The sequence below is a fragment of the Schistocerca nitens genome, chromosome 1 (assembly GCF_023898315.1).
Source record: "Schistocerca nitens isolate TAMUIC-IGC-003100 chromosome 1, iqSchNite1.1, whole genome shotgun sequence".
Taxonomy (NCBI): Eukaryota; Metazoa; Arthropoda; class Insecta; order Orthoptera; family Acrididae; genus Schistocerca; species Schistocerca nitens.
The window spans coordinates 683759397-683831485 of NC_064614.1; the positions used below are offsets into that span (position 1 = coordinate 683759397).

General features: G+C 42.4%; 1 protein-coding gene across 1 annotated transcript; it reads left to right on the forward strand.

Moving 5' to 3' along the window:
* The first annotated feature begins 29825 nt into the window (after positions 1 to 29825).
* Positions 29826 to 43688, forward strand: LOC126195283 (ankyrin repeat domain-containing protein 65-like). Its single transcript, XM_049933868.1, has 2 exons — positions 29826 to 29853; positions 42494 to 43688. Exon 2 carries the CDS (start codon positions 42510 to 42512, stop codon positions 43686 to 43688), a length of 1179 nt encoding a protein of 392 aa, XP_049789825.1. The 5' UTR covers positions 29826 to 29853; positions 42494 to 42509.
* Positions 43689 to 72089: the final 28401 nt, after the last annotated feature.

Consider the following 72089-nt stretch of genomic DNA (forward strand, 5'->3'; position numbering starts at 1 on the left):
TGAAACATTTCGAAAATCTGAATTCTCTAGTCTTGTGAAATATTTTGAAGACATGTTGCACAAGAATCAGTACCTGTCAAACCCATACAGCCCCTCAGAACTCATCTGCATTTGCTTAATCAAATTACCTGAACATTTACGACATATTATTTTGGCAGGACGTTGCAAAGACGACATTGAAGCTTTCCAGGGACTCTTACAAGAATTAGAAATTGACACTGACAATCACGGAACGTGAAAACAGGAGCACAACATTTACAGGTCACATCTGTCACAATTCCGCGATGACAGAAATAATACACGACAAGGCTATTCTTACAACGCAAATCGTGAGCAAAACAGACACCACTGGCAGAGTAATAATAGTTACAGAGAAAGATCGCATTGCTGTAGTAATGAATATGACAGGGATTACCATAGAAACAGACAATATGGGAACAAAAACAATTATTATCAAGGGAGACAGAATAACTTCAGATGCAACAGTTCAGGACGCAGTTACGATTCCGGGAGAAATTCTCCATCACATGACCGACAAACAAGAAACTATGTAAACAACCGACAAAACGACAGACCTGAATTCCATCAGAACTGGCGGGATTCAAACAGGATTTTTGAAAGTCAGATTTCGTTGCGCTAAAAAATATTGTGTGTCAGTTTAAGCACAGACATGTATAATTGTTCTAAGGGGACGTTTCAGCATTAAGGCGTAATATCACTTTAGACAATGTGAGTCCTCGAGTTTTACGGACAATTCTTGACAGACGTCAGTCGCCCTAGGCAGGAAGAAGAGATGTGTGTCCGACAATGACAATAACTCCAATCTAAAGTTCAAGTCACCGAGAGCCGAGAAATATCCGTTTGGTATAAAACAAAGGCTTTTAGAAACAGCCGTCTACAATCCACTCTTCCTACTATGATTGCCTGGGTAGAGGGATTTATCGATTTTCTTGTCTCTACCATAGTTCCATTCCAACGTTATGCACCACCAGTTAAAAGTGGCTATCTTCATGTGTTGCTTCATTCATTCTCTAAAGAAGAACTAAATAATGCTATTAAATCATCGTATGATAGCTAACTTGGAGCTGATTCCCTACATTTTCCTGTACTTGAGAATCTGCCCATGGAAACAAAAAGATGAAAAATGAGAAAGATCCAATTATGTCTAACTATCGACCGATCGTGTTGTCGTCTTCCGTACCAGGAGCCCTGAAGCGAATGGTTAAAATGAGATTGTAATGGTCCTTCAAAAGTGTAATTTAATGCCTCGTAGTAGTACGGATTTAGTAAAAGCAGAGGGACTACGAACAATCTGTATTCGCTCGCTATGGACATCATCTCAGTCTTTCAAATGAAAAAAACAGTCATCTCTGCTTTTCTTGACGTTAAGAAAGCTTATGGTCACGTGCACATACCGATTCTCTTGAACAAGGTGACGGATCTTGATATTCCTTCGAGGATTATATATGTTGCCTGGTCGCGCAAAGAATAATCTGTATAAGTTTTAAAGGAAACATGTTCGATCCGTTTCTTATCTCTCAGGGTTTGCCCCATGGTGCAATTTTAATTCGCCTCTTGCATGCTCTGTATACTTACGATTTAGAGCGAATAATCACTTTCCCAACAAAAATTTTACAGTATGCAGACAATGTGTTTATTCGACTGGAGACTCGTATCCTCAGGCTAAAACGGAATTACTCACGGTTATAGAAAAATCGTCGATGAATGGCTGTCTAATAATGGGTTGGAGATCTCGGCTGAGAAATCGTACGTTTCCATATATCGCACACTGCTCGCATTGTTGATCATGCCACATGCTGAAAGTATATTTTCCAGATAAGATCTCATGCTCGATTCCTCGGAATATTATTTGACTCTCGGTTCATCTGGGCGTCTCACATACGATCTGTTGTTAACAAATGCGCTAAAGGATTAAATGTAATTCGCTCTCTCACTCGTCTATGGTGAGGAAACCAACAAAGTATTCTACTCTCAGAGTGCCGACGGATTATTCAATCTAAACTGGATTATGGTTGTGTGCTGTATCACAATGCAGCTAAGATTTACCTCTCCAAATGAGATATTCTTCAGAGCCATGCGTTTCACGCCTTTTAGTGGAGGCAGGGAAAATGCCCTTAAGTATTAGACGTCAAGCGCTGTCAGATAAATTTTTCTTTCAAGGAATGACCTTCATGGATAGTGCTGCCTATAAGAGTCGAGACTGCGTTTGCCAATTAAGCAATGCCTCCAAAAGAAGAAGTAAAATTCCATCAGTCTGCACAAGCTTTGATTTCTGATATCCTGTCATACGTTCTATGCGATGTTCTTCACCTTCGCCTTTATTTGAATGTGATCTTGACACACTCAGCGGCTATATTCCAGCCTATTATGATGACCCACTCGCTGATTATGTACGTAAACTGCAAATTTATGAATATACTGGATGTGCTTTTCTATGCCCTTGGATCTAAATCAGTAAAGCTTACGAACTACCTAAAAGCGCTTTAGTTTTTAAGGCGGAGATTGAGGCAATTTTGGAAGCAATTAAGTGTTTGTATCTTCAGCTACCTTCTTAAAGATATTAATGATGTCCGACTTCCACGGTGTTCTTAAGTATTCAACATGGGAGATGGAATATAACAACTAACCGCTGTAGACGGAGAGGGCAGACAATCATTCTGTTGTGGGTGCATTCCCACGCTGGCGTCCGATATGATGACAAAGCTGATGTCTTAGCGAAGTAAGTTTCGTCTACAGGAACATTTCCCAATCTGAAATTACCGTATACAGACCACTTACTTGAAGTCAAGAGCCACGGAAAACAGCAATGGCAAATTATGTGGAATGTTTCCCAACAAACGAAAGGAGGATATTATGCGGCATCAGAACCTCAAAGTGATCAAGGCTGTGATTTACGAGGACACATTTGGACCTATCTAAGATTTCCTCCATTATTCGTATCCGCTTTACCGATGCTTCGTTTGCTCTACATCTGTAAAGAATCAACATTTACTACCCCCTTCATGTAAGTGTGGCCCTGAGTCAGAAACTAATGTAAGCCACATGATGTTTTCGTATTCCAAATATAACAATGTACAATAGGAATTTATGAAGACGTTGATGGGTCTGAATTATCTTCTCCCTCTTTCCTTTTGGTTTCTAAAGATATTCGACTGTACAAAGTCATTGTCAATTTTCTTAAGAGTATAGGGAGAAAGCTGTAGGATTCATGTCTTCATTTAGCTGTATCAGTCGTCTTTAAATTTAAGAAGTATTGTGAATTTAACATAAATATGTGTTGTTTACTTATCATTCTGCTTGTTAAACATTTACTGTGGAAAAAATTGACAACTTGAGCTTTCAATTCTGTAAATATGCATTTATACAGTTTCTCTGCACAATTATGTATACTATGCAAACATTGTGTTCTCGATGGCTAAATAAAATACAAATCTTGGAGGTCAAACAAAATATTCAAAAATTATATGATGTGCATGCGACGATGGGAATTAAGGTTTCAACCCTATTTCAAAAAAAAATCTATTGTTGCAAACGAATTATGTGACAAGCAGTATTGAAAATGTGAGGAACAGGCAGATATGAAAATGATTATTGACTCAGCCAACAACTGTAACTGTTGGACAATGATTACGAATAACGCTCGGGATATTTGCTCGGGAAATAGCCACACACGGATTTCCAAAGACGTCCACACGCTTTGTGATGCGAATTTCAGGGGAACGTGACTGTTTTACTGAAAATTTCCTAAAACGACCGTAAAAGCTGCTTTCATGACTTTCTGAACGTATTAATGATTAGGGAGTTTTATTTTTATCGGTAATGTGTCAGAACTATCATTTACGCGTGACACTACACAATTCAGCTCTCCATAGCCACATTGATCTCCAGAAATTTTTCGATTGAATATTCTGAATTGTTTAGACGATTTCTTGGTCGACAACTTTCTGCAAAAAGCATATGATTTAAGGAAGATTTGTAGCGAGGCGTTCAGGATAGCTATGGAAATCTGTGTAATAGAAAACGTCGCCACGTCGCTGCCACTGTGTTCCGAAGAGGGAAACCTTTTTAACTGCAACTTTTCTGCATCAAGTAAATTTTGGAAATATGTGGTAAGGTCTAATGGGACCAAACTACTGAGGACGTCTGTCCCTAAGCTGACACACTAATTAATCTAACTTAAACTAACTTACGCTAAGGACAACACACACACCCATGCCCGTGGGAGGACTCGAATCCCCGACGAGGGGAGCGGACCATGACAAGACGCCCGAGACCGTGCGGCTACCCCGCGCGGATGCGTAAAGTGTGATAATGACTACGGCATTGCACTTGTAGTTGAAATCGATGGTCGTCCACATCTTGTTTTCTGCGGTTTGCAAAAACTTATTAGACTACTGCTAGAACTTTGCAAAGGAGACGGCTGGTTTCCCTTCGTATCATGTTCCGTTTCTAAGGATATTAACGCCGCCGAAGTGAAACTGAACGCTGGTCTTTCTTTGTCTGCATTTCCCCGTTGAAGTGAAAATCTGATCTGATTGACAAAACATAGATACTTGTGGGTGTGAGATTTGTTCTGTACTCAACAGTTTTCAGTGACTTACCACTTTCCTTTGAAAAAGTGATTATTCAGTTGATGAGTAAGCTGATTCTGAAAGAATGCATTGCGTATACAGCTTTATTGTTACTACGATGACGACAGATTTGTTTCTAGTCACGGCAAACCTAGACTCATAGAGCTTAGATACTTACTACTCAGCGAAGCACGTTTACTACCTTCTTAATTATCAAACCTGCTATTGCGTGAATAATGTTACTTTAACGAGTTGTCCAAAAGTCTCTCCGCAGTGCCGTATGATAACCGCGCGTGCCGTATGATTGTTCGCCTGCCTGGGTTATCAACGAAACAATAAACGCACAACGACACTGCAGTGCTATTCTGTACCCATTCATAGGAGAACTTGTGTTAAGTGAAATACTGAACGGTTATTTTGAACAAGCTAATGCAACCGCGCATACAACTCGCGTTTCAATGTCACTGCTTGCTGATGTTTTTGCTGATCGCATAATTTCACAGGGACTTTGGCCTCCACGATCGCCTGACCTAACACCACCTGACTTTTTCTTTTGGGGTGCAGCGAAAGCAACTGTCTATAAAAACCGTCCAAAATCCATCGATGAATTGAAAACTGTAATATCCACTTTCACTGCTTCTCTTACAGACGAAATGTTACAGCTTGTGTTTGGAAACATGATTAGAAGAACTGAATTGTGTATTCAACACCAGGAGGGACACTTTCAGCATTTAATGTGGAAATTTGTAAGTAAAAATGAATATTCACTAATTAATAACTTGTATTTCAAAGAGTTTCATTTCGGTATATTCACTGCGGCATACGGCACGCGCGGCTAACAATCATACGCCATTGCGGGGAGACTTTTTTGAACACCATGTACATACATCAAATAGCTCTATTTTTATATCTTATCGTACACCGGTCTAAAGTACTGCAATTTTGTTCGAAACTTCGCGGCTTGAATATTCAGCTTTACTTTCCTTTACTAATATAAAGGGTGCAAGTAAAAAATAATTCTATAGATCATCATTGTGCTTCAGTTCTATAGAAATGAATACGTTTCCAAGATGACGATATACAGATTATGCTCCTGTTCGTATATGGCAGGAAAATTTTGTCACTACATAGACATACTGACGACAAGACGGTATCACTGCTCCCTTCACGCCCTAATTGCTATCTCGACTTAGAGAGCCTTGATCGATACATCGAGGGTAACATGCGATCGCCACTATTCCAATGAATAACACATACCTACCTGTGGCAGAGGCCAGGCCTACACTGTAACATGTAAATATCTCATGTGAGCAGACCTCACAAAATGGTTCAAATGGCTCTGAGCACTATGGGACTTAACATCTATGGTCATCAGTCCCCTAGAACTTAGAACTACTTAAACCTAACTAACCTAAGGACATCACACAACACCCAGCCATCACGAGGCAGAGAAAATCCCTGACCCCGCCGGGAATCGAACCCGGGAACCCGGGCGTGGGAAGCGAGAACGCTACCGCACGACCACGAGATGCGGGCACAGCAGACCTCACAGGCTGTGAATAGTGTCTGCATTACTGCTATCGTAATCTAAATAAATGAAGAAAGAAGTCTATATTTTCGTTTGTTATTGTCAACATAACGTAATTTTGTGAGGACGTTGTTTTAGAAAAACAGATCAGTGAAGCCCAGAAAGTAATTCTGCTTATTATCTTTACCTCCAATAAGTTGAAAATCTGATTGCTCTGCCATATCAGAGTCACTTGATACCACTTAGGAATTAGTCATCCTTGAAATGAATCAGAACACGTGAAAAAATTACGAACTAATGTATAATTTCTGTGACTTGCCTGCACTGTGGTGCACTTTGTTGACAAACGACTGAACTTCGAGGTGTGTCACTTGTAAAATAATATACAAACGACTTGTATGAACATGAAAATCAATTTGGTAAAAACTGGGGTTGCATCAGTAGTGGAATAAGTCCTTCAACATATTTCCAAGGTGAACTATGGACTATCCAAAGCGCCTAGTAGATTACACCACCATTATCTCTTCTTATCCTTCATTTGCTTTAACGTCAAGAAGCTTGCAGAGCGCTTGGAGACAGGTAAACGCTGTGTTTTTATATTTTAACTTTCACAACTTCCCACCATTTTACAATTATTTGAAATGTCACCGTTTTATCACCTGTTTATATTTTCGTTATGTTTTTTAAACTTTTCTGTAAGCTGTAGAGCGACCTATTGTGCTGCTGCGAGCCCCCCCCCCCCTCTGGTGGGAGGGAATCGAAATGTAATAAAGAAAAAAAAAAACAGTTGGAGTCACTCCCGTCATCTGTCCGGGTCTCCACCCCCACCCCTCAACGGGTCCTCCTCCCCCTCTCCCTTTTTAAGTGTTGCGATCAGAAACCTTACTGTCGCTAGGTGTGATTTTTTTTATCTCTTGCGAACAGAAACGAGACTGTCGCCGTGCTTTTTAATTGTCTGTCTACTATTGTGCCTCTCTTCTTACTATGTGTCTTAATTAGCATCACCAACGCCTTTGTTTTTATTTTTTAACTTCCACAACTTTCCGCTATTTTACAGTTTTAAAAAGTCATAGTTTTATCGCCTGTTTTTATTGTTTGTTATCTTCTTATTATGTTTCTAACTCTTCTGTAGGCTGAAGAGCGGCATATTACGCTGCTGCCATCCTACCTGCCCCTCTGGAGGAAAACGAAATTCAATAAAGGAAAAAAAAAAAACCTTAAAGACAGTGGCCTAGTAAACCAGAGAGCAAGAATTAAATTATTTTGCCACTGTTCAAGATCCTTCTCGTGAAAATCTTGTTTATGGTCGGTTCGCACAGTCTCCTCATCTGCAGCAGTCTTCGCAGTATCTTCATCTCAATATGCAGAGACGAGTAGGAGTGTCAGTTGCTGTAGTACCTCACTGGGGTACCGGCCGATCTCGACCAGGACCCCTATGTAGTTGTGAAGCCTGCGCTCGCACAGCCGGCCGGAGTGGCCGAGCGGTTAACGGCGCTACAGTCTGGAACCGCACGACCGCTACGGTCGCAGGTTCGAATCCTGTCTCGGGCATGGATGTGTGTGATGTCCTTAGGTTAGTTAGGTTTAAGTAGTTCTAAGTTCTAGGGGACTTATGACCACAGCAGTTGAGTCCCATAGTGCTCAGAGCCAACCTGCGCTCGCACAAAATGACGGGGGACGGTTTCCTCCAAGCATTCCTCCTGCCAGTCAGTTCACAGAAACCCCGTCAGGCAGACAGTGTGTTTCTGTCTCCGTCTGCGGTGAGTTGTGGCACAGGAGTTCTCCGGTCTATATCCATCCTTGTTTCACACAAGAGTCGCGCCTCTGCACCATGGACAGTGCTAACAGGATCGAGATTCTCTCCAACTGGAGGATATTTACATCTTCTCGAAGTCAGGTTGCAGTTAGCGACGTTGATAGCTGTCTGTTTTTACGTGTATTTATTTCATGCTGCTCTCTGAATTCTTTTCAAAAATAGTTATTTACAAAAATTATGCCGCGCGGGATTTTTGAACAAAAATTATTTGGAAGGAGGTGTTTGGCTTTTTACGTTTATATTGCATTTCTGATATGAAATAGGCTGTTTTATACTTCTGGGGTATTACGAAGCGTTGTGCGAAACTATTATCGATTCATATGATAGGAAGATGAACTCTTTACCAAGAGAAAGGTCATGTATGTTCAGATATCACTGTGTTTAAGTCTAATTTACCGGATTAGGGCAATCCTGAAGCAGGACTATGTCCTCGAAATCATCAAATGAGTTTTAGTAAGTACGTTGTTTCAGTTTTCGAGACTGTCACATTTCTCTCGAGGTACTTATACACGGATTCCAGTAGTTCCATTTCATGCTGACTTCGTTTTGTTTCCGAAGACACAGATCCGCTATTTATCCTTTATGTGGTTCTCCAGGTTGTCTTCCTTCTGTTGCAAGGACTTACTATATGCTATTTATTTCGAACAGATAAAACCCGTGCAAATAAATGAGACCAAGGTGAAGCATTCTGGTAGTGGAATACTAGAAACTGTCGCTATGTAGCAATGAAAACACTTTTCGGAATCAGTTTACACTCAACTTTAAATTAAGCTCTAAATTATGTTCATTAAAAAATTACATTCAATGTTTATTTTGGTATTCGGTATTTTCATGAGTAATTTGGTTGTCAGATTTGAGGTTAATGATCCGTCCTCGCTAAGCAAACTGCATAGATAACATACACCGGATGTATTTGACGCCCTCCACTTAATACAGATGAGCTCCGTTGCTATTTACATCCCTTGCTGTGCGTTCAAGATTAGGGTTGCAGGATATCTCCCACTATCAGTTAATCAAACACAAAGGGTCTTACTTCATAGCACCGCTGAAGAGGAACTCAAACAATCGATTAATGGTACTGTCAATATAGTTCCTGTGCAGCACTGTGATACCGTAGCGTAGGGCTTTACCGAAGTGCTCATGAAGAGGATCTTTCCACATGCTTGTGGTATGCATAAGCAGAAATCGTGCAGGATATCGCGATTCAGCACGGGCCGAGATAAGCCAGAATGAAGCCTTCATTAGACCACTTGAAATATTTACAGTACACTCTTCTTGGATCACTAATCGCATCGACTTGCAGTGTGTCTAATATGTTTCAGGTATGTTTGCATTATGCTGATTTTATTGCGTCGAGACGCTGTGAAAGCCACTATCAAGAATGCATTATCAAAATTGCCATTCCACATGAATCTATAATGATATTTATGACTGTCTTAAGAGCTTTAAATAAATCAAATTCACTTTTACGATAAGTTGATAGATTCTTTATGTCTGGACGAACTGACTCAATTAACCGATCTTGGCTAAAAGTTACAGGTTGGAACAAAGGAATAATGTCTGCCGACCATTCGGTACAACTTTCATTGCGTTACCAGAAGCACCAAGGAGACTTGTAACAGCGCAACGTACTGCAGCTGTTCTGCAGCAGGAGAACTGTGGTATATTCTGCAGAAATCTAAATAAAGTCAACGCATCAGACCGTTATGTGCATCAAATTTTAACATTCCTTGTTTTCAGGTTTTGATGCTGTTGATGTAGATATGTTAATTTTGAAGATGAAACATTAACTTTCTCATATAGTGTAGTACTTCGGTTCCATAGCTACCTGTGAATCAGATATCAGCAAGTTGTCTGTGAAGCAGTGAAGTTATGGAAAACACGTTCTCAGGCGTGCCCAGCGGCAGTCATTATTCCGTTGCTTTTCTCCCTGCATATCATTAATATTTCAAACTTGTCAAAGTCTTATAACTATCAGTCATATGTTGACGACATCCAGCTGAATTTAAACCCCATAACATTCCTTGTTTTATATCAGATATGAATGATGACGCCCGTTTAGTCTCACTATGTGTACATTTGCTAAGATGCCACAGATGATGCTCATATCGCATCCGAGGTTCGTTTGTGAACTTCCTCGTATAGCATTTTCTTCCATATTCCATGACAGTACGACATTACCAAATCAAAAACAGCATAATATATTGGTATAACATACCATTAGCATGTAACATGGAAGAACAAATTTTCATATTATGTAGGAAATATCTCTTATCTATACACAATACAAAGTACTTAGAAAAGCCTCTATCTAAAGTAAAAAAGTTGTCCCGTCATTACTCAAGCCGAACTCTAGCTACCTCATCACACGTATTTCAAGAATATAATATGAAGTCCTGGAACAGGAAATAGCAATGAGTCAACTGGAATCATATTGATGGTAACGTAAATGGATGTTTAAATATCAGTACTGTACTGCAGTAGGTAATCTAAATTCACAATCGTCAGTTTTGGGCTAGTTAGTTGGCAGTGTAAGGAAATTGATAACCTGAAACTATTATTTTACAGAATTAAAAATGTGCTGTCAAGATTTATTTCAGTGGAAGTGATAGTACGAATAAGGGCGTAACTACAGTATTAGTAGAGCTCAAAGTTTGTGGAGCTGATTTTTGTGCTGGAGAATCCAATGAAAGTCTCTCCGTTGAAGCGACAGACCTCGACGACACTGAAATTTTAAACAGTCTCCATTATTCTCGCATTAGATCTACCCGAATCTGACCTTATGAAATGGTAGCATCTTAACGAGAAGTGATTGGTAGTCCTACAAATTTCCGTAATTTAAGACAAGAGAATAACTGGACACTTCTGACAGCCGATTCGTGACCGGGAGCAGGCTCGTCCACCAAATTTGTTCACATTAATTCAGAAGGACCGAAGGGGCGCCGTAACACTACTCATGTGAAATCAAGGACTTGCTGAAATGTGATAAATAAACGTACTTTCTGTTCCAGAATATTCTACTATATTTTCTAGACAATACTTTCCCACTACAGATGATTACAAGTAATTAATTCTCTAGTCAGTATTATGTACTTTCCCAGGATAAGAATTTATATAATGGCGGCCTTCAACAATGTAACGAGATACAATGCACCGCTATTAGAAAACTCGGCTGTCTCGTACACTGGTTCCATTACAAGTCAATGCTGATTAACAGCTTAAGATTGAGATAAGTAAAAATCAAAGAATAAATATGAATGCCTCAGAGCGCAGAAGGCGCTCGCAGGCTAATATTGCTGCTTATTGTTGTTGTTGTTGTGATCTTCAGTCCTGAGACTGGTTTGATGCAGCTCTCCATGCTACTCTATCCTGTGCAAGCTTCTTCATCTCCCAGTACCTACTGCAACCTACATCCTTATGAATCTGCTTAGTGTATTCATCTCTTGGTCTCCCTCTACGATTTTTACCCTCCACGCTGCCCTCCAATACTAAATAGGTGATCCATTGATGCCTCAACACATTTACTACCAACCGATCCCTTCTTCTAGTCGTGCCAGAAACTTCTCTTCTCCCCAATCCTGTTCAATAGTTCCTCATTAGTTATTATTACTTATAACAAATGAACAAGGAAAGTCTAACCCCATGGTGCTGGTACTCATTGTTTAATCGCTGTGTGTGCCACATTTGGCTGAAATAGACTGAGGGGTTTAGGAGGACATGCTGGATGTCTTTACATGTAAACTTTACATAATATAAAAACTGAAATTATAGCCTGCATGTTGTTGATGTATTATGAATCAGATAAATTAACACACTGGTTGCAGATGTATTATGACAGTATACCAAAACAATTCCATAATATACTGAGCTATATATCTCAGCATTTTCTTGTAAACTATGCCTATCATGCATGTATGAACCTGTGTGACAAACAGAAAGTTCCATCACCTTCATGTATGTACAGTTGTCTAGTTTGCATCATGTGATAACTTCTGAGAGTGCATGTGTAAGATTTTGGCTGTGTAGACAACTGAGTGGAGATGTTACACAAATGCCATTACCACTTGACGAAAATACCATGTTACACCCATATTTAATGTAGGAACTTCCTTGAACAGCCTGTGTTTAGGTTGTTTCCAAGAAATATGATAGAAAATAAAGTAAATGGTGTGGGTTAAGGAGGAGCTTAGAAATGTGTTTGGACAAGCTGATACGGCAGTAAAATTCGGAGCTGTCTGTTTCCAAGAAATTGAATAGAGATGGGGGAGGAGGAGGGGGAGGGAGCAGGAGGGAAAGGAAGGAGCAGGAGGAGTAAGGGGAGGAATGATTGAGGTGTGTGGCTCAGGAAGGAAGTGTGATATAGGAAAGGAGAGGGATGGAGCCTGATGACATCATGTGTTCGCCAGTAGAGGACCACAAGAAAGACAGGCTGTGGCATGTATGTCTTATGGGTGTCAGCAGCCGTCTTTGGTGGGTGAACTTAACTATTTCAGATCAGATTAACAGCTCTTATCTGCATGTTTAAATACATGGTAGCTCCTGACAGCACATGACAAAGTTAAGACGTTTATTTGGTACGGTATCTTTTCATTCACATATCGATTTCCTGTGTGGATACATAATCAAGTGTTCACGAAATACGGTGGACAAGATGACTAGTACGACGTCAGAAGTTCATTGCAAGGCCCGTATTTCTCATGGTATCATTGCCACTACCCCTGCATGTACATAGCCCACTTGTCAACGATCTAATTTAGTCTAGTATTCATGTTGCTCTCATTTCATTGTCCAGTATGCCTGTTTATTTCATCCTATTGTCCAGAATGCCTGTTGCCCTTCTATGTGCATATGACTTGAAATTTAGTGTCCTCTCTCACCACTGTTGATGCCTGAGTGAGCCAGTTCATAGAAGAGAAGAGTACAAGTACATATTACATCTAATGTAAACTGTATCTCCAGCATGTTGGGGTTGGAATGGAGTGCAAAGTTTTCGTGATTAAAATAACTGTTATGAAAACTGTCTTAAGTTGCACAGGAAGAACATGTATTTATTGCTGACCAGTTTCAGACTATTTCTCCATTATGAAATCAGCCTGAGGGATAAAATACAGATATTACCCTATATAGCGCGAAGGTTTACGAAAATATATTACAATAGCAACTAATGATCTACAACACTAATACCGTCTAAAAATAGATGACACATCAAAGATATAAGTCTTGTCTTACACCAGTCTTACAAGTGGAAAATTGTCCATGAAATCAATAAGTATGAATGTAGTTCAAAATAGATGACATATCACAAATGTAAGTCTTGTCTCCACCAGTCATACAAGTGGAAAATTGGCCATGAAATCAGTAAGTGTGATAGTAGACAACGTGTACTCCACATATGCTCATCGTCAACTGTCAGAGCGAAAACTGCATTAATAGGTGCCTACAGCTTCCATGCGACCTGGTAGGTCGTTAGTGGCAGTGTGTGTCCAAGGATTGGGATATTTTGTTACAACACAAACAAGGTTCACCAAGTTGAACAAAAAAATATTCTTGACAAATTGTTAATGGCATAGATGAATACACATAAAATACTAAGTGGAAAATGCAAATTTGGGGTACAATTGATGCCACACACCGCGTATTTTAGAACAACTGACAGTAACATTGCGTAACAGCATTTGTAAGTAGTAGATAATGAAAGTATTAAAATGAATAAAATTCATTCTGAAAAACTAAATGGGTTATAAAAACGTCAGGTACTCGTGGTAGTTTAATGTTGTTACCAAAGATTTCGAAAGGCACACGGCCATCCAAATTTTATTGCAATAAATTATATTGAAAAAAAAATGTGTAGCCTATATCTGTCCAAACGTTCATTATAGTATCATGTAAAAATTTTAAGTAAATCGGTCAAGAACTTTTCAAGATTTTTGGTAACAACTTTGAACTACCAAGTGTGCCTGACGTTTGTGTAATCCACATAAAAAACAAAAATAGCGAAAAGTACTTGATCGATTTACTTCAAATTTTTGCACATCACTCTAATAACCATTCAGACGCACGTAAAATACATACTCGTACTTTTTGAGCAACACTGCAGGTTTTCAATTAAAAGTGACTTCGAGATAAAAATATGCTTTGCTGTACCGAGAAATGTTCATTTACTTTTCTTTCTCGCAGTCAGTTTTAACCAAGATATCAGTGCATTTAGGGAATGCGTATTCGTTCTCTTTATATACAATTTTAAACAAAACTTGCATTCCCAATAATTTTCTTTTTCGTTTTATTCATTGCAGTCGGTTTTTAGGAAAAACAGGAAAGTTGCTTATCAGCTTGTGATTATATAATGGTTCAAATGGCTCTAAGCACTATGGGACTTAACATCTGAGGTCATCAGTTCCCTAGAACTTAGAACTACTTAAACCTAACTAACCTAAGGACATCACACACATCCATGCCTGAGGCAGGATTCGAACCTGCGACCGTAGCAGTCACGCGGTTCAGGACTGAAGCGCCTAGAACTGCTCGGCCACTGCGGCCGGCTGTGATTATAATACTACCACGTAATCCGAATCGTTCGAAACTTTTTAATACTACACGTTCGCAGATTAAAATCGTGGGAAATACTGTCTTGATGCTACTGTCTTCACTGATCCAGCAGCTGGACGAGTCTCTGTCGTACCACGTATACCTATGATCTCACCCGATTTACCCATTCTTTTTAAGGAAATTCAGTTTCCAATCAAAGTTTCCTTTGCAACACCAATAGACAAGACTCAAAGTCAGAGAGAAGGACGAAGAGGAGGTTGACAGAGAGGGATGGGAGAGGGGCAGGAAATGAATGTAGAGAGGAGGAAGGAGGAGATGGACAGAGAGAGGGGCGGGAGGAGAACAACAGAGAGATGGAGAAAGGAGGAGGTGGTGGTCAGAGAAAGAGGGTAAGTAAAGGAGATGGACAAAGAGAGGAGGATGGAGGAGATGGACAGAGACAGAGGAAAGGAGGAGAATGATGGAGAGAGACAGGAGGAGGTGATTTACGGATGAAGGGGGAGGAGAAGGAAATGGACAAGGAGAGGGGCATGAAGGAGATGGACAAACAAAGGGGGAAGGACGAAAATGGCAGAGAGAGGTGGGAGGAGGAGAATGGCAGAGAGAGATAGGAGGAGGTGATGTACAGAGGAAGGGAGGAGGAGAAGGAGATAGACAAAGAGAGAGGAATGGAGGAGGAGATGGACAAAGAGAGGGGGAAGGAGGAGATGGAAAGAGAGAGGGGGGAGGGAATGGCAGCGAGTGATAGGAGGAGGTGATGTACAGAGGAAGGGAGGAGGAGAAAGAGATAGATAGAGATAGGAGGAAGGAGGAGATGAACAGAAAGTGGGGGCAGATGGAGATTATGACACACATAAAAATTTCCATACATGTTATTAGCAAATACGAAGCATTGCCGTGTTTGCTAGTAAAATATAGGTATACCAGTCACCAATGACGCCACATACGGCGTCCTCTATAATCACTGGGTGGTAAAACAAAACATAAATAAAACCAAGTTACCTTTCATTAGGAATGTCGATGCACTCAACGACTGTGACATGACTTCCAAAACGATGGAGTGCACCAATCAGTCGCCTTTTTCTTTCAGGTTTTATTAAAGCAAATCTAGAATTCGGCTAGCGCCTAACCATCATTAATGCTAAAAAATACAAGAAGTGCATAGTCAGGTGATAGCATAAAAAGTTACGACTCGTGACATAACCTATATCGTTTATACATTAGACTACATACCTGCCACTATTTCATAGTTTCCATACATATCCTAGTACGTCAGTACTCTGTTGTTCGCCTTCTGTCGCAGTTCATTCAACACTACTGTATAATGAAGGTAGGCTTTGAGGAGAACACGTCAGTTAGCTGTATGGGCCCTCTGTATGAACTACGTAATATGTAACACTCAATGAAAAGCAGTTATAGTCTCTACTAAAAAGCTTCAACTTTGCATAGGAATTACACAAAATAAAATACTAGTAAAATTATTTCGTTCTGTAAAACAGTGAACATGGACGATGTAAAAGATTCCACATTCACACCTTGTGAGGCAATTGTTTTGTTACTCTTAAAAACACATAGGTAACGTCAGATTAGTAAACGTTCTGTCAAAAAATATTCACAAAACACAAGGAGGCCCATACTGTATGCTGCGACTATTAGAATGGGTTTGATTTAAATATTTTTATCTTTTGTACTATTTCTCTCTGTATTTAATCATCGCAACGAAGTATCAGGTACCTCTTATTTACTGAATAGTTCATAGACGGCGCCAAATGTCAGCAACATGGATAGCTAGTGTGACTTGCCGTTCCGTGACGGATGTACAGAGCACAAATCTCTGTGGCACTTCAAACAGACTTTAATTATAAGTACGATAAAACCAGTAGACTGAATTGCTGTTACTGATAATGTACATGCATCTAAAGTAGTGTAACATGGAAAATATTCTGTAGGTTCAACGTCATAACCATCATAATCGTACAGTATTATGTTAATAGCTACTACATATTGGAAAGACTGCAGAAATTCTGTCTGCTTGCTCCCAGTCTCCAGTACCTGGGGAAGTTGCCCTCCTTCGACGTGTACACTCCAATCACAGTACGAGAAAAACTTATCCTCCAGTCAAAACGCAACACGGCCCCTGGTCATGACTGTGTCACCTACCGCCACCTCAGAGAATGCCTCTTCTCCTTCTTGATCGTCCTTGCCGATTTATGCAACGTCATCCTCTCCACCGGCTTCTACCCAAACGTATCGAAGACTTCCCGTGGCCTCTTATCCCTCAAACCCAACAAACCCCCTTCCATCGCCTCTTCCTATCATCCCATATGCCTCACCTCCATCTTCAGTATGATATTCGAATCCATCCTCTCCCGTCGTATCCATCACGACTTTAATCAACACCACTTCCTCCCCCTTACCCAGTGTGGCTTCCGAACCTCCTTCTCCACCAAAGACTAACTCCTTAACCTCGTCCACCTTCTCTCCCTCCAACTTAACTCCCATTGCTCAGCTATTTTTGTTTTCGTCAACCTCCAAAATGCTTACGACCACATATGGCTTCCTGGTCTCCTCTTTAAACTCCAAATCTATGCCCTGCCTAACAAATTTGTCCGTCTGGTCGCTTTCTTCTTCTCACGCCTTCCTTCCCATGTCACCCTCCACAATACCAGCTCCTGTATCTTTTATTCCACTGCTGGCATCACCCAAGGCTCTGTCCTCTCCCCTCTCCTCTATCTCCTGTACACTGCCGAGATGTCGAAACCACCCCCACCTGTAAACCTCCTCCAATATGCTGATGACACCGCCTTCTTGGCTCTTTATCCTACCCTCCAATGTTCCCAACATACCCTCAAAACCCACCTTGACAAGTTCACCACTTGGTGCAACCAATGGTTCCTTTGTATCAACCCCTCCATGACCCAGGCTATCATCATATGCCACACCACCTGCTCCTTCTGTCTCCATGATTTCTATCTAACCATGTATGGTCATCTCATCCAGATCAACCCTCCCCTTTTGAGATATCTTGGCCTCACCCTTGACCGTCACCTCACGTGGACCTCTCATCTTGTGACCATCCAGCAGAAAACCCAATCGCATCTCTGTCTCCTGAAACTCCTGCCAGGCCAGACATGGGGATTGCATCCTGCTAACAATTCTCCACACCTACAAATCCCTCATCTGTGTTATGCCAGTGTTGCCTGGAGCTCCGCCCCGCCCCCCCCCCCCCCCACCCGCTTTTATAAGGTCCTCCAAATCCTAGAACACAACACGCTCCACCTTACCTTCCGTATCCACCTTCTGTCCTCCACACGACTCCTGTATGACCTCAACCCTTCCCCCACCTCCTCCTTTTTCTTCAACATATCCACATCCTTTACACTGTCCGCCAGCTTGATCCCACCACCCCATGGAGTCCTTCTTCCTCTCCACCCCCTGCCTGTTACTGCACCTACATCACTGTATCCCTCCCTCTCTCCACCTCCACACTATCTCCTTCATCAGGGCAATTTCCAGTACCTCCCTCTTCCAGATCATGAACTTCGCCATGACATCTACCCTTCCTACCAACTGTAGCCTGGCATTGTTCTCCCCCCCCCCCCCGCCCTCCCCAGGGACCCGCTTTACCTCTCCCCTCCTTTCTCCAGAGCGGTTATTCCTCCTTCCCCCCCTGAGTCTCTGCACACATTCCTTGTCTGTTTTCCTCCCCGGTCCTTCCCTCCTTGGCTCACTTTGGCGCGCCCCCCGCCCTTCTCCCCCTCTCTCCCGCCCCCAATGGCACCTCCCATCCACTCCTTTCTTCCCTTCTTCTTCGTGTCCGTACCCCTGGCAGATCCTCTCCGTTTGTTCCTCGCCGTCGGTGTGCTACGTCAGTGTTGTGTTCAGTACTGTTCTCCAGTGATGTCAAGATCTGTGATTTTAATCATGTACTGCACATAGTGTTGCTGTCCATGACTGTTAGGTGCTACGCCGCCCAACGCAACTTTTGTGCTCCGACCGTAATTCACCTTGTGTTTTTCTTAATCCTTACAGAGTGTGGTTTTTTGTGTACACTTTTTAGATTTCTATCACCATTTTTACAGTCACCTCCTTTTTAAGCTATCTTCCATTATGTTTCCCTTTTTAAATGTATGTTTCGCCATATTTACTCCTTTATGTTGTTTTAAATGTCTCGTATTATGTACTGTCCTTCGGCTGAAGAGTAGCGCCAATGCTGCTGCCAGCCTGCTTCATAAAGGGCACTGAAATTCAATAAATGAAAAAAGAAAAAAAAGTAACTTTGTCGTACCCTCTGAATCTCACCGCTCACTGCCTCCCAGTAAGCAGCATTCAAACAGTTCCCAAAAGTGCGCATTTTTATAATGACCGAATCATTAATCCAAGTGCCTTTCAAACAGTTCTCAAATCTGTACATTTTCCATAATGACCTGATGATTAATCAGGGTGCAGCTAACATTATTGTGATGGCAACAGATCTCCAGCTCTTCTATGAGGTTTAGGAACGTGCCCCTCTCACACTTATACAGCAACCTCACATTAGATGCCAAATTCGGCAACTTATTTATTGCTGTAAATAAACGAGCAGCCACACTCGATCTCTTGTGGAATCTTCTCTGTCCAACGCGATGCATTCTCCATACCTAAGTTTCACCTCCTTCCGATTTCGCCAACGTAACAGGCCATACAGGCTGGGCAATCAATTTTGTAACACCACATCAAAAGCTTTGGACATAGTGTAGCTTAACGAGAGGCGTCTATGTGATTTGGGCGAGATGCCCCATGTCTTATATAAAAGATAAAAAAGAGAAAACAGGTAAGAAACGCCCGTAGTAAACAAACTGTCCACATAAAAGGACTATGTCGCTTATAGCCGCGTTCCGATATCTGTTAAGTACTTCATGCGGTATTGTTATTTTTGCCCGTCCCAGGGTCTTAATTGAGGACGAGTGCCTTCTTTTAAAGATCTGCTAGATCGTAGGATTTAAGTAGATTAAAATCATAACATAGGTAAGGACTACTGACATGTGTAAGATCCGCATGCATAATAGACGAACAAACTGCGTTGCTACCCAATGATTTTAGAAGATACCGATGTGGCGTCATCAGTGCTTAATGTGGCGTCATTGGTACTTGATGTACTTACACTGATCAGCCAGAACATTATGAGCACCAATCACCTGGCGACCAGCTTCACTTGGCGAAATATGGCTGCTAGTCAGACACACGCACAGTGCATATAGTATCAGTGATTATGCTGTCCATATGTAGAATGGGGAAGGTGCGCGATCTATCTGAGTTTGACCAAGGGCAGACTGTGATGGCCCGGAGGCTCGGCACGAGCATTTCGGAAACTACATGCCTTTTTGGATGTTCTAGAAGTGCTTTGGGTGAGTGTCTTCAATAAGTGGAAAAAACAAGGTGAAACCACGTCCAGACGTTGTAGGGTTGGGCGGCCGCCACTCATGACAGATATCTTACGTCGTAGGCTCGGCATATTGGTAAAACAGCACAGGCGGCGAGCTGTGGGGGAACTAACATCAGACATTAATGCTGAGCAGAATAAAAGTGTGTCTGAACACACAGTGCACCGAACACTCCTAACGATGGGCCTCCGCAGCCGACGACCCGTGTTTGTGTCAATGTTAACACCACAATAACTTCTTCATTATGCCGATGGGAGGGTGCGAGTCTGTCATCTTCCAGGGGAAGAGCTCCTTGATATCTGTACTGCGGGATGGAGACAAGTCACCGGCTGCTCCATTATGTTCTGGGGAACATTTACGTGGGCAGTCGCGGTTACAGTGCAGCTCGTCCAAGGCACCATGGCGGCCAACGAGTAGCGTAATCGCACACTGACTGCAGACCACGTACACCCATTCTTGACGATCATGTTTTCCGACGGTAGTGGCATTTTTCAACAAGATAATGCAGCAGGTTACAAGGCCACGAGTGCAATGGAGTCGCTCCAGGAACACAGGGGTGAGTTCCAATTGATGTACTGGCCTCTCAATTTGCCAGATCTGAATCCTACCGAACGCATCTGGGAGGTGATTGAACGTGACATCAGAGCTCATCGCCCTCTTCCCCGGAATTTATGGTGACTTGTGTCTGCAGCTGTGGAGCCGACTGCCTCCAGCGACCTACCAGGGCCTCATTGCTTCCAGGCCACGACGCGTCGCCGCTGTTATCCGTGCCAAATGTGGACATAGGTGCTATTAGGTAGGTGGTTACAATGTTCTGTCTGATCAGTGAATATTTTTTAAAAATTTAGGAAGTCAGTCCTGTGCCTGTAACAACTTGACAAGAACGCCATCTATTAACTTTTATAATTTTGTTATCTGCTATTTATGGATCATCTTACGTAGTGCAACTGCATGATGTTCTAAAGTGTGCCGTGTGTGGCGCCATTTTACCTGTCGTTTATGCATTCCACTTAGTTTAAGACTGAATTTTATTAATTTAATAATTTCAAAATGTTCTTTACACATCCTATTACGCAGTATACTGCCTGGTGTAAAATTTCGCCATGTGTGGCCTCATAGTACCTCATATTTAAGTATTCCACTTAGTACTGTACACGTTTATTCACGTATTCCATGAACAACTTATCAAGAATTTATTTCGTGTACGATTTTGTAAATCTCGTTTGGGTTACAGTAAAAGTGTCAATCCTTGGACGCACGCCCCCACTAACCACCTCTTGCGGCACGTGGACGGTGTATGCACCTCTCAGAGAAAATTTACGCTCTATCGTTAACGATGAGTACATACGGAGGCGACTTGATCTCCTATCACACTTATTCATTCATGGCCAGTTTTCTACGTGCATGACTGGTGTAAGACAAGACATATTTATGGCATGTCATCTAGTTTTCAACAATATTAGTGTTGTAGAGAATACGTTGCCATTGCATGCATTTTTGTGAACCTTATTGTCATATACTATAACATCTCCTTTATTTCATCCCTCAGTTTTTAAATCGCAGCTGTCAACGATTATTACAATATAGATATTATCTTTCAGAGTCAAACAGTCTACAGACAATATGTTTATGTAATTGGGGTAAACAGGCTCTTTTTGCATAAGGTTCCCATACAGAATCAGCAGCCTAAGCACGTCTCACCTACTGGCTGAACAACGGTCTGTGACTTTGTGCGAACAGAGTGCTCACTCTGAAGGGAATGAGCCTGCTGCAATGCTCACAGGTTCGGTTCTAACTAGATTTTTATCGTTCGTACCGTTTTTTGTGATCTAGTTTTATCTAAGTGTCAAAGATACATTACAAAGCATAATGTGTGAATTTCGCACTCTGAATCGAATTTGCATATATTTGTAGGGTTGAATTACTATTGATTATGACGAGGGCGGGATGAGAAATGTCGCTACGTGCAGTGGGAGTGTGGGAACGCTGGTATGCATGCTGAACATGTTCATCAATCGACCGCATGTTTATTCACGTCAGCACTCATTGTGCTCTTGTTTATACAATGTGAAACAGCTGTGTGCTGTCCCAGCGGAACTGATTTAATTAACTTGCCGAATGCAGCATGGTAAAAAGAAATACTATAATTAAATAACAGCTACGTACAAAATGAAGAGTAATTTCTACGCACTCTTAGGACAACATTCGTTTGGTATGATTTTCTGTGCGAAGGAAGTTGTACATCAGAGCAGTCATTATGCGCAGGTCGCATGTAATACAATGCTGTGTGCCTCCGTCTAGAAATCATGTGTCGTATTAAAATAATTAGCTAGGACACATTTACTTCAGTCATTTCTCAGACCAGAATGATGATGGGTCATTCACGCAAAGTAGGCGGCATTTTAGGCATCAAGTGTTCAACTGTAACGCGTTCTGAGAAGATTTCTATGGCCAAATGAAGTTTCAATATATTTCTAACCTATCAATTCTGAAAACAAAAACCTCTGGCGTTGTATTTGATACAAAGCAGACACGTACCACTATTTGGGCGTAGCTAAAATTGAACTACTCCAGAAATAAACACGTTTCTTCTTCATATTACAGAAGCTTATTCGGCCAGATCGCATAAAAACGCGCAATGATTATTAGTTTCAGTGAAGTTAAATCGCCATCTTCAGGTAAATTGTATTTAAAAATTTTTACAATGCCAATCCATTTCGTCCACTGTTCATATTAAATGGACAGAATTGTAACGTACATAAATAAACAATTATGGAAGATTCTAATGTCAAAACAACATAAAATGCATACAAATTCATAGTAAACATACCTTATAGAGACGCAGTACATGGAACCACCTCTCGTTGTACAAGGGAATAGCTATGCGAACAGTGCACGACAGTTACAAATAATATAAATAAGACGTATATAGAGTGTTTTCATGTTGCGTCTTTTTGATATTTCTCTTACTGTATGACGAGAGGTGGTACTATAGAGAGTCGTCTCTACAAGGTATGTTTACTTTGAATTTGTGTGCATTTTATGTTGATTTGACGTTAGAATTTCCCGTAATTGTATCTTTATGTACATTACAGTTGTGTCCAGGTAATATGAACAGTCGAGGAATTGTGGTGGCCCTGTAAATTTCTTTCTCTAGAAATGATCTGGAGATGGCGATTTGATTTTGCTGAAACTAGTAATCATTGTGTATTTTTGTGTGATCTGGGCGAATAAACTTCTGTAATAAGAAGAACAACCGTGTTTAGATCCTGAGATCGTATCCAATACAGCTGACAATATCAGGTAATCATAATAGTGCTGAAATAGTTTAAGAAGAATGAATATATCAGACAAAATGAATATGATAAATTAAAGATATAAATGTTTGAAGAGCTGAACGTTAGGGATCTTCTCAGAACTGTAGTAAGACAAGAATGTAATTCACAACACAGGTGGCGTAGAATAAGACTGAAGAATTTTGAAAATCATTACTACTTAAAATATATAATATGGACGATGGACAAAATAAAATCCAAAAAGTCGGTAATTCGGTGTCATGAGCTCTATAAATAAAGGGGAACAAAGTTACCCAAGACAGTTAATCATCATATATAAAATCTCATTGAAAACAATAAAAACGACACCATATAGTGAGGGGACTTTCAAGACAAGGAAATGAGGAATGCTGTATGCAGTCTAATCATAAATTAAAATGGATCACAGAGATTTCGATTTAAGCTATTCGCAACTGCACGCACTGACCTATCAGACCCAAATTATCAACTTATGCCCACACTACTGATGTAGTACCTCTTGCCCGTTGTCCTCATTACTCACGCTACTTCGCTGGTACCCGGAAGAGTTCCAGCATGTCCGGCATCTGCACTGAAGTGATCGGTTGGTCGAGTGGATATATCCAAAAGAGCAGACACTATTTTGAGCCTGCAGACACTATGAATCAAGACACAAAAGAAATAATGATTTTAGCTGCCCGTGGGCACGGATTTAACTCAGTGGGAAAAGTTGAAAATCTCTGCCTGACTGGAATTCGAACTCAGACTTCCTGCTTACTATGCAGATGTCCGAAAAAACAGACACTACATATAAAATTAGAGTGAGGGCAACCAATTGATCACTTCAGTGCAGATGCAAGCAGTGCTCGAACTCTTACTGGACTCTCGTGTGGATGTGTTGAGAATATGTGTGCGATGATGACTGTGTTGGGATGACGCAGCGATCAGCGCCTCCGCCTAGTAAGCAGGAGACTTGGGTTCGAATCCCGGTCCGATACAAATTTTGAACTTTCCCCATTGACTTAAATCAACGCCCCCTGGACGTTACTCATTAATTCCTTTGTGTGTTGATTCGTACTGGCTGCAGGATCAAAATGGTTGTCTGTTCTTTCGGATATGTCTGAAAGAACGGACACCAAATGTATGAGATATGATATTGGCTTACATCACTTTATGGTATACAGTAAAACTCAGTTTTTGGCCAGGTAAAGAAAACTAAGACAGAAAAATAGTCCTACACATGTGGAAGAGTATGAGCTACACTTCCTTCAGATTGAAAGTATTAGAGATCGCATCAGACAAGATTAACAGAAGTATTAACTGCTGTAAGTGCAAGATATATGACTGAAGAATAATGGAGAACTATTAAAAATAGAGTTTTGGAGACAGCTTGTTAAGTTCTTTGTAAAAAAAAAAATAATTACAGAAGAAAAGAGAGCTTCCATATGTCAGGCCCTGCCCCTATATCATAGATTTCAGACCCCTATGGTGTAAAGCATAAAGAAAATAGTTTTCACTCGTAAAATATAAAGATATTGTACAAAATTTAAAAGATTTTCTAAACAAGAAAATTACGAATATCATGTTACATTATAGGACTAAAACAAGGTGAAACTGGTTCAAGAAATACTCGCTGTCTTTTGACGATGGGCTCAGGCTCAAAACAAGTTACGGCGAAATAAAGCAATCATCAAAAAATGTGGCTGATTGCAGTTTTTTCTCATAGTGAAAATAATGCTAATAAAAATGACTTTAAAATTCGAACATGTGTGTTCTGCCATGCAACAATGTCATTTATCTGTAAAACTCTTGAGTTCTGTAAACTTCTGTTTGGATGGTTTCCAAATGATGATCCGACTTTGAATTATTACCTTCAATGAGGTACAAAAAATAACACCAAACCTCTGGACGTGTACGTCTTGGAGGCAATACAAAACCTATGCCAGACCTGTTTCTGCACCTGCAAATTGATAAACTGCAGGTCAGTGTTACATCTTAGATATTTCAACATACTACACTCTATTAGCTACAAACAACTTTCTGCAGGGAGGTCAGAGCAGCGTTAACATATTAGTGGCAAAGATCTGATTACGAGGTTGATATTCCAATTACATGTTTTGTCAATGCGATCACTGTGGTTGGTTCAAATGACTCTGAGCTCAATGGGACTTAACATCTGAGGTCATCAGTCCCCTATAACTTAGAACTACTTAAACCTAACTAACCTAAGGACATCACACACATCCATGGCCGAGGCAGGATTCGAACCTGCGACCGTAGCGGTCGCACGTTTCCAGACTGAAGCGCCTGAACCGCTCGGCTACACCGGCCGGCGATCACTGTATGTTTTAATATTAATCTGCTGCAGTGCTGATGCACCGAAAATGATGCAGCATGCCCACATCTTTCTTGTGTTTTAATTATTTCATTCAAACGCCATTTCGATGGCAAATAATTGAAGCAGTTACGACAACCCAGGAACTTCTATTTTGGGAAATAGGACTCTATTTCATGGGTTAACATATATTTTTTCAAGCAACGTTTAGCTTTTGCCAAAGAAAATGTCGTTTGTGTTACTTGTAACCGTACCGATCAAAATTATCTTTTACACAGTATTGTTTCTTTAAAAACTTGTATTTGTGTAGTGAATTAGTTAACTTTCAAGCATCAATTGTACACGATTGCAGATTATACAGATAAATTACCTCGTTAAGTGGTAGAATAGCCACATCTTTCTGTTTTAAAATCACTTTATTCGGTTTCAAGTGTTCCAGTTGGCGCACTTCTTTTTTCAATGCAAAACAAGTGGAGGTGTCTTAATTAGAGATGATGAAGATGACGCAGTTCTGTCGTGCAGAAAAACAAGTACTTAATAGAGACTGATGATCGCTTTTGTGCAGCGAGAAGACTTGAGAGCGAAAATAAGACGTTATTGTTTGTTTGCCTCCCGTGTTCTAGCTGGAAACTCAGACCGAATTAGCAGGCGATGGAGCGGCGCCACATGTGCCCCCCTCCCCATTCTCCCGGCTCTTACCCCGGGAAGCGTCAGGCAGCAGCCGGGCTTATTGCGTTACCTGACTCAAGAGTTGCTCGGCGCCTGTAATTTGTCAGAGTGAATGGCGAGAGGAGGTCTCGGACGTCGCAGTTTGCTCCAAACTACGTCACGCTCTGAGGATAAATACACAACCAGCTCAGCTCGCTACCTGTTAAATGAACCGTCACACATCATACGTCCTCGGCACCTTTTTTCAAACGTTGTCGTTGCGATATATGAAACACCACGGAAGTAAACGTGAAAGTTTGAATGCTGATATGTTAATATTTAACATTGTGGACGTGCTTCATAGAACTCGAAATTCACAGATTAAGAGGAACGTTAGATATACAGGGTGGTCCCTAGATGACACTGCCATAGGTCAAACGGATATCAACTGCGTTTTTTTAAAATAGCAACCCCCATTTTTATTACATATTCGTGTAGTACGTAAAGAAATATGGAGGTTTTGGTTGGACCACTTTTTTCGCTTTGTGATAGATGGCGCTGTAATAGTCACAAACATATGCCTCACAAATTTAGACGAACAGTTGGTAACAGGTAGGTTTTTTAAATTGAAATACAACCCGTAGGTACGTTTGAACATTTTATTTCGATTGTTCCAATGTGATACATGTACCTTTGTGAACTTATAATTTCTGAGAACGATTACTGTTACAGCGTGATTACCTGTAAATACCACATCAATGCAATAAATGCTCAAAATGATGTCCGTCAACCTCAATGCATTTGGCAATACGTGTAACGACATTCCTCTCAACAGCGAGTAGTTCGCCTTCCGTAATGTTCGCACATGCAGTGACAATGCGCTGTCGCACGTTGTCAGGCGTTGTCGGTGGATCACGATGGTAAATATCCTTCAATTTTCCCCACAGAAATAAATCCGGGAACGTCAGATCCGGTGAACGTGCGGGCCAGTCCACCTGTCATGAAATATGCTATTCAATACCGCTTCAACCGCACGCGAGCTATGTGCCAGACATCCATCATGTTGGAAGTACATCGCATTCTCTCATGCAGTGAAACATCTTGTAGTAACATCGGTAGAACACTACGTAGGAAATCTGCATACATTGCACCATTTAGATTGTCATCGATAAAATGGAGGCCAATTATCCTTCCTCCCATAATGCCGCACCATACATTAACCCACCAAGGTCGCTGATGTTCCACTTGTCGCAGCCATCGTGGATTTTCCGTTGTCCAATAGTGCATATTATGCCGATTTACGTTATCGCTTTTGGTGAATGACGCTTCGTCGCTAAATAGAATGCGTGTAAAAAATCTGTCATCGTCCCGTAATTTCTCTTGTGCCCAGTGGCAGAACTGTACACGACAACCGCCATGCAATTCCTGTTGCATAAACATATGGTACGGGTGCAATCGATGTTGATGTAGAATTCTCAACACCGACGTTTTTGAGATTCCCGATTCTCGCGCAATTTGTCTGCTACTGATGTGCGGATTAGCCGCGACAGCAGCTAAAACACCTACTTGGGCATCATCATTTGTTGCAGGTCGTGGTTGACGTTTCACGTGTGGCTGAACATTCCTGTTTCCTTAAATAACGTAACTATCCGGCGAACGGTCCAGGCACTTGGATGATGTCGTCCAGGATACCGAGAAGCATACACAGCACACGCCCGTTGGGCATTTTGATCACAATAGCCATACATCAACACGATATCCACCTTTTCCGCAATTGGTAAAGGGTCCATTTTAACACGGGTAATGTATCACGAAGCAAATACCGTCCACACTGGCGGAATGTTACGTGATACCATGTACTTATACGTTTGTGACTATTACAGCGCCATCTGTCACAAAGCAAAAAAAGTGGTCCTACTAAAACACTCATATTTCTTTACGTACTACACGAATATGTGATAAAATGGAGGTTCCTATTTAAAAAACGCAGTTGATATCCGTTTGACCTATGGCAGCGGTATCTAGCGGGCCAACCATAGGGCCATCTGGTTTCCTCCTTCAAGCTAGACGAGTTTCGTTCTTTGTAGTTTTTTCGTTTGACGCTTATTACGTGAGATATTTGGCCCGGGCACCATCAATGGACCACCCTGTATATTGCAGGAGTGGGATGTGCTTCTATTGCAAAGTACTAATACTTTTCGGATCCTTCACCCAAACACATTTGAGTATGTTGTTATAAACTACGGTAAGTCTTTTTGTTTCACCCCAGAATTTTTATAATATTTGCTAACAGTAACAGTAACCGTAACAGTAGTGTCACGGAATCGGCGCCTGTATGTGCTCGGTTATCGGGGAGGGGAAAATTAGTGGAAAGTACCTTAGTCTATATGTCTCGTATGAAATATCTCCCTTAAGTGCTTAACAGTTTTCCCTGAAGGAAACAGGTATCCAACGAGAATGCGGAGTGCTAACATTGCTGCACATGTTTTGTGTCGGTAGTTAATGCTTAGCTACGTAAACGCGTGCGGCGGGAGTGGGTTTTAAATCTAAGTCCAGCCATCCAGATTCAGGTTTAGCTAACTTAAGTAAATCAGTTAGCGCGAGTACTGGGAAGATTCCTTTGAAACGGACTTGGCCGGCTTCCATCCACATTCTAGCCTAACCAGAGCTCGTGGTCCGTGTGTCACGATTTCGTCACTAGGATGTTACACTATATCTTCCCTGATACATTCAGCGGCAGGTGACAATTTCATGACAATCTTTCTGGAGGTTCTCCTGCGTCATGTTATAAGACACTTAAAATGCTAAAATGCCAAACTGTCCTACGTTAGGAACTGCTGCAGCAACATTCTCCAAAGCGTAGAGTAATTGAGACAAACCCATTATCAGCGGGTAGACAGATCATTGAATAAACACACTTTTATGAGATTACTTTTAAAACATTACAGCTGAGATCAAAAATAGAATTGGAGGCTAAACATTTATGAGAAGACGTGCATAATTGTTTACACACAGAGGTTAAGGTACAAGTATTTCTTAACTGTCTTGTACTGAAAAGAAAATAAAAGTGATGAAGAACTGCGTGGTGTAAATCAAAGTGACGTGCTGATTTTATATCAATTTCCTTTAAATTCCAGTGTACTGCATGCAAGAAACACTAGTACCATGAAGTATGAATGTATTTTTTTTTTACTCTTTAAGTTTTCCACTCTTAGATGTTTCGCAAGTGAGTTATGTTTTTTTACCTCAGCCTTAACGTATTACAAGTGCTTACACTATCTATGTTGTTCAATGGCAAGTTGGTAATGGTTTCATCACGAAACATCTTCGGTTCTTGATAAATACATGTGCATCTCTATATGCCGTTCGTGAAATACTTATTGGCTGCATGAAAAGGTGTTCAGAAATCCTTCCAGTTATGAACCGCGTTGCATTCTAAGAGTAAATCTAAAGTATCGAGAGAGGGAGACTAATTGGCGTACGGTACCTTTTACGCGCGTCCTTGTGATACGGTGTCTCCAGCTAGCGCAGTCACGTGCCAGAGCGGAATGCTATGCACGAGGTGCGCTATCTCCAGGCGCCTTATCTTATCTGAAGATATTCTATAAAAGATCTAAGTCGGAAGCGTGTGTTGCGCAGTGACTCTGACGACATTGCGGGAGCAGGTTAGATGTGAGTACACTTGCCTCATCTTCTGCTTATTTGGCTGAGATGCGTTAATTCTATGAATGACATCGTGTTGTCACCTTTCACGCTAGTGTTTTATTTATTCGCAATTGCTTTGTGACCAATATCGTGTACAACTGAAGTGCTTCGGCAAAAGTAGACAATAATAGGTCACAATACGAATACAAACAGATACATTGTGAGTGGGAATGCCATGTTACTAAAATGATTATTTTAGTGCTGAAGAGCATGGAATGTTATCCTTTGCAAATAATGAAACTTTCTGGTAAACAGAAATTTCATCAGGCACTCTGACCTGTATCCCTGCATTTCACGAGCAGTGCTCCTAACGAATCAACAACGCAAGCTATTCACATAGCTACCACCGACCAGTCCTTCTACGTTACAAACTCCACACAGGCTCTCCTCCGTACCTTGTTGTATTGTCACGCGTGGGACAACAGGATATGCCACAGGATGTCTCAGCCATGTCACAGAGGTTATTTTCACAGTATTTTTAGTGCAAACAAAATTATGATATTCCCTTCAGAACCCTAGAGAGAAGGAATGAGAAAAAAAGGTAATAAATATAAATGAGAAAATTATTATTGTGAAGTAATTCCGCTCATTATTATGTGATGTTTCTTATATTATTTTATTCTAAGTATGATCGCTTGAGCAAGATGGCTGACCATTTCTTTAGCGACTCTCGTTGGATCCTTGTAAAGTACTCCATCTCTAATAATTTTCTCCTCGACATGTACAATGCAATACAGGACGGGAGATTTTGGTTGGTTGGTTGGTATGGGGAAGGAGACCAGACAGCGTGGTCATCGGTCTCATCGGATTAGGGAAGGATTGGGAAGGAAGGCGGCCGTGCCCTTTCAGAGGAACCATCCCGGCATTTGCCTGGAGTGATTTAGAGAAATCACGGAAAACCTAAATCAGGATGGCCGGACGCGGGATTGAACCGTCGTCCTCCCGAATGCGACAGGATGGGAGACAAATCCTGGAAGCACAGGAAGCGAGCTTCATAGTCTCTTAAACGTAATTACACAACGTGGTTTCTTACAATTCAAATCATCCCTTGTGTGTATAAAAATATTAGTCGGATGATGGAAACAGCTGAAATTAGATTTTTCTCACTTTTGCCATACTGAGCAGTTCGACGTTACTTTGCTTGTTTTTAGGACTTAATGAAATAAAATACTTGACAGAATACACGTTGTGACTGCGCATATTTCTTGAGACAGAGAATGAGAGGTTTGCGTAACAGTGTCGATATCTGTTGGTCGTTTTGCCTCATAACGGCACACGTTTTATGGTGCTGCAGTGGTACTATATACAATGTATTAACTCGGAAACTCTGAATTACGTTTTACATTCGTATCCACTTGGCATTCGACGACCCAACGCAAATCATATACAGCCATTGACTTGTTGCATTACCTCCTATTTTCTTATCCTTTGCAGTGCACTTTTGCTATGAAGCATTATTAATTGTTACAAAAGGTTTTGATTTAAATGGTCTGAATTCCAGAAACTAAACATTTTAAAGTCGAAAAATCTGCGCCCTACCCTCTCTCTTTCGCGTAATAAAGTTAGTGTTAAAAGATGCGATAAAAATAACACAGTCAGTTTACATCCAGTGATTCACTTTTGCTACGAAGTATCGTTAAATTATTATAATAGCTTCGATTCAAATGCACTGAATTGCAGAAATTGGACATATTTCAAATCGAAAAATCTCTGACCTGCCCTCTCTCTTTCGTGTTGTAAAATTAGTGTTAAAAGTTGCGGCAAAAATAGAAGAGGGTCGGGTAAATGTGTAATTTAATGGAAATTTCGGCGCAGACATCTGTGTAGGGAGTGGGTACACATCGTTCCATTTATCACCCTATGGCTGTAGAGTCATTAGAGTTTTTTACGAATTTCCTATCAATTGATGAAAATTGCAAATTAAGGCACCTTTTGCAAATAAAATTAATAAAATAGGGTAGTTATGTAATTGCTGAGGGCAAATATTTATGATTTAAAGTGAATAAAGTTTATTTTATTGAATAAAACTGAAATCAATAGGCCGGCCGTTGTGGACGAGCTGTTCTAGGCGCTTCAGTCTGGAACCGCGCTGCTGCTACGGTCGCAGGTTCGAATCCTCGCTCGGGCATGGATGTGTGTGATGTCCTTAAGTTAGTTAGGTATAAGTAGTTCTAAGTCTAGGGGACTGATGACCTCAGATGTTAAGTCCCATAGTGCTCAGAGCCATGTTTTTGAAATCAACAGCAAAAGGTGGCCTCGCAGTAAAAGAAATAGAGTAAAAACATTTTTGACATAATCAGTTGGCCAGCAAGTTTCCTACATGTGTGCAATAGAGCTAACAGTACATCAGATCTGAACACAGAGAACTCCCAAACATCCATCACACGTGGACGCTAAATTTCGAAGTCTGAAAGTGCCCTAACTCCATCGAAATCGGAAATTAATATTGGTAAAATGACTCTGGAGACAATGAAAATTGATAATAAAACTGTCCAATAATATGTCTTAGTTTGTCATTAGCGCTACTAGTTTGCGAGAAATTAATTTAAACAGCACGTTGTGACACACTGCAAAATGTAACTGTATAGCTCGCTTCAGTGTCTAATACCCATCGAAAGGAGAAGGTTTCGCAGTCTGCGCACAGATATCACCCGCGAATGATTAACTAAGATAGAGTTCGACACATGGTGTAAAATTTAGAGTCCTTCACACTTGGCAAAAAATCTCTTTCCGGCGCTGGCCCTTGCCGAACTCACCGCCGAGGCCGCGACCTCTACTAGGGCAGCGGAGACCCCGCGGCACTGGCGCGTCCGGCTTATGAAGCGGTCGCTCTCCCCTGTTCGTTACGGCGAAAATTATTTTTATGACTACCATCCATATTTGGCAAATAAAGCATAGATTTGTATACACTACTGGCCATTAAAATTGCTACACGAAGAAGAAATACAGATGATAAACGGGTATTCACTGGATAAATATATTATACTAGAACTGACATTTGATTACATTTTCACGCAGTTTGGGTGCATAGATCCGGAGAAATAACTACCCAGAACAACCACCTCTGGCCGTAATAACGGCCTTGATACGCCTGGGCATTGAGTCAAACAGAGCTTGGATGGCGTGTACAGGTACAGCTGCCCGTGCAGCTTCAACACGATACCATAGTTCATCAAGAGTAGTGACTGGCGTATTGTGACGAGCCAGTTGCTCTGCCACCATTGACTAGACGTTTTCAATTGGTAAGAGATCTGGAGAATGTGCTGACAAGGGCAGCAGTCGAACATTTTCTGTATCCAGAAAGACCCGTACAGGACCTGCAACATGCAGTCGTGCATGTAGGGTTTCGCAGTGATCGAATGAAGGGTAGAGCCAAGGGTCGTAACAAATCTGAAATGTAATGTCCACTGTTCAAAGTGCCGTCAATGCGAACAAGAGGTGACCGAGACGTGTAACCAATGACAACCCATACCATCACGCCGGGAGATACGACAGTATGGCGATGACGAATACACGCTTCCAATGTGCGTTCACCGCGATGTCGCCAAACACGGTTGCGACCATCATGATGCTGTAAACAGAGCCTGGATTCATCCGAAAAAATGACGTTTTGCCATTCGTGCACCCAGGATCGTCGTTGAGTACACCATCACAGGCGCTCCTGTCTGTGATGCACCGTCAAGGGTAACCGCAGGCATGGTCTCAGAGCTGATAGTCCATGCTGCTGCAAACGTCCCCGAACTGTTCGTGCAGATGGTTGTTGTCTTGCAAACGTCCCCATCTGTTGACTCAGGAATCGAGACGTGGCTGCACGATCCGTTACAGCCATGGGATAAGATGCCTGTCATCTCCATTGCTAGTGATACGAGGCCGTTGGGATCCAGCACGGCGTTCCGTATTACCCTCCTGAACCCACCGATTCAGTATTCTGCTAACAGTCATTGGATCTCGACCAACGCGATCAGCAATGTCGCGATACGATAAACCGCAATCGCGATAGGCTACAATTTGACCTTTATCAAAGTCGGAAAAGTGATGGTACGCATTTCTCCTCCTTACATGAGGCATCACGACAACGTTTCACCAGGCAACGCCGGTCGACTACTGTTTGTGTATGAGAAATCGGTTGGAAACTTTGCTCATGTCAGCACATTGTAGGTGTCGCCACCGGCGCCAACCTTGTGTGAATTATCTGAAAAGCTAATCATTTTCATAAGCACAGCATCTTCTTCCTGTCGTTTAAATTTCGCGTCTGTAGCACGACATCTTCGTGGTGTAGCAATTTTAATGGCCGGTAGTGTATTGTGAAGATGGTCCCCTTTCTTCCTTTCATTTTCCGTCTACATACTATGTAATAAGGCTGTTGGTTCCCTTATTATTGAGAAAATACGTATTGAAACTTTTTCGAAACATTGGTTTTCACAAAAAAACATGTTTATAGGTATACATAAAAATTAAGTGGCCAGGTATTCCGGATCGTCTTTCGACGAACTTTGAGCTAGTGATCTCGTAATTTACAGTACGTGCACCATACACACATCGCAGAAGTAGTTATTAACGGCCAATTTAAATAAATTTGATACTGATATTAAAACAACTGAATTCTGTAAAATTATTAAGAAATGAGGCAGATGATGGATGTTCCTACACTGTGCTGACCTCATAATACGTGTTGCTGTGGAGAATTGCTTATTCTGGCTAAATTCGTTTAACTGTAATATCCGTTGTTGTTTGTAACGATAAAAATATGAGTATATCGAAGCATGGTGCTCACAGGTTGTAGTATAAATAAGTGTATTTCATTTTCCACCTCTTTTGAGTTCGTAGCACCTTAGGTTCCCATACAAGTAATTTGTTAAAGAAATTTGCGTAAATAAAAATTTTTAATATTGCTGTAACTTGCAAATTTCTTGGCATATAAAAATATTCTAAGCGGCGATGGTGTCGGCTCATCGATGCGCAAGGTTTGATAGCTTTGGTACTAAGGTAGAGTTAATATATCGTGTGACACTAGATATACGAGAGTTTTATATAGATATTTTATTTCAGTGAGCATTCTCGTTATGACACCGTTTCCATACCATGCGTGCGCATGTAATATGTCATGGCCGCAGCGAAATCCATCGCGTATTCACTGTCTCTCGCGCCGTTCCGTTTATCTGGTAGCCAGGATCCGTGATTAAGTTCCACCATTTGGGCTGTACTATCAAAATGGTTCAAATGGCTCTGAGCACTATGGGACTTAACATCTGAGGTCATCAGTCCTCTAGAACTTAGATCTACTTAAACCTAACTAACCTAAGGACATCACACACATCCATGCCCGAGGCAGGATTCGAACCTGCGACCGTAGCGGTCGTGCGGTTCCAGACTGAAGCGCCTAGAACAGCTCGGCCACTGCGGCCGGCCTGGACTATCATCACCCCTTCTGACGGTTTCTAATGTTTAAGAACGAGCGCACCTGTGTGGGTCATCGGCGCCCGTTACATTACAAGCTACAGATGAATGTAAAACTGTTTGCTTTCAGCTAGGTTCCAACGTACATGTTTGCTTTATCCTTGAGCGTCCCATTACAACGGTAACTATGTTAGCCACCTTGACACAATGAAACTGTTTTTATGAATTTGATGGACCATTGCTTATGCAGTTAGCGAGACTTATAAATGTGATTTAAAGACGTTCAGAACAGTAACTACACGATGACGATAATAATACGATGTGCGTTCAATAAGTGATGCAACAATTTTTTTGTGGAAACAGATTGGTTTTATTTCAGGATTCTAGTACACCGTATTGTTCCCCTCTCTTTCGGCTACAAAACCCTATTTTCAACATAATCTCCGCTCAATGCGACTCCGTTGTCCCATCTTACCGTAATACCCACATCGTATCACTACACTGCTCGACGTCGGATCCAACGTGTTGCTACGTAAATAACCTCTCCATCGTCAATGTGCTATTTCCCGCGGAGTGCAGACGGAAGACTGAAGGTGCGAGATCCGGGCTGAAGGTTGGGCAAAGAAGAAGAGTTCAATTAAGTTTTGTGAGCTCCTCTCGGGTGCGCAAATTTGTGTGAGGCCTTGCGTTGTCGAAGAGAAGGAGAAGCTTGTATGCAATTTTGTGACGACGAATACGCTGTAGCTCTTTCTCCAATTTCCTTAGGATAGGACAATACACTTTTGATCGTTGCGCCATAAGGGATAACTAACATCAAACAGAAGGTTCGCATGAGCAGTTGCTAGCGGGCTCGTGCGCATGCGCAGACCTGAATTCGCGTATGAGCAGTGCCTTCCTCCCGCTTCTGGCTACTTGAAGCGTGGCTGTTTGCTGTATGAGCAGTAGCAGCAAGTAGCCAGAAGCTACCCGAAAAAATTTCTCTGGCTCGCCCAAGCTGCCAGATTCGCGCATGCGCAGAGGAAGCTGAGTTATAGGGGGTGGTCCTTCCTCACATGACCCGTGTATATGTTTCGTGTCTTCGTAATATTGCTGGTCTCTTCGTTTACAGCTCCCACGTCAAATGAAATCAAAACATATTCCTGTGGGCAGGAGCTATCAAGTGAATTAATATACATTCTCATAACCATGAAAGACCAAAATAAGTTATTAGTTTCAAATTTCTGATTTTATATTATTTCCTCGTTATTAGCAATCAACCATTAATGTCTTAATGAAGCTATTTCTGTCTGTTTTATAGAGAAATTTGCTTCTAGTAATTTTTTTTCCGCTGAGGCAGTTAGTTTATTTGAAAAGAAGTGTTTCATTCCACACTATTGACTACTTTCAACCTCGTTCAATTTCAAGTGCAAATTTTCATTTTCCGGGACGAATGACGTTATACCATAATAAAGAACCAAACATGAGAATACAGTACTGGACCTCCAAGAAAATTGGTATCTCGAAAACCACATGAAGAGCTGAATATCAGGTACTTCAGAGTGCATCTGGACATAGAAATGTGCAATTAGAGCGGAATGAAGCATTTTAGTATGGTTTATGAAATTTTGATGCTGCTGGAGTAGTCTCTGATGTCCTGTTCCTTTCATGACACTGTAAGATCTCTTAATGCTATATACGTACGAACATACGTAAACATTGACTTGAAGCTGACTAAGTAGGCAAATTTAGTCAGTAGTTTAGAACTAAATGTTTTGTTTCAAATATAATGACAGGTGTAGCAGAATTTTACAAATCTGCCTTCTGTGAAAGTGTTTTTCGATCAAAAGGCACTTGTCTAGCACTTCCTCTAGGCATGAAGCTATTTCTTAATTTGTGTTTACGTTAAATTTATAGAATGCCATTGTGTGCTAAATTGTAGACTGGCAGCATACCGTATTTTATCGCTTTAACTCCCCACATGGCTTCATATTTATTCCTAGAGTAGAATATAAACTATCAGTTGTACAGTTTCTTTGCCTCACAGACAACCATGTTAATTTTTTACACATTTTGAAATAGTCATGAAATTTATTGTCCTTTATTCCGGTGTAAGCTACACAAGAAATTACCTTTTTTTTTCAAGAAATTTGTATTCCATCCTACTAGCTTTTTACAGTGCTGTGTAGATGTAAACCTGTTGGAAATGCTACATAACAATATTGCAGAGTACGAATTAAAAAAAAATCTGTCGAAGTCACCCCTTAGCAAAATTTTATGGCGCTGCGAGCTGTGGAGTCTACTTTTGAAATGATATTTTGCCAAGAACTGCTTCCTTGTTTGCATCCTTTATCTGGGTGGGATATGATAGAACAATTGCTCTAAGTACAACTCTGTATGTCCTCTCAACAACATGCCGCAGGGCTGCACATGGTCATGTGATCCCCCACCACGCACGAAATTCCACCAGAAATGCGACGCAAAGCGTATGAGCAGAGCAAGCAGCAAACGCGGGCTGGCTACGTCATCGTAGCTGCGCATGCGCAGTACAACCTGTTGTCTGGCTCTGTCTGGTAACTGCTCAAACGAACCTAGAATAACTGCTTCAGAGTCCCAGAAGATAGTTGCCATGACTTTACCAGCTGAGGGTGCGGCTTTGAACAATTTTTTTTTTCGGAGGAGAGGTGGTGTGGCGCCACTTGTAGATTACCGTTTTGTTTCCGGTTCGAAAGGATGAACCCATGTTTCATCGCCTGTGAGAACGTTCGACAAAAAATTTTCATGACCAGTCTCGTAAAGTACAAACAATTCTGCCCAGATGGTCCTTAGTTGCACTTTATGGTCTTCTGTAACGGTGACGAGGAACCCAAGGGGCACACTCCTTTGGGTACCCCAGCTGGTGGACGAGTGTGTCAGCACTACCAACAGAGACGTCCAGTTGTGCAGCGAGGTGTTTGGTTGTGATCCGTCGATCATCTCGAATGAGAGTGTCCGCACGTTCCAACATTGCAGGAGTCACAGCTGTCTGTGGCCGGCCGGCAAGCGGGAGATCGGACAATTTTGCGCGACCTTGTTGCGGTGATAATAGACACTTTGCGCAACGAGTCACCGTGCGTTATTTCACTATCAGATCTCCGTACACATTCTGCAAGGGCCTAAGAATCCTCTGGTTTTCCGCCAAAAGAAACTCAATGACAGCTCTCAGCTTGGAACGCACCTCCGTTAAAAACGCCATTTTGTAGGCTACATATAGAGCCGCCACTTATCATCAGGACTTCATGAAACTGTACGGGCTGAAGCGGAAATATTCCAAGATGACCCACAATGAATTTCGCATTTTTGACACCGAAACTGGCCGAGAAAAAGGAGTGTTTCATTACTTACTGAACGTCCCTCGTATAATATTGTGTTGCGGTTTGCATGCTTAGTGCTGTAATTGAGAAATATGAAAATGTGAGCGTGGTTTCCCTCCAACAGGCGTAATATCTGTTTTCGCCTACGAAGATAGCTTGGTTGTGGAACTGCTGGAATCATTCCTAGGAGGAGCGGGATTCGAATCAGTTTCGCTCATAGGGATTTACATTTTTCATGGTTTCATAAAATCCAATAGGTAAGTGCGGGGTTGGTTCCTTTGGAGAGGATATGGCCGAATTCCTAATCCTATTCTTCTCCTACGAGAGTTTATTCTCCGTTTCTGGTAATATCACTGTTGATGGGACGTAACGACAATCTTCTCGTCTTTACTAAGGTCACCAAATTAATATTTGCGATGCATTTATTTTAAATCGGTCCAACAATGAACTGTAATTTTCTGTGAAGTTCTCATCTGGTCCTGCAAATGTGTAAACGCCTGTAGAAGAGTTCACATATTTTATCCTACTCTTTGGTAGTTATTCTTGTCTAAACCATGAAGACCAAATTTTGTTGAATAAAGAATCTCGTCTGCTGTTGCCAATAGAGTTCAACAAATTTTTCGGTGAATAGTTACGTTTTTGTGGAAGATCTCGTTACTAGTCTTAACCAACAATCAATATCAAGTATTGCGTAAGACACAATTTGTAGAGGTTGTGAACCCAAGTTCTAATAAATTGTTGAAGAGTGGTGAGTTTTTAATGATTTCTTAAAACAGGTGATTACCGGTCTTTCTAAAATTATTAAGTGATGTTAATTTTTTCTGTTTGGTCATCTTAAAATGATGCAAAGATAACTAAAAACGCTTGGGAAGTTCAAATTATGGCTGAAGCTGATATATTTCTTTAATTAGGAAAGTGATAACAGTATATCATTACAGCTTTTATTTCGTAAAAATTTACCTGTTTTGGACCACAGCTTCATTTATGATAGTTGACCCTCCTAAACTTACTTTTTAACTTACATTTAAGTGCTTTAATCAAAGCAATTTACTCCTATCCATCACTCTATAACTTCTGAAAGACTAGAATAATATTTCCATTTTGTTAATGATAATCTCAATTTTTCCCACTATTAGCTGTTACTTTCAAACAGAACATTGACAGGTACACTTTTATTCCAGCTAGGAAGTGTATGGCTAGTCTGCTGGCGCCGAGCGCTTCATGGTTTGCACATTAGACTTTGAGGATTATAATTCTGGGCATTGCAGTATGAGAGGGCTGTGGCCAGATATTGCCACACCAGGCGTTTTGCAACAATGATTATAAGGGTTTGTCATCGCGTATACTTGAGGCCATAGTCTTTACCAGCTTTCTGACAGATGCGATTGTCATAACGGGCAAAGCATCGACGTTCCACGTTGTAGGGGCGTATTTCTGGCAATCTGTAAAAGTTAGTCTTAGACTTATCTTTATCTTTGAAAGATAAAGATCAGTCAGCTCACATTCTTTATCTTAAAAAAAATATTTACTGGCAATTTCACTCTCTCAACTAGCACCCATTGTTTCTATGTAAAAGAAGCACACATCTGTTGGAAAACGTTTCTCATCCAAGCATTTGTGATTAAATGCTTATCTTGGAAATATTTCTCTCTAAATCTGCATGCTAGCTTTCCTGTCTTAGTTCTTCCACCGCATGGATAAGCTCTTCTGTCGTCTCTTATTGCTGACCTGCAATGCAAGCAACAGGCGGAGGTCCCTTCATGCATATTTAACGGTGGTTGGGGATGCTTGCTTGAGGCGTCGTTGAATGGTGAAATGCTTTCTTTTCTGTATCCCAGCCTCTCCTAGTACAAAAGTAGCGTAATAATCAACACAGTTCTCAAAAGTGAATGTAGTTTATCCATTGCATTTTGTGCTTAGGAACAGAATTCGCAATGGTCTGTGACTGAAACCGGTACATATTTGCGTTTTAAATAAAAAAAGCAGCTAATGGTCAAGCCGTGCGAGGTAGCAGCGTGTTCTCAGGCGCCTTGCCACAGTTTGCGGGACTCCTCTCGACGGAGGTTCGAGTAATCCCTCGGGCATGAATATGGTTCAAATGGCTCTGAGCACTATGGGACTCAACTGCTGTGGTCATAAGTCCCCTAGAACTTAGAACTAATTAAACCTAACTAACCTAAGGACATCACACACATCCATGCCCGAGGCAGGATTCGAACCTGCGACCGTAGCAGTCGCACGGTTCCGGACTGCGCGCCTAGAACCGCGAGACCACCGCGGCCGGCTGCATGAATATGTATCTTGTACTTAGCATAAGTTTGTTTAAGTAGGATTACGTAGTGCGGAAGCCTAGGGACCGGTGAACTCAGCAGTTTGGTCCCGTAGGAACTTACCACAAATTTCCAAATTTCCAAAAAAAAAAAGTCAAACATGAATTTTATACATTGCTTGGTGGCTTTTAATAGTCATCTTCCAAAACTGTTTAAATATATTTTGCTTGTTTATCATAAACACGCAGAAAGTGTGGCTTGCTATGATAAAATGAGTCATTGTGTTGTGTTTCGGAAGGACAATGAAAAATGTTTTGATAAACAAATGTAACCTTCCAAATTTCACAACATTTTTTCTCCAACAGAGCAACATGAAGGTCATTCTAGACCTCAGATAGTCGAACAATGTTTTTCTGCTATTCTGTCCATAATCTCTTCTTCGTGAGACAGTAGATCACTACCAGTAAATAATAATTCTGGTGTGGCATATCGAACTTATAAACCGTGTCTAGGACCAAAGTTTCATTCTTCAGAAAAGTGTGCACTGTTTAGAAATGTAATGCAGACTGAAAATACGTACCGAATAGGGACTTGAACCTGGAACCCTGCCTTTCTTGGGCAATACTCTTACCGAATATTTTATATTAACAAAAGTTTTTTAAATAATCTGACCTGATTTCTACAATTTAGGTCGTGTTGATAATATTAAGCTTTGGGTCTGTAAACTTGAGAATGTAAATTTTATCATATCTTCACCAGCCTTACCACCACACTGATTTGCTACCTTTCTCAGTTCTACTTTTAACACAAGCTCTGGTTCAGGAATCATGTCCATTAATTTTCCTCCTGTCGTAGTCCTCCTACTATAATCTCTAACGTTATCGATGAACATATGTTAAATCGGATCTGTAGCCTTCTGAAGAGCGAGGACAACTACACAAAAGTTGCACTAAAGGAGAATGGGGAGTGTATTTCTTTGAGCGCTGCTGAAGCATAGTGCACCTCTCTCTTCATCACGATGAATTCCGGCGAGAACGACTGCGATCAGATGATTAGCCCCTAATAGTAGATCTGTCCAGGCACGAATCGTGACCTCTCCTCACAGCTACACGTGTGCCCTCATCAATTTCCCAATTTTCAATCGTCACAGACCTCCTCGTAAATACTTTTCACGAACAGCACTCCTGGAACAAAAGATATTGCGGAGAAATGCCAGGTAATTGAAAACAATGCATATTTCATATCAGAATAAGAGATTCATTTTGGAAACGATCCCCTACGCCATGGCTAAGACATCACTAGTCCTGAAAACTATGCGCGAGCACCTGTTTGAAGGTTTGAAAGTAGGTGGCAGATACTGAGGAATGTGGAGCTGTGGCATTGGTTGGTAAGTCGGCTGTGCAATGCCTCGGTTGGGAAGAAAATGCCAGCAAGTGCATTGCCTACGAAAGGGAAGATTCTGGGCTCGAGTCCCAATTGGAGAACAGTATTATTCTGCCACAAAGTATCTATGAGAATGGGCACAATAATTTATCCTGCTGTCCTCCGGTGCATGTGATAGTAGCAGCTGTAGCCACCATTTAGTCATAATTTTCCTTTTCTTTTTTTCAGAGGACGATCCTACTAGATGGCTATTCTGACAACGAGTATAACGCTGGAGGAAGTTCTAAAATGGTCTCCATTGCACTTCGCCGAAGAGACTGGTGCCTGGGCGTGGGTGGAGAGACTACTGCAAGCGGGTGTCCCAAGTCGAGACTTGTCGACGACAAAGAAGCGACTGCAGTGCCCAGAAGATGCGAAGGATATTATGCGGCGGGCCTGCGAGGAAGGTCTGGTGTCGGTACTGCAGTTCGCGCTGTCCGTGGACCGCTCGCTGGCGGGCCGTCCGCTGGACGACCGGCAGACGACGCCGCTACACGTGGCTGCTCGCCACCGCCGCGAGACCGCGCTGCGCTGCCTGCTGGCTGCCGGCGCCGACGTAGACGCCGTCGACACCTCCGGCCGGGCACCCCTGCACGAAGCCGTCCTCACCGACAGCGCTCACGCCACACGCATGCTGCTCGACGCGGGAGCTAGCGCTACCGTCAAGGACGGCGAGGGCATGTCGCCCAAGCGGCTGGCCGAGGCTCACGTCTGCATATCGGCGCTCAGCGTGGTGTCCGACTTCGTCCAGGACGAGCCCTGGGAGCAGATCGCGCAGTTCATCATGGCTACCGAGACCGGTTGCGTGGAGCGCACGCGGCGGTCGCTGGTCGCGGTCAGCCGCAGCGACGGCCCGGCCTTCCTACAGTGGTCGGTGCTACACTGGGTGGCCATGTCGGGCTCGGGCACGGCCATCCGGACGCTGGTGGCGAGCGGCTCGGACGCGGACGCGCGCGGCGCCACTGGCGAGACGCCGCTGCACGGGGCCGCCGCCTGGGGTTCGGAGGCCGCCGTCGCAGCGCTGCTCGAGTGCGGCGCCAGCGTGGACGCGCGCGACCGCAGCGGGTCGGCGCCGCTGCACTACGCGGCGCGCACGGGCAACCTGGCGGCGCTGCGCGCGCTGCTGGCGGCGGGGGCCGACGGCGACGCGCGCGACGGCGACGGCAACACGGCGCTGCACCACGCCGCCGCCGCGGGCGCCGCGGACACCGTGGCCGCTCTGCTCGCCGCCGGCGCCTCCGGCCGCCTGCGCAACCGCGACGGCCACACCGCGTACGACATGGCGCGCGCGCGCGGCTTCCGAAACGTACTCGGCCTGCTATACGACAAGGCGGCCCGACCACCGACTTCGGCCACGACCGCCACAGAACACCTGCCGGGATGACGCAACTAGCCACCAAATACAAAGATGGCATTTTATTTGCTAAATCTCTCGATAACAGAGCATATGTGGAACTGGGGCTTTACAAAACGATACGTCAATCGAATCAGTCTCCTGCTCGAAAACAGCACCATGCTAAAATCACGAATCTCAAGAATTTACGATGAAGTTAGATTATTTTCCCTTTGTTGCTGCCTCACTTTCCCCAAAAGGAATTGGCATGTTTAAAACCAACAACAAGTGGTTACAGTTTGAAGTAGCTCCACAAACCGATAGAAGTCAGTCTCATAATTATGGTTTCGTGTATGCCTAGATGGCACCAAGTTGGGTCAAAGCTACTGATTTCTAGGATAAATTAAAATTCAGACTGAAGTCAGTTTTTATGCCAACTAAAGATACACAGAGGTGATGATCTTGGTGCTGCTCTCATATAAAGGATGGATATACTAAACGTCCAAGTGTTAATTAAAAAAAAACGCGTTTTTAATACTGTTCTCTACTAGGTACCTTGTTGCACGTCTCCAGACTTGGTCCTGGTGCCAAACCATGGAGAAAGATTTCCAAACATGCGTTGCTAGATGCCACACGGTCGTTGCGCCGAGCACCCCTTTCCTTGGGAGTTGATGTTTTTACAGTAGTTCTACTACAGTAGTTAAAAAGCTAATGCTGTATGTCTGTACTTGTGTTAACACAAATAAAACGAATTGCCTTAGTATTAATGGCGCTGGCACAAAAACTTTCTCTCTGCTGTTTAGTTGACAACTGACACTGGCCATGGATGAGTGCAGAGCACAAGCTAATTCTTGAGAAGAACAGAACAGCAACCAGCTACCGTTATTATCGCTATTTAATTTCATAAATAACGTCTTTAGCAGTTTAGAACCGACAGGTTCATCGTCAGGAGGCTGTTCGCACTGTATTTGTTGCTGTTCACATTAATTGTTGAACAGAAACAACCCAACGAGTAAGGTAAACAGCAACATATGTAATATAAACGTGAACAGTAGCCTAATGATGAACATGTCGGCTCGAAACCAGCAACAGCGTTGTTCGTATAAGTAAATAACATTATTAACAGCAACTAGTCGCTGTTTTCTTCTTTGCAAGAATGATCTTTAAAAACTTTCTTTTTAGGCCTTAGAATTAGTCAGCTGCGTCGTATGACAATGTTCTTATTGAAGTTTTTATTTTTTAATCCGTCTCATTATTGTTTGCTGCGATGCAGTGAGCAGTATAATTGTGTGGAATCAGGAAACGTCAATTTTTTGTTGTCGACTTCCATTCTGCAGATAAATCTCATTTTTGGTGCTTAGAACGTTTTTCCGTAATTCCACTCCTCATATAACGGTAACTAATGAAACTAAATTTACAGTCGCTATTGAGGCTTGCGTGAAACAACAAGGTAATTTAATACGGAACTTCTTGTTCTTTAGTATGCACTATGTGATCAAAAGTATCCGGACATCTGGATGAAAATGACTTACAAGTTCGTGGCGCCCTCCATCGGTAATGCTGGAATTCAATATGGTGTTGGCTCACCCTTAGCCTTGATGATAGCTTCCACTCTCACAGGCATACGTTCAGTCAGGTGCTGGAAGGTTTCTTGGGGAATGGCAACCCATTCTTCAAGGAGTGATGCACTGAGGAGAGGTATTGATGTCGGTCGGTGAGGCCTGGCACGAAGTCGGCGTTCCAAAACATCCAAAAGGTGTTCTATAGGATTCAGGTCAGGACTCTGTGCAGGCCAATCCGTTACAGGGATGTATTGTCGTGTAACCACTCCATCACAGGCCGTGCATTATGAACAGGTGCTCGATCGTGTTGAAAGATGTAATCACCTTCTCGAATTGCTATTCAATAGTGGGAAACAGAAGGTGCTTAAAACATCAATTTAGGCCTGTACTATGATAGTGACACGCAAAACAACAAGGGGTGCAAGCCTCCTCCATGAAAAACACGACCACACCATAATACCACCGCCTCCGAATTTCACTATTAGCTCGACCCACGCTGACAGATGATGTTAACTGGGCATTCGCCATATACCCTGCCATTGGATCGCCGCACTGTGTACCGTGATTCGTCACTCCACACAACGCTCTTCCACTGTTCTATCGACCATTGTTTACGCTCCTTACCCAAAGCGAGGCGTCGTTTGGCATTTACCGGCGTGATGTGTGGCTTATGAGCAGCCGCTCGACCATGAAATCCAAGTTTTCTAACCCCCCTCCTAACTGTCAAAGTACTTGCAGTGGATCCTGATGCAGTTTGGAATTCCTGTGTGATGGTCTGGATAGATGTCTGCCTGTTACAGATTACCACCCTCTTCAACTGTCGGCGGTGTCTGTCAATCTACAGACGAGGTCTACCTGTACGCTTTTGTGCTGTACGTGTCCCTTGACGTTTTCGCTTCTCTATAAGATCGGAAACAGTGGACCCATGGATTTTTAGGAGAATGGAAATCTCGCGTACAGACGTGTGACACAAGTGTCACCCAAACACCTGACCACGTTCGAAGGCCGTGAGTTCCGCTGAGCGCCCAATTCTGTTCTCTCACGGTGTTTAATTACTACTGAAGTCGCTGATATGGAGTACCTTGGAGTAGGTGGCAGCACAATGCGCCTAATGTGAAAAACATATGTGTTTAGGGGCGTCCAGATACTTTTGATCACATTCGATTTGTTTCATGGCGCCCTTGGCACATCATTCGTTGTCACTATTTCCTTGTACATAATGCATCTGCTATCATCAATTAAGTAATTCACATCGGCTGTACTCTTTCCCTACTACTGTTGATTGTAGTGGGAATGACGTCCCCTGGTCTGTCCATATCATTCTATATCTTTCCTTGTCCCTCCGCCAAGATGCCGAGACGGCATCGAGGAAGAAGACATAATGCATAGTCCGTTGGACTTGCATTCGGAAGGAGCGGATTTCAGATCCTCGTCTGGTCATGAAGATTTAGGCTTTTTCTGGCATTTCTAAATTTTTTCAGCCGAATGAAAAATGATATAGCTGATTTCTCTTTCGAGTCTTTTCTACTCCAACTGCGTCTTGCGAATTTAATGACCTCGCCTTTGATGAGATGTTGCCCATCAGCTGCTGTGGAGAACGATGCAGGTGGACATTTTCTTATGGAAATTAGGGGCTCTACTGCCCAATCATAATATGCTTCTTACTGATGGTGCTACAGTCCCAAGCCCTAACAGTCCACTGAGAATATAATACTCTACTTTCAACCAGAGGAGTGTGTTGTCAGTGTTCGAGTAAAACATTCCATGTCAAGCAGGGAGGATTCCGAGAATGTCCAAATGGAATCTGGAAGACTTCAAGATGCTACCAACTATACTTTCTCCTCCATCGAGCAAAAACGGCAGGGTCTGGAGTGTGCAGTTTACTAACTTCTCTACCGTGCCATTGGATGCACATCTTGAAACCCCATGTCAGATGAGGTGTACGGGTGTGGTATTCACTGGTCTTTGTCCACGATTACTGACACATGAAGTAATGACGGAAACATTCGTTCATATTACAACACAATGCGATAACATAAAACCCTCAACTGAAAGAAGAAGAACTGTCTCCTTCTCTGGCACGTATGCGAAGGCGAATAATTTTACCATATCAGCCGAAATAGAATTTCGTCTTAAGATATCGAAACACCGGTGGAATGTTACAGTACGTTACTCTATAAAAATGGTATTAAACGGACGGCGCTGGAAGTGTCTATGGGATATGAAAAAAGAAAATGATCTACATTCTATTTAAATGCAAAATAATGAAATTACTTTATTAATTATTATAGTACCATGTACCTCATATTAATTCGATGGGACATCAGTAAGTCTTAATTATCACCTTGAAAAAATAGTTTATATGAAGGGACGTGTCAGCAGCCTTGGAACACACTTTCAGCGCGTCGCTAGAGCAGCCAAAGCAGAATTGGGCAGTCACCTGGTAGAATGAAACTGACCTGTGCGATTTAGGTGTTGCAGTGTTGTGGCAATGGGATTTCATTGCGTACCAAGATTTCAGGCATTTATCTGCATGCTACTTAAAACAAGTTCTTTAGTTCAGTATCAGACGCTACTACATTGCAATGAGTTAATAGGCAGTGCCAGGCACAATGTGTACTCATCTATCTGTCTCTTTCCTGTATTGTACTAATATTAAATTCTTTTCTTCTGAAAAAAATGTTCAAATGTGTGTGAAATCTTATGAGACTTAACTGCTAAGGTCATCAGTCCCTAAGCTTACACACTACTTAACCTAAATTATCCTAAGGACAAACACACACCCCCGTGCCCGAGGGAGGACTCGAACCTCCGCCGGGACCAGCTTCTTCGGAAAAGCTGTGGTTATTCGTAGTATTATGTCCATGACATTTACTGTTTTTTACTGAAGAGAAACAGTGATAGCGATCTAGAGAATTAGCGAATATGTATATAGGAAACAGTTGTGAAAATTCCACGATGTCTCTGCAGCTTGAAGACATGCGTTATAATTGCTACAAAACGTTTATATGTACTGGAAATATACAACATTAATTTCTTAATTTTAAATTGAGTTATAGCTATAATCATACGTCCTGCAAATTTAGCTGAACAATGGAGTTCATTAATTCTTAGATCTGTATTATTTAATTAATACTGATATCCATCTGTAGTATCAAAGTTGTAATCTATTTCTTGAGTTTCATTGTTTGAAAAGATTATTTTTATATGTGATCTTATGCTTTCCTGGTGAAACAACTGTTTGTAGTGTTCTCGGTTATCCGACCGCGTGCAGTTGTTCTCATAACACGATATTTCGATGGCTCCAAAGTATGCCTACTGAATGAGCGCTTTCGCCCAATTTCCCCCCCCCCCCCCCCCGATCGTACTCAGCGTATGGTGGAATTGTGGGGGAACGGTATCGCTGTAGTAGGCTGGACGCGAACCACCTTCCCTCAGTGCTCCTGTAGCCCCTGTCGGACGTAGAGGTGGCTCACGGAGGGTGCTTTGATTTTAGCTGGCTGAGCGCTGGGTCTCAGGTTTGCTTAACAGTGTAGCTACTGTCTCCTTTAGTCAGCCCGTCAGCTACTCGCATTTCAATTACCTCCAACTGAAGACGGTCTCAAAACGACGGGGTTTATCTTAACATCTCCGTTTCTTCATACTTCATTCAGTCCCTTGTAGCAATGCAAAGTTCTGCAACCGCAGATTTTGTTGGTTGCTTAAGTTCGTCATGTCGTGTGCCTTCCTTGCGTCTTACTTCTATTGTTGGCGTAGTTTGCCCGATGTATGTCTTATCGTATTTGCATAGAATACGATAAACACACATTTACGGAGCCCCCAAGTTGTTTTTCACCGTACCCAATAGTGCACGCAGTTTCGGCGGTGGACGGAAAATGCATTTTAATTTTACGTCGACTCAGGATTCTACTGATTTAGTTCGATATTTTGCGGGTGTACGGCAGATACGCTATTGTCTAGTCTTCCTCGTCGTGCTCTGTTTGCTGGACCTGTACATTCTGCCTGAGAGAGTGTCGTATTTGTATCCATCCGTATCCGTTCTTCTGGAATACGCCTTTAAGGTGGTTGAGCTTCTTTTCCGTCCGATATTGCACGCGCCCCGTGTATCAGTGTACGTAGCGCGCCCTCACGCTGTAAAGCGAGAAGGAGACTGCGGATCTGAATTTAAGGAGCTGTGGTTTCTATCAACGAAATATCAAAACGCAAAAGCGTAAGCTGTTTTTATCTTAATAGTCACTAGATTTTTTAATTGTAGAATTCACATGTATTAACGATGGAAAGTTCAATTCATATTTGTTACGAAATAGAATATCAGGTTATTACTCCGAATGTAATTCCCAGCTACGAGGGCGTACTGAAAAGTAATGCCTACCAATTTTTCACCCGAACACTTTTTAAAACTTTTAAAACAAAACTAGCGTTATTAACATTCTATATCTTTATTCTTCATGTCTAAACATTTATCTCGAAACGTATTCACCCTGGCGACGAAAAGATTTCTGTCAATGAGAGACCAGTTCGTTGATACTGCCTTTGTATGATGTTTGAATACGTTTACGGAGCCGTAACCTGACCTCTGCACGCACCAGTTCATCTCTGTCTAAGTGAAGTCCTAAAATGTATTCTTTAAGTTTCGTAAACACAAGCAAATCGGTTGGAGCCATCTTCAGACTGTACGGAAGATGATCGGCGCCAGTGACCAGATGTTGCGGATGTTACAGCGCTTGTATGTGGTGTGACACTGTCATACTCAAGGACAGGGTGCTTCATATGTCGATGAACTCCTCGCATTCGATAGTCGGTTACAGCACGCTGTTTCTCACGCACCTACATAGTTACGTTACACACCGCCATGTTACACGCTAAAATTCGGAGACCTCTAGCCGAAGAGGGCTGCAAATATGCGGACATGAAGAATAAAGAGCCGGCCGCGGTGGTCTCGCGGTTCTAGGCGCGCGGTCCGGAACCGCGCGACTGCTACGGTCGCAGGTTCGAATCCTGCCTCGGGCATGGATGTGTGTGATGTCCTTAGGTTAGTTAGGTTTAAGTAGTTCTAAGTTCTAGGGGACTGATGACCACAGATGTTAAGTCCCATAGTGCTCAGAGCCATTTGAACCATTTTTGAAGAATAAAGGTAAGACTGCTAATAACGTCCGTTTTATTTAGAAAGCTTCAAGAGTTTTCACATAAAAAATTTGGACGCATTACTTTTCGGCGCGCCCTCTTAATTGTCAAGTCACTGATGCTTGGAAGTTTGACGTTGACCGTTAATGTTACGAATAACTATGTATGTTATATCTAGCTGCCTAATCCATGTTAACTGTTGGAACTCACAAAATAATTTATGCGACAAAGAATAGGTTAGTAAGATTCAATTTCAATACTTAGTGTAGTTTCAATATTTTGCTGATTAACCGTATCGTTTTCGTTTTCGTTAAATAACAAGTTTATCTAAATCTGAATACTTTTCCTTGAATGAAATGCTTTTAAAACATGCCAACATTTGTTACACATAACTTAGACTTCTTTCCTATTTTTGACTAGTGAAACATGGGAAACACATCAATATAATATGGAAAGCATTATAAGATCTAAGGTTTTCTTGAAACATAGATGTTCTACACAAGTTAACAAAAACGCATACGAATCACCGTGAAATATATTAATAATAATAATAATAATAATAATAATAATAATTTCACTAGCTGTTAGTATGTATTCTGGTTTGGAATTAGCAGTCCGCTGAAAACAGGTACTTGAACAGGATTGACACCGCGCACACTGGTTCTTATGGGCATCGTCGTTCAGTTCTCACAAACAAAGGTAAAGCTTATAGCCAAATGAGGAGACACTGTCGTTAAAGCACCGGTCTCTTTTTCAGCAGGACTAGGGCTGAAGTTCCACTTCATTGCACATTCACGTTTTCCATGATTTACCAAAATCTCTTACCGCAAATGTTTGGGTGGTTGCCTCCGACATTCATGCTCTGTTTTCTCCTCTATCTTTCTCCAGCCTGAACTTGTACCCTGCCCCTAATGACTTTCCGCCTGACGGGCATGAAAACATTATCTATCCACGTCGCACCGCCTCTCACTCGTCTCCTAGTTTTATAAGTTTCGACCGATATCGGACAGTCGAAGGTAGGTAACAACAAATGCAGTACCGTTTACAGTAAACTCATTCCTAAAACCACCAATTAGTTAATGACTGAGTCAGTCTCTTTACTATCTATTCCAGTAATTCCTGCTGTTAGAAAGGAGAAGCGGAAGAAGAGAAGCAGTGATTAAAATGGCTCTAAACACTATAGGACTTAAAATCTAAGGTCATTAGTCCCCTAGACTTAGAATTACTTAACCTAACATCACACATATCCATGCCCGTGGCAGGATTCGAACCTGCGACCGTAGCAGCAGCGTGGTTAAGGACTGAAGCGCCTAGAACCGCTCGGCCACAGCGGCCGGCAGCAGTGATTCATCAGGCGTCATAAGTGGAGGAGCAGGGATCAACAATGGCAGGAATCGAATGTCGTCACAATCACAAGTGAACAGTCTCACAGACACAGATGTCCGTAGTAGGAATTTCATTATAAAAAAAGTTCTGTAAACGTATTTGGTATATAGAAAATATGGATGGGAGCTGTGTAACTTCATTGCTATACTTGACGCGGTCTATCAGGATCATCCACAAAGTACGGAACGTTTCGCCATATCAAGATATTTTTTAATGATAATGTTGTGCTCTTCAGTCCAGAGATTGGTATGACGTAGCTCTCCATGCTACTCTATCCCCTACAAGCCTCTTCATTTCCGAATAACTGCTGCAACCTGCATCCTTCTGAATCTGCTTAGTGTATTTATCTCTTGGCCTCCCTCTACGATTTTTACCCTCCACACTTCCCTCCAGTACTAAATTCGTGATTCCTTGATGCCCCAGAACGTGCCTCACCAACCGATCCCTTCTTCTACTCAAGTTGTGCCACAAATTTCTCTTCTCCACATTTGTATTCAGTACCTCTTCATTATTACGTGATCTACCCATCTAATCTTCAGCATTCGTCTGTAGCACCATACTTCGAAAGTTAATATTCTGTTCATATCTACACTGTTTATCTTCGATGTTTCACTTACATACATGGCTACGCTCCATACAAATACTTTCAGAAAAGACTTACTAACACTTAAATCTATACTCGATGTTAAGAAATTTCTCTTCTTCAGAAATGCTTTCCTTGCCATAGGCACTCTACATTTTATATCCTCTCTACATCTACCATCTCTACGTTCTCTTTCATTTCCATAATATTGCCCGCAAATACGTCGCCATTGAATAGACCCCTATACACTCCTCCCACCTTCCTGCTTTCCCTTTTTTCCTTAGGACTGGTTTTCCATCGAAGTTCTTGATATTCATACAGGTGGTTCTCTTTTCTCTTAAGGTCTCTTTAATTTTCTTGTAGGCAATATCTGCCTTTCCCATAGTGATAAATGCCTCTACGTCCTTAAATTTGACCTCTAAACATCCCTGCTTAGTCATTTAGGACTTCCTTTCAATCTCATTTTTGAGACGTTTGTAGTCCCTTTCGCCTTCTTCATTTATTGAATTTTTATATTTTCTCCTTTCATCAATTAAATTCAGTATTTTTTGTGGTACACAAGGATTTCTACTACCCTTCGTCTTAATGATAATACAGAAACTAAATACACACGTTTAGGCACATACTTTTCCCACCACTCCGCATAGTCGCCTTTGACATTAAGGCGCTGGTTGTACTTTTACCTTGACACCAATCTGTGTACACCTTCTTCGTACCATGCGGCCGCCAGGCTATTCAACCATGTCACGACAGCATCCTTCAGGTCTTCATCATTTGCGAAGCGATTACCAGCAAGATTCTCCTTCAGTTTTGGTAACAGAAAGAAGTCCGACAGTACCGGGTCTGGGTTGTAGAGAGGATACTCGAGGATGCGATTTCTCATGCGACAAGGCTTTTCCCTATCTGGCAATGTGCGGACGTACATTGTTGTGCAAGCGACTGCAGGTAAAGAGATCATATATTCGAATCGTGGGTCATACATTTTTAATAATTTTACACGAAATACGAAAATAGCGTTAGTAAGAACTGTTTGTAGCGTTTGTTTCGATTGTGGGATGTATTATATATAGCTTCACATTAGTTTCGGTCCGAGAAATGGACAACAGAGATAAACGCATTTACTTTGACAACAATGAATTCAATTTTTTGCAAAGCGCTGGAAGTGAAGGTATCACCATACGCCCACAGTACAACGAGGTGTAAGACGATGATGTTATACGGAGAGATATAAAGCATGTACAACATGCAGGTGCCCCAAACGGAGCTGTGATGTTTGTGAGCCCAAACAAACGTTAGCGTCTGAAGCAGACTTACTTCATCTTTATATAACACGATAGCCGGCCGCGGTGGCCGTGTGGTTCTAGGCGCTGCAGTCCGGAACCGCAGGACTGCTACGGTCGCAGGTTCGAATCCTGCCTCGGGCATGGATGTGTGTGCTGTCCTTAGGTTAGTTAGGTTTAAGTAGTTCTAAGTTCTAGGGGACTAATGACCTAAGATGTTAAGTCCCATAGTGCTCAGAGCCATTTGAACCATAACACGATAAAACTGCAAAACAACAAGGATCCTAGCTGGACAGTACGAAGATAAAAACACAGTTTCTAATAAAGTAAAAAGTATGTGGTCATATTAACTAGAAAATATCTTTCTGAACGGGACGTGTGTGAAAAGCGGTGCATATGTAAGCACATGTAAACGGCAAGGAAAACACAATAATATTTTGTTTCTGAACGGTGTGTTGAAGTTTTGTGTTCGTGATTTTGGTACACAACACCAAACGTTCTTGTAGAATAAGTTAAACTGTTTTCTCAGGGTAAATTCGAACCAGCGATCTATGGACGTAAAATTCGACAGTCTACCGCTCTAACAACTCAGCCACCGAATAATTGACGTGTTGCTAGGTAGAATGACAATTTTCACTAGGAGTTTAATTTCATTGAATGACGCTGTCCTTCGTTGTAATAGTGGGAGAGCATATCTTGGAGGTAAATTAATGTTAAGTTCACGGATGAATACATTTTTAATTAAGATGTGAACTTGTGCGTCGACGTGGTGGCAGTCTGCCGGTACAATGCAAAAACATTTTACGCATCTTCTCATTCTCTGGAACAGTCAAAAACAGCTTTTCAAGAGCCTCTTTTATAGATTAATTGTACAGTATGGTACTACATACCATTTTAACCCATCTTCCGAAACGTAAATTTCAAAATAAGGCGTCACTGAGAATTTGCGTTATGACAGTAGAAGCAGCGAGCTAGTCAGTGACGTAGTAGACATCACATAACTCGAATGGAGCGTTTAGGAGGGCTTTCAAATTTTTTAAATTTCATTTTTGGTTTTATAAAAGAATACTGAAATTCAAGTGAATAAAAAAACGTGCTATGAGTGTCATTTAAGACAATTTCCAGAAAACAGTCAAATACCCTATCGAACGAGACATTTCGTGACATTGTTCATGCACGTCTCTAACCGTGAATCGTCGATTCGGTAGAATAATGCTAGCTACCTTTTGTTTCAGCGCATCTGTGATGAGAGAGGGTCGCCCTGATCTCTCTTCGTCATGAACATCTGTTCTCACATTCTTAAACATTATGCACCACTTTTGGACACTGGCTGCATTTTTACACCTTAGCCACAAATGGTAACATGTCTGCTGTGAACGTCACAGAATCTAACATTTTCCACTTGCATAAAACGAAAAACGTCTCGCACCTCACATTCGGCGGGATTAGCAATCGCCATAGTCATGGTAACAGCTATCTCTGTACTTACCACATGACAAGGTTCGACTTACAACCACATGCGACAACTGTCCATATGATACTGAACATAGGACAGGCGTGCGGACTGTATGCTCAAACGTTCTTTAATTTCCGGCTGGTCTTCGTATATCTAAACATACATGTTGCATAACTTAACAAATTGTGTGCAGGGGCTTTCTATGAACGGTATATTAAGGCTTGCTCCTCATCTACATGTGAGTTGAGAGTGAGAAGACAGTGTCGTATAAATGGTTCAAATGGCTCTGAGCACTATGGGACTCAACTTCTGAGGTCATCAGTCCCCTATAACTTAGAACTACCTAAACCTAACTAACCTAAGGACATCACACACATCCATGCCCGAGGCAGGATTCGAACCTGCGACCGTAGCGGTCTCGCGGTTCCAGACTGTAGCGCCTAGAACTGCAAGGCCACTCCGGCCGGCAGCGTGTCGTATACCTCGTGCATGTTGTCAGTAATGTAATAGCACTAAAAGTGTGACTATTTACTTACAATGGAACTAAACGTAAATAAAGAATCAAATACAGGAGGTAAGGCAGTACGGAAACAAGAAACTCCGAACTATTAAAAATATTATGCGCTATCGTTATCATAGGTAAATATCTGAAACAGAAAGCTGTTAAACAGTCACAATTAAATAAAATTTACTTTGTGTATCATTGATACAATTTCAATAAAATCTGTATATGTAAAAATTATCGATGATTCTTTATTTAGCATCTTTGTCGCTTTGTAAAGAAGCCTGTGTCAATACATTTTTTATTACATTTCCGACGGAAATGACATCTGTACATCTGAATTTATCTGTGTTAGGGACAGTATTCAAATTAAAATTGATGAGTGTTTTGAATATTTGCAATGACAATGCAATAGCCTCTAATTAAGTTTTAATTACTTTCAATTAAAGCTCGTTTTCAATCCTTTGAGGATGTGATTTTTTTTTTTTTTTTGGCGTTCACTCTGATACTCTTCAGTTACAAAACGCTTTTTGTTATCAATAAGAATAAAAAAGAGATGAGTATTATATGCAAAAACAAGCGTATTTGCAGACAAATTATTCTTCCTGGGATGCCGTGCGATGTCCCACGTAATATAGTGCTAAATGTACGTAGCTCAGTGCAAAAATTCTTGTTGAAGCAGCCACAGGAAAAAAGTAATTTAACGTTTTTATACAATACATGCTGCACACGTAGTGACGTGTAATACCTTTGCGAATGGCAAGTGGAATAGAAAAGTTCTCTTATGCGACTTAAAGATGTAGCGGCTGTAAGTAAAATAATGACGAGAATAATATTTCACACACTCCTTCATTTCGAGTTACCTGAGATTTTCTCTGAATGTTTAATGTGTTGAGTGTTTCAAAAGCTGTTGCCTTGTTGTGTTCTCTTGCGAACATCTCATCTCTTAGGTTTTGCCTCCTTCAAAGGAAGTACGCAGGTGTAGGCAGTGCCGGCAACTGCTCCACTCCAATCAAAGTAGGAGCTCTGACGCCGAGTTTCCTGTGCCTCCGCTTACATCGAAAACCTTGTGCCTGAAATTTGGAAACTTATCATATAATTAGGCTTCCAGAAAATTCAGTCAACAATACCACTATTAGAAAATTTTTTCTGCCGTCTGACACTTTATCTTTGACGTTACCAGATGTAACGTTGACTAAAATTTAGTTCTAGGAGTGACACTCTTTGCTGCCACACGCCTGTTGCACATTCGACCAATATTTTTGCTGCCTGTATTTCGCGAGTTGGCATGTACAGAAGATCACTTTGAACAGCACTTCCGTTATGAAGGCAACCGAATGTCGGCTAGACGTTGTGTTCCACACATTTGTTATGGATCAATTCTGTTTTGTACTCCTGTCATGGACTTTGTAAACTTCAAATCATCGTACTGCAGATACACAGAAACCGGATCTTTGCTACAAATCGTGCCAGCAGATGCGCTTAAAACATGGCACATTCTAAAAAATGTATCAGAGCGGAGATCAACTGATATTAGTGAAGCTAACCCCTGTGGATCTACTGATACGAACAATATAAAAACAATAAACACAAATAATTTTTCTAGGAATGTTTTTATTGCCCTATTCACGGAAACTGTACGTCGTGGCAGATCTGGTAAACGTAATAAAAGTATAGACTATTATTTGGTATTGGTCTCAAATAGACACAATTAATGCGAGTGTATGTTCCGTGACGTATAGGCACTTATTCGCATTTTTTATATTTACGTGTCGTTGTTGTTTTAAATACATGTTTCAATTAACTGAGTAATCATAAACTGAGCTCTACGACGAGCAATGTAACTCACAAAGAGTGTTTCTAAGGCGTGCTGATTATAAGCATAGACAAATGTCAAGAGAAAATTGTTCCTAAATCAAATAATTTTTTTCATTTTAACTCTGCACTTCACCTTTCAGTTTTCTGAATTTTAGAAAACTGAATTTCAGATTGTCATGCAACACTAAAAATCAGAAGTGCCCAGATGGGACTTGACTTACTGAAAAATAAATATTTTACGTTTATGTTGATCCTAACGCAGCATGACAATTTACATACGTTCTGCAAACATGTTGAAGCAAGATTTCTACGTCACACTATTGCGAAAATTTTGTTGGAAGCTATTTGCTACTTCTTCGGAGGATTAAATTTGTTGACTGTTGGAAAATCTAAAGTTACTACGAGAAATAAAAGATTTCTTTGTTAGGATACAATACATAACGTGTGTTGTTGCTTTCCTTGCTGCGTCCTTGTGTATTTATGTATGTAATGCTCCCAAGTTCGTAGTGTGGAATTATATTGTATCACTTACGCATACAATGTATTCTTGTATTGCAACAGACGATGACGTCCATTATAAAATGCCTTCAAATATTAACTTGTGCCGAAGTGACACCGTTAAAAAAGTGTCACAGCCAGAAAAGCTGCCGAACAGCGTCAGACACTGCAAGCGCTTTGGGGTTTACTTGTGTGGTCTGTGGGTATTCTGTGGTTGAGAAATTATTCTGCAAGATAAGTGGAAGAAAAATGCAACAGAATAATGTGTGAACATAGAATATTTTATATTGCTCTAATTAACAACTGACAAAAACCTTTAACCTTGTATAAAAAATTTTCTTCCTCTGCAGCACTATAGCGCTGGTTGAGCCTTGGCTTCATCAGCGATTTATCTCCGTGTTTCTCGTTTTTTTTTCCAGCTCTTTTCCAGCGCTGGACTCTCGTACGGGTGAGATCCTATATTTAATCATCAATCCGCTTTTTTCTTGGTCTCCCTTTTCATATAGTTGCTTGGATCACACCATCATTTTCTTTTGCGTTCTACCCTCCGCCATCCGCTCCACTTGTCCTAGTCGTCTTAATTTGATAAATTTTACCAAGGAAACGACAGTATAGGCAGGGGTGGTAGTAAGAACCACTTGGTCTTCAGCAAAACAGTGTAACCATGAAGTTCTTGGAATAACGCGCTAACAACACTCCGGCATTTGGAAGAATTTGAGTAATATAGCTATTGACTTTATGACATACGTGTATTTTATTCATTTTTGGCTGTCGAAGATGGTAGCCAAGCGGAGTGGCAGCGTGGTTTGAGACGCCATGTCACGGACTGCGCTGAGCCGCGCGGGATTAGCCGAGCGGTCCAAGGCGCTGCAGTCATGGACTGTGCGGGTGGCCCCGGCGGAGGTTCGATTACTTCCTCGAGCATGGGTGTGTGTGTTTGTTCTTAGGATAATTTAGGTTAAGTAGTGTGTAAGCTTAGGGACTGATGACCTTAGCTGTTAAGTCTCATAAGAGTTCACACACATTTGAACTTTTTTTTTTTTTGAACGGACTGCGCGGCCCCTCCCGCCGGAGGTTCGAGTCCACCCTCGAGCATGGGTGTGTGTGTGTGTGTGTGTGTTCTTAGAATAAGTTAGTTTAAGAAGTGTGTAAGTCTAGGGACCGATGACCAGAGCAGTTTGGTCCCTTAGGAATTCACACACATTTGATCATCTTTTCGAAGATGGTGAACAGTGTAGATTTAGCATTGTTTTATGCTTTTAAAGGTAAGAAGTAACAACCATACTGTTATTCATAGAAGCAGCGATGAAAAAGATTCCCTTAGAAGGCTATACAGTGCAGAAACGATATCACAATCTGACAAAATGGCCTTGAGCACTGAGGCAATCATCCCACCGACGCACCAAGTTGAAGATACCTGTTTGGTAAGACACCGTGTTCACCTGCGTGATGAAGCCGTAACTGCCTGTTTCACATTCTCGCGCCACAGGAATCGTCGGCTTTTCAGGCCCTTTTTATGGGACCGAAGGCGTGATAATCGCTAGAGAAGAGTTCAGGAGAGTAGAGCGGGTGCTCGAGTGTCCCCCACTTCAGACAGCGTAACTTCTTTTCATTATGACATTTGCGATATGTGCCCGTGCATTATTATGAAACTGCGGCAAGGAATTTGGCACACCATTCCACAACGGTAGTTTTCGACAGACATGCTGTCATATATACATTCTTCATTCTCAAGTGGCTGTCTACCAGTGTTTGACCTTAAGCACCCAAGGAAAGAAAAAGAAAAGGAAAAACACGTTGGTCCTGTTTGGACACATTAGGTAATGACGTCGCCTTAGTTCAAATTTCCGCATTTATTGCACGCACATCGGGAAGACACAAACACCACACTGATCCATTGCCTATATGTGGGTGCTTATATAAACACACTGGAGTCGCCCTACATTGTATATATGCTGCAGCGACGCCCCCAAACAGAAACTTTTAGATCCCCCCCCCCCCTTTATTTAAGTCATCTAATACACATTGTATTGTAATAATTTAATTTCGCTCACTCAGACTGGTTTTTGTTTCTACAATGTTTAACTGTGCAGTGTCAGTTTTACCAAGATCTTGTGGTACGGATCTTACAAGTAAGTTTTAGGTTGTTTTTAGGGCACAACATCATTAATACTGGGGCTAAGCAGATTCTGCCACAGCCTGAATTGCAGCCAGATGTATCCAAGATGGCGGATCCAACATGGCGGTCGTAGACCTAGCAATGTCACACTGACGTTATGGCAGGAAAGTCAGATTTTGGCAGGAACTAGGACAATTGGGATAACTCCAGTGAGATAACTCCCCCACCCTTCCCCGCACTCCTATGATATCACCCAAACCCCGTTGCCACCCTGCCACTGGAAATGGCGGGAAATGGTCAGTCTCTGTCCATCCGCTGGAAACAAGGGTGTACTTTATTTTTGGTGGGTAACTGAAGTAATGATCACTCATAATTACAGATCTACATGCACAGTGCTACACAACAAGTGCCCAAAATCGCTATATATCGCAAAATTGACGATGTCATACAACTGGTGTTATCTTGATGGAAAAAAATTCACAATAACACTCGAAACTAGGAAAAAGTGGACCCAAAGTAAGTAGTAACTCTGCATAGGATGCTCTCTTCACTTACAAGTCGAAATTAATCTCTCTGCTCCACATGTTAACTGTAGAGAAAAAGATAACTGAAACGACCCACTAAACTCGTATACACTACCAAATATGAACTGTTAAAAACAAGAAACCAGAACTATAGTGACATTAAAAAATTGGATTACACATACCTGCTACTAATAATAATACCATGCTAAAAATGACTGTGCAAACAGTAACACCACCCAATCTGTAAATTACTGCCATACGCTGTGGGATATAAAAACGAAATGAAAAAAGCTTTGTGTACTACTGGGTGCTAGCACAACAGAGGCTAAAAACTACTACACGCAATGCTCGTAATCACATATTTAATGCACAGTCTGGTGTGGTACAAGGTCGCAGATTACTGTGGAGAAGGCGGTGTTGATGCATAGTGTTGAGGTTGAGGTGGTGGTGTAGCTCACTCAGTGCTCTGCCGGCAACTGCAGTTTCTACCAGTGCTGCTGCATGCTGCCAATTCTCACGATACCTAAACGGCTGATAGCGGAACTTCAGTGAGGCACTCAGTGCAGAACTCCAAGCAGCTACAGCATGAGACGGTGTATGAAGCCATTTTATGATTTCGCAAGAGTGACGTGGTCTATTCTGCAGTACCCAAATACAAATATGCACTCAGCATCACGTCTATAGATGGATGAGAGCAAGCAGAGGTTGTTGCCAGTCTAGATCAACAGCATATTTTCGCAACACCTGTGCATGTGTGTGTGGGGGGTGGGGGGGTGGGGGGTGGTGAGGGGAGGGGGCGGGGGGAGGTTGTTGTGGGGGGGGGGGGCATACAGCTAATGGTTCTCTCCTTTCATAAATATTGGACTGTGTTGATCATTTTCACAAGCAAAGCCCTTCCCAAGGTATATCTCTCCAACCTCCCCATTGTCAAAACTTTCAACAGTAGCCTCCAATAATATGGCTATTTCCAGAGCATTCTGCCATTAATGTTAAAAGCTTCCTCACCACCTGCATCAGTGAGAGAGGTAATACCTGTCAAAACCAGACAGTTCTTTGTAAACAAAATTCTTGTCTAGAGTCATAACCTGTCTGAATCATATCTGTGGCTGCTGCTGCCCTCTGTCATGGTGTGTGGCCACTATACACTATGCCACCACCTGTGTAGTAGGAACACCCTCATCTTTATTTAAACAAATACCTTAGAGCGGAGAACTTCCTGTTCCATGATCGCAAAGTTCACAACTATCACATAGGTCAAGAGGTCCACCACCACCCTGTCCATGGTACCACTACTAAGAGCATAGTTAGGATAGGAACAACTGCATCCCAAATAACACTATGGGAAGGGCCTCTTTCATAAGTTCACAACCTGCAAACCATTTGCAACACTCATGGAACTGCCACAGTTGTGCGCCACCATAGACAGCAAGGAGGGCCAGGTACACTACTTCCATAAAACAACCTTGGCAATTTTGTAGCACACTCCTTGACACTGAGAGACAGAGTTCCCTGCTGTATTATGCTTGTAAAAAGTCACCATAAATTTATGAGTGGAACTGACGACAGTAATATTACCAAAATTACAGAACTGTATGCGTCTTCATGCTACCACACCCTAAGTAAAAGTCCAAATTATATTTACAAACACCGGGAGGGTTAGAATCTTGTGAATATGACCTATTTCACTGCCCATGTTAAATGGCTGAAACCAACTGTAGTGTGAGCCACCAGTCCCAGCTGTGGGCCATACATCACACTGGCCAGGTGCCACACGTCTTTGCGCCAGTGCATGTTGTACTGTTATTCAGCATGTTTCTAAAGACAACAGAATTTATGACACAGTGCTACAGATGAGAAAACTTTGAAAGAAAACAAAGTCATGTGTCTAATAACTACAATGCACCATCCTACTTGGGAGAAAAGAAACATGCATGTGTTAATAATAATCAAGAAATATATTTCACTATTCAGGAGAAGCTTCGAATACTGCATGCTGCGGTTGTGCATGCTTTCATGAAATGGAATGGGACTGCTGCAGGGTGTGCAAGCAGTCATCAGTGCTGTCCACTGCTGAATGGGGTGTCTTGTAATGGACCACAATTCTAGTACAAAAACCTGCTGGCTAGTGAGAGAGAGAGAGAGAGAGGGACAGGGACAGAGAGAGACAGATAGATAGACAGAGAGAGAGAGAGAGAGAGAGGGAGAGGGAGGTAAAGACAGAAAGAGAGAGGGAGACACACACACTTGTCTCACGCTGACAAGTGTGCTATATTCTTCTTATGACTGGACATAATTTTCCATGTAAAATCTTTTGTACCCCTTACAGCTATCAATGCATTGATATCGCAATCTTACACATCAAATCTGTAGCTCCCTTATGATGGGATATAATTTGTTCCCTTCTCACATCATCCCTGCACATGTCAGCACACAGGCCACAGTAACTTTACGCTCCAGCACATATGCATTTCAGACAAACAGTGCAATTATCTTTTGTATGTGTACAGCATCCGAAAAAATTATGAAATGTCTACACTCACATCAGCTAGGTGTCTCGATTCTCCTCAGTTCTAGGAAATTGACATATATGTCTTCCAGCGAATCAGATTCGAGAACAGGCTGCCTGTATTTTCAATCAACACTTCTGGAAGGTGCTGCTACCTTCCAAGACACTCTCAAACAAATGTTGTAAAGCACAGATATCTGGCACTATGTGATATTCATTAGCGCTCCTGTAGATGAAAGCGTTGGAAAGATATTACCTATATGGACTGGTGTACTGTAATAAACAATCACAATCCACTGTGTGACAAATAACATGTGCGGATGTCAGATATACACGTCAATGCATTGAAATCCCAATTCCCCCCATCAAATCTACCCTCTCTTTACAATTACATAATTTTTTGCAGGAATAGTAACCTCATCACTTCCTGATCATGGCAGATGATATATTGGACCACTAACCACAGTAAGTTTACATTCCAACAGCATAACATTCCTAACAAGTAGCGTGATTATCATTTACATGTATATAGCGTATGAAAAATTATGGCATGTATTTACTCACATCAGCTGGGCGTTATTTCACAAAGCATACCATAGCTTCCCAGTAGCAAAACTCTCCCACCATATTTGTCAAGAAATAAAGGGTGTAATTACAATTAAAAAGCCGTTGTGTCCTTCATTTGCATTACGTACATTCTTGCATGATAGTTAGCATGTGACAGAGGGCGGTGAACCGATGCAATTAATGTAGAAAGAGTAACTTAGAAGGATACAGTTCTCCCCCCACCCATCCTCCCTTCCCCTAACCCTTGTGGTGGTTTCTCCAGTGATGTCCATTCTGCATGATGTAAACACATAAATATGCGTTTAACCTCATGTGTATAGATGGAGGAAACCAATCACAAGCCGGCACTACTCTGGAACAATAGCTCTTTCTACCTGTGTGTGTGGTATGCAGGCAATGGAACCAAACAGTTCTTTGTAAATGAAATTCCTACCTAGAATATTCCATGAACCATTAAGTATTCTGGCTTCGAAGATATTCCTGAATGCTGAAGGGAAACGCTTTCTGAAAACTGAAACACGCTGGTCTTGTGAACAGTAGCAAAATACTTCTCTGTTGACCGCAACTTTCCGAACATGTATCACCGCCTTGTATTTGTAGCGACTGAACAAACCACGTCTTCACATCACTGAATTATCGTGGTAATCCTGTACAGCCGTGTGTCATAATATGTATATTTCCTCATAGTATTCTCTCATAGAGTAAAAAAGAAAAAAAAATCTGTCCTTATCAGTTGAATATCTGTTACGCCCCGCACCACAGTACTACACTCCTGGAAATTGAAATAAGAACACCGTGAATTCATTGTCCCAGGAAGGGGAAACTTTATTGACACATTCCTGGGGTCAGATACATCACATGATCACACTGACAGAACCACAGGCACATAGACACAGGCAACAGAGCATGCACAATGTGGGCACTAGTACAGTGTATATCCACCTTTCGCAGCAATGCAGGCTGCTATTCTCCCATGGAGACGATCGTAGAGATGCTGGATGTAGTCCTGTGGAACGGCTTGCCATGCCATTTCCACCTGGCGCCTCAGTTGGACCAGCGTTCGTGCTGGACGTGCAGACCGCGTGAGACGACACTTCATCCAGTCCCAAACATGCTCAATGGGGGACAGATCCGGAGATCTTGCTGGCCAGGGTAGTTGACTTACACCTTCTAGAGCACGTTGGGTGGCACGGGATACATGCGGACGTGCATTGTCCTGTTGGAACAGCAAGTTCCCTTGCCGGTCTAGGAATGGTAGAACGATGGGTTCGATGACGGTTTGGATGTACCGTGCACTATTCAGTGTCCCCTCGACGATCACCAGTGGTGTACGGCCAGTGTAGGAGATCGCTCCCCACACCATGATGCCAGGTGTTGGCCCTGTGTGCCTCGGTCGTATGCAGTCCTGATTGTGGCGCTCACCTGCACGGCGCCAAAGACGCATACGACCATCATTGGCACCAAGGCAGAAGCGACTCTCATCGCTGAAGACGACACGTCTCCATTCGTCCCTCCATTCACGCCTGTCGCGACACCACTGGAGGCGGGCTGCACGCTGTTGGGGCGTGAGCAGAAGACGGCCTAACGGTGTGCGGGACCGTAGCCCAGCTTCATGGAGACGGTTGCGAATGGTCCTCGCCGATACCCCAGGAGCAACAGTGTCCCTAATTTGCTGGAAAGTGGCGGTGCGGTCCCCTACGGCACTGCGTAGGATCCTACGGTCTTGGCGTGCATCCGTGCGTCGCTGCGGTCCGGTCCCAGGTCGACGGGCACGTGCACCTTCCGCCGACCACTGGCGACAACATCGATGTACTGTGGAGACCTCACGCCCCACGTGTTGAGCAATTCGGCGGTACGTCCACCCGGCCTCCCGCATGCCCACTATACGCCCTCGCTCAAAGTCCGTCAACTGCACATACGGTTCACGTCCACGCTGTCGCGGCATGCTACCAGTGTTAAAGACTGCGATGGAGCTCCGTATGCCACGGCAAACTGGCTGACACTGACGGCGGCGGTGCACAAATGCTGCGCAGTTATCGCCATTCGACGGCCAACACCGCGGTTCCTGGTGTGTCCGCTGTGCCGTGCGTGTGATCATTGCTTGTACAGCCCTCTCGCAGTGTCCGGAGCAAGTATGGTGGGTCTGTGTAGAATATTAAACACATTTTTCGCTCATGAGGGCCACCTACAACGTCTCTTAAGTTTTTCAAATAGTAGTCCAGAGTAGTTGTAAATACCAGGTTAATAATACACATCACTTTATAAATTCTGTATGTAGGTAATTTTATTACGACGCCTGTCTCGCGCTGCCTAGTTCAGAGATCACAACCATGTGTACATGGTATTGAAGTTCAGTGTTTCCTCAAGCAACAGCAGTCATCTTATTACCTCTTTAAACTTCGATCCAAATTATAGTGCCACAGTCTCTAGGTGACATACCAACAGGGCTTGCAGTCACCCGCCTCCTAGACAGTTACTTCTTAGGGGGTGGACCACACTCCCTTAAAAATCCAAGTGAATGAATTTGAGCCTGACGTATTGTTCTGCTTTAGTTCACCAGCTTGTTAGTTCCTAGTGCCTGGATTAATTTTCTTAAGATTCTTGCAAATGAATCCAAACCTGACACACGTTTCATGCTTCATCTTGCTCCAGATGCTTACTGCTAGGCATTTTACAGTCATTAACACTTCTGATGACAGTGTACAGGATTTCTAGTCCTAATAATATGCAATAGAATTAGGTACTTTCAGGTCAATAACCAACTCCACCACACGTCTTCCAGCCTATTTCCAAACTACACTCCTGGAAATGGAAAAAAGAACACATTGACACCGGTGTGTCAGACCCACCATACTTGCTCCGGACACTGCGAGAGGGCTGTACAAGCAATGATCACACGCACGGCACAGCGGACACACCAGGAACCGCGGTGTTGGCCGTCGAATGGCGCTAGCTGCGCAGCATTTGTGCACCGCCGCCGTCAGTGTCAGCCAGTTTGCCGTGGCATACGGAGCTCCATCGCAGTCTTTAACACTGGTAGCATGCCGCGACAGCGTGGACGTGAACCATATGTGCAGTTGACGGACTTTGAGCGAGGGCGTATAGTGGGCATGCGGGAGGCCGGGTGGACGTTCCGCCGAATTGCTCAACACGTGGGGCGTGAGGTCTCCACAGTACATCGATGTTGTCGCCAGTGGTCGGCGGAAGGTGCACGTGCCCGTCGACCTGGGACCGGACCGCAGCGACGCACGGATGCACGCCAAGACCGTAGGATCCTACGCAGTGCCGTAGGGGACCGCACCGCCACTTCCCAGCAAATTAGGGACACTGTTGCTCCTGGGGTATCGGCGAGGACCATTCGCAACCGTCTCCATGAAGCTGGGCTACGGTCCCGCACACCGTTAGGCCGTCTTCCGCTCACGCCCCAACATCGTGCAGCCCGCCTCCAGTGGTGTCGCGACAGGCGTGAATGGAGGGACGAATGGAGACGTGTCGTCTTCAGCGATGAGAGTCGCTTCTGCCTTGGTGCCAATGATGGTCGTATGCGTGTTTGGCGCCGTGCAGGTGAGCGCCACAATCAGGACTGCATACGACCGAGGCACACAGGGCCAACACCCGGCATCATGGTGTGGGGAGCGATCTGCTACACTGGCCGTACACCATTGGTGATCGTCGAGGGGACACTGAATAGTGCACGGTACATCCAAACCGTCATCGAACCCATCGTTCTACCATTCCTAGACCGGCAAGGGAACTTGCTGTTCCAACAGGACAATGCACGTCCGCATGTATCCCGTGCCACCCAACGTGCTCTAGAAGGTGTAAGTCAACTACCCTGGCCAGCAAGATCTCCGGATCTGTCCCCCATTGAGCATGTTTGGGACTGGATGAAGCGTCGTCTCACGCGGTCTGCACGTCCAGCACGAACGCTGGTCCAACTGAGGCGCCAGGTGGAAATGGCATGGCAAGCCGTTCCACAGGACTACATCCAGCATCTCTACGATCGTCTCCATGGGAGAATAGCAGCCTGCATTGCTGCGAAAGGTGGATATACACTGTACTAGTGCCGACATTGTGCATGCTCTGTTGCCTGTGTCTATGTGCCTGTGGTTCTGTCAGTGTGATCATGTGATGTATCTGACCCCAGGAATGTGTCAATAAAGTTTCCCCTTCCTGGGACAATGAAGTCACGGTGTTCTTATTTCAATTTCCAGGAGTGTATATCACCTACGTACATCATATGTCTAAAATCAATACACTGCAAGTGGCTGTACAGTGCATGGTGGAAGGTTCATCACACCAGTATTATCGATTATCCTTCTGTCCCAATCTCATATGCTGACCGATTAAAAAATTGCCTATATATATCCCTACATACCCAAATCCACTCCTATGTTTGCAGTACAAATATGTCACCTTTTCCAGAGTTTTTTTTTCTCGCCACATGTTCTAATAGAGTATACCAATGTATATGATTGTAGAAGCATCCATATAATGCATTTGCTTCACAGACTAGTCACATAACACGAAGAGATGTGGGCTCACAGGATTATTATACCAAGACTATGCAGTGGTGAGATGTCATGTCGATGTTACTGTTTACCGAAAATATCATTTAACCACAACTGAGCCTATGTGTTTTGATGTAAGGATAGCAACTGACAATAACTTCAACGTTTCAGTGTAAATTGAGAATGTGTAGCGACATGTGAAGGTGGGTCTCATTCAGATAGAGCGAGGAAGCTGTGCAGGAAACTGTTGTATGTACCAAGGGGCAGATGACAGCTAAGTATGACACAATCTGTCTCAGCGTTGCAGTCTTCGATAGCAGCAGCAATTACTCATTGTGCTTGGTGCTGCCACGTTAAAATTAACAGCTCAAGAGGCTCACAGGATTTATTTCTAAAGCAACAAGAGCCATGACAACACATGGTCTGTCGGAAGTGGCATGCGCTGCAGTGGTGTGAGAGTAGATCTGTGGTATTGTTTTACTTCAGATAGTGGGACCATTGAGATGGAGATATGCTGTTTGTGTTTATGGTCACTCAATCATTTTAATGTCAACAAAAGGATGGTATACCTACTCCACCAGGTATTGGATATAATAAATGTGGAATTTAAAGCATAAAAAAAAGTTATTAGTGAAATACTGTTAGATAGTTTCCAAACATCACTCAGTGCTGTTTAAGTACAGTAATATTATGTGTGGGAGTCCCTCCAACCATTAACAAATGTTCCATTAAATCTAGAGCCTATGTCATATACAGGCATATAGCCTCTGTCCTGATTTCGAATGTAATCTGATTACAATGAAAAAACAGCATTTCCAGTTAAGCAATGGAGTTAGATGTCTTAACACAGTTACCAAACTTCTGTGAAGGCTATTTCAGTAAACTGATGCTGTGTGTGGTACTCCCTCCCACCCTTAAACATGTGCTGGTAAAACTACAGTCTTCTGTGCCATATATGTGCATAAGAAATGTAATTTGTTTAAGAGGAAAAGAAATCAGTAGTAAACTGAGGTGCAAAGGAATGAGATGTGTGTAACGTAATCTCCAAACGTCTGTCAGGTCTATTTAAGTCCAGTGATGCTATGTGTGATTCACCCTCCCACTATTAACAAATGTTCCACTAAAACTAGTCTTCACAAGTCATACACATGCTATACACTCCATTGTAATTTCGAAATGTAATTTGCCTACAAAGAAAAAAATATCCGGTAATTCAACGATGCACTGGAGGCAGTTGTGTAACATTGGTCAGAATTGACTGTGAGGGCTGTATAAGTACAGTGACACTGTGCAAAGTACTCCCTTCCATAACTAATAAATGTTCCATTAAAGCTATAATCTTGTACCCTAGATACACCCCACACTGATTTTTAAACTGTACTTCCATATCGCTAGCATCTAGGCATGATCAAACTTGAACAGCCCATTTTCATAGTATTAAATCAGAGCTTAAAAACCAGATACTTTTCAATGGATGGATCTTCCTACCACATTCCTATGGAAGCAAGAAGTGTCTGCAACACAGTCACTCCCAAGAAAGTAGTTTTTCGATGAGGTGGAGACTAGATGTTTGAAATTATAAGAAAATAAGCATGAGCTGTAGGAAAAAGAATTGTAAGAACTAGTAGCTACTACGATATTTCAGACAGCTGCTCCATCAAAACTGCAATTTTAAAGGTAGTCATTTCCCACCTATATGGTTTGATCATGGGTCCTTAGATGCTTTCTTGCTACCACATTTTACATGAGGTGGAAATTAACAGTTCGGCTGTTACTACAGCTGACAGAGTTATCATTTTTTCTGGAGTGCTATTCACATGTGACATCCCAGCCAAAGCATGATATTTGTTCCTACATCCATCCCTATACCACTATACCTGAAATGTCGAAAAGTTATATTTCCTGCTACGGCTTCTCACAGTTTCTTCCAACATATGACCATTATCAAGGTTCTTCCTATCACATTGCTACAGAACTGGGAAGAGTCTGTGACACAGTCACTGCCATGAGGGTAGATTTCCAATGACGTGGTGAACAGATGTTTGAAATTCTAAGGAAATAAGCAAAAGCTGTTGGTTCAAATGGCTCTGAGCACTATGGGACTTAACATCTGAGGTCATCAGTCCCCTAGAACTTAGAATTACTTAAACCTAACTAACCTAAGGACATCACACATATCCATGCCCGAAGCAGGATTCGAACTTGCGACCGTAGCGGTCACGCGGTTGCAGACTGAAGCGCCTAGAACCGCTCGGCCACACCGGCCGACCCGCATAAGCTGTAGGAGGAAGAATTATGCAAATTGGCAGTTACTGTGACATTCCAAACAGCTGCTCCATCAGAACAACTATTTTGAATGTCAGCCATTTCCAACTCGTATGGTTTGATCACAGATCTTCAGATGTTTTCTTGCTCTTGTTACCTAGTGTTCATACTGCCATCACATTGGCATCCCCATGTAGGGGGCATAGTTTCTCAGCCCCGACAGATAAGAGCTTCAAAATTTACCACACAGATAGCTGCTAAAACCACCATACTCGTTTGAAAGTGTTTGTCAGGTGGACTCCTCCTTTTGTCAAGAAACTGAAGGGTTGTAGACACTTTAGAGCAGAAGAAATAGACATGATGAATCACAGACGTGTATATATAACCCAATAAGTGAATACCACACATACACGCTGGCCAGTTAACGTGGACAGGGGAATAAGTTGGAGCACGTCCATAAGATTCTTACCCTCCCTACAAAAGTGGCAAGGTGGTTTTATGGAAGAAGTGTGCCTGGCCCTGCTTGCTGTCTATGTTGGCGCACAACTGTGGCAGTCCCATGAGGGTTGCAGATCGTCTGTAGGTTGTGAACTTACCAGAAGAAGCCCTTCCCATAATGGTGTTTGGGATGCAGTTGTTCCTATCCTAAATATGCTAGTAGCAGTGGTACCATGGATAGGGTTGTGGTGGACCTCTTGACCTGTCTGATAATTGTGAACTTTGCGATCACGGAAAAGGAAGTTCTCCCGTGTAAGGAATTTGTTTAAATAAAGATGGAGAACACCCTGCTGCACAGCGTACACTTTGTATTTTATATTTGGGCTGCCGCCTGGTGGTGGTGGCATAGTGGATGGTGGTTATATGCTACGAAGGAGGACGACAACGGACACGGATGTGATTCACGAGTTCGAGCACTAATCAGGCACTTTCTGTTGCAGGACATAACAGATAAGAACAGAGCTTTTTAATGGGTGACACAATACTTAGGGGAATTACAGTTCATGACATATTGCTGTACACGATTTTCATGATGGTTTAGTGATGTAAAACATGTGTTTGCTTCAATTTACTCACTTGTTATGAATATGGGGTGGGACATATGTTTGGGGAGGGGTGATCAGTTGACAGGTATTTTGTTATTTTCAACAAGGCCGGCAGCTTGGTTTGCAGAAAACGTTTCCCTCAGCATTTAGGAACATCTTTGAAGCCAGAATGCTTAACAATTCATCAGATATTCTAGACAGGAATTTTGTTTACGAAGAACTGTTTGCTTTTGACGCGTATTACCTCTCTCGCTGCTGCAGGTGCTGAGAAAGCTTTTATCATTTATGGCCAAATGTTCTGGTGGAAATAACCGTATTGTTGGAGGCTGCTGTTGAAAGTTCACACACACACACACACACACACACACACACACATACATACAGGCATTGCTAAAGTATGCTGTTGTACTTTGCTAAAAAATACTACTGTTCTAGGATGGCAACAGCTTCTGGTTGCACTTGTCCATTTATACACGTGAGGCTGAGAGCATATTTGTGTTTGGGACCATGTCACTCATGTTGTTACGGTGCTCGCTTATTTCCAAGTCCGTATCGATCTTAGTACTGAGTTTTCACTCAGATGGCGCTTTGGGGTTAGGCGGTTGTTTCCGTGTGTGATCGTTGGCCGGAGCTTAGCTGGAGGCGTGAGAGGAAGTTACAGGTGGCTGACTTGGCGTGAAGACAATTCGGCTCAGCTGGGGTTGTTCA

Bases quoted from the DNA above. Each gene is read 5' to 3' on its own strand.
- LOC126195283 (XM_049933868.1), top strand. From the start codon at position 42,510: ATGGCTATTCTGACAACGAGTATAACGCTGGAGGAAGTTCTAAAATGG.